We start from the raw sequence: 72089 nt of genomic DNA, 5'->3' as shown, positions 1-72089 counted from the left end.
GTGTCGAGATCCGCAGTTAAAGCTAGGTAGTCTGCTACCTGTCGGTTGAGTCTTTCTCTAAGGCTGGATCCCGAAAGGCTCTGATGGTGCATGGGAGTTAAAAAGGTACGCATGTCCTCCATCAACAAGACGTCAGGAAAGCGTCCGGTCCTTGCCGCCGTGGTCGTGGGAGGAGGAGGAGGATTAATTTCATCTCTTCCCCTGTTACATTCCCGTGGTGCTGTGACATCACCCTTATATGCTGTGTAAAGCATAGTTTTTAATTTATTATGAAAATGCTCCATCCTTTCTGACTTGCGGGAATTTGGTAACATTTCAGGCACTTTATGCTTATACCGGGGGTCGAGTAGCGTGGACACCCAGTACAGGTCGTTCTCCTTCAGCTTTTTTATACGAGGGTCCCTCAACAGGCACGACAGCATGAAAGAACCCATTTGAACAAGGTTGGATGCTGAGCTAATCATGTCGCGTTCCTCCTCCTCACTGATCTCACTGATGGTATCTTCTTCCCCCCAGCCACGTACAACACCACGGGTACCAGAGAGGTGACAACAACGAGCACCTTGGGATGACTGTTGTGCTCGGTCTTCCTCCTCCTCCTCAAAGCCACATTCCTCCTCTGACTCCTCTTCCTCACAATCCTCTTCCTGCGTTGCCGCAGGTCCAGCAAGCGATGCTGATTCGGCTGTTTGCGGGGGTGATGGACACCACAACTCTCCCGCTTCCTCTTCACGCTCATCTACTGCCTGATCCAGCACTCTTCGCAGGGCATGCTCCAGGAAGAAAACAAATGGTATGATGTCGCTGATGGTGCCTTCGGTGTGACTGACAAGGTTTGTCACCTCCTCAAAAGGACGCTTGAGCCTACAGGCATTGCGCATGAGCGTCCAGTAATTTGGCAAAAATATCCCCAGCTCCCCAGAGGCTGTCCTAGCACCCCGGTCATACAAATACTCATTAACAGCTTTTTCTTGTTGGAGCAGGCGGTCAAACATTAGGAGTGTTGAATTCCACCGTGTCGGGCTGTCGCAAATCAAGCGCCTCACTGGCAGGTTGTTTCGACGCTGGATATCAGACAAGTGCGCCATGGCCGTGTAGGAACGCCTGAAATAGCCACACACCTTCCTGGCCTGCTTCAGGACGTCCTGTAAGCCTGGGTACTTATGGACAGATTACACACATGTGCCATGCACGGCACATGTGTCAACTTGCCCAATTTCAATGCCGCCACCAAATTACTTCCATTGTCAGAAACAACCTTGCCAATCTCCAGTTGGTGCGGAGACAGCCACTGATCCACCTGTGCGTTCAGGGTGGTCAGGAGTGCTGGTGCGGTGTGACTCTCCGCTTTCAGACAAGTCAACCCCAAGACGGCGTGACACTGCCGTACCCGGGATGTAGCATAGTACCTGGGGAGCGGGGGGGGGGGGTGCCATAGATGTGATGTTGAAGATGCAGAAGTTGAAGAGGACTCAGCCGAGGAAGAGGTTATGGAAGAGGATGGAGTAGGAGGAGTAGAGGAGGTAGCAGCAGGCCTGCCTGCAAGTTGTGGCGGTGTCACCAACTCTTCTGCAGAGCCACGCATTCCATGCTTGTCAGAAGTCAGCAGGTTTACCCAATGCGCAGTGTAGGTGATATACCTGCCCTGACCATGCTTTGCAGACCAGCTATCCGTGGTCATATGGACCCTTGCCCCAACGCTGTGTGCCAGACATGCCATAACTTCCTTTCTCACAACAGAGTACAGGTTTGGGATTGCCTTTTGTGAAAAGAAATTTCTGCCAGGTACCTTCCACTGCGGTGTCCCAATAGATACAAATTTTTTGAAAGCATCAGACTCCACCAGCTTGTATGGTAAAAGCTGGCGGGCTAAGAGTTCAGACAAGCCAGCTGTCAGACGCCGGGCAAGGTGGTGACTTTGAGAAATTGGCTTCTTACGCTCAAACATGTCCTTGACAGACACCTGACTGTGGGCAGATGACCAGGACCTGCTACGTAAGAGAGACTGAGTGGAGGATGGTTGAGAGGGGGCAAGGAGGACAGCACTGGTTGACGTGGCTGAAGATGCTGGAGCAGGAGGAGGAGGGCGGCTTTCACTTTGTGTGCTGCTTCTACTCATGTGTTCTTCCCATCGGCCTTTGTGATGGGAGACCATGTGCCTTCGCAAAGCAGTTGTACCTAGGTGGCTGTTGGACTTCCCACGACTCAGTTTCTTTTGGCACAGGTTGCAAATGGCATCGCTGTTGTCAGAGGCAGACACACTAAAAAAATGCCACACTGCTGAGCTCTGCGATGACGGCATTCTGGTGGTGGCAACAGCATGCGTTGATGGGCGTCGGCGGGCTGTCTGGCTGACCCCTGGTGACGATGCATGCTGTCTGACTGTGCCACTAGCTCCTTGAGATGACCTCCCCGTGCTTCCAAATCGTCTCCTCCTCCTCCTCTCTGTCTCCCAATCTGAACTTTCCCCCTCTTCTTCTTCTCTTCTAGCAGGCACCCACGTGACATCCACCGACACATCATCATCAACCGCTTCACTTGTATCTGACACATCAAGAAAGGAAGCAGCAGCGGGTACAACATCATCATCATCATCATCATCATCATCATCATCACACCGTACCTCCATGTCGGTAATGCTGCCTGAGTGAGACTGATCACTATTATCTACATCCTCTGTCAATGATGGTTGCGCATCACTCATTTCTTCAAAATGATGTGTCAATAACTCCTGTGACAGATCAAGTGAAGCATCTGTGGTGCTAGTGTTGGTGGTGGTGACAGGCGGCGGAGTGGCACTGGTCACTTGAGACCTGCCCAAAGCACAGCTGGACTTAGATGGTGCGTCAATTTTAGGAGGACTAGCAGCGGAAGCTGAAGAAGATTGGGTTTCCTGTGTTAGCCATTCAACTAGGTCCTCCTCAGAAGTTTTTGCATCCCCCCTGGCACCCGGCGTCTGAACAATGTGCATATTTGTAGGGTCTAAAGGAATCACAGCATCACGACCACGACCACGGAACCTGCGGGGTGGCCTGCCTCTGCCTGTCATTTTTTTTTAAATGGACACTAACAATACTATTACACCAATTGAGTGGTGGCACTGTGAAAGTGGGCACAGTATACGCTGTGAGACTGACAACAACAAAAAAGACAGATGTTTTAAAAATCACAAATTGTTAATTTTTTTAAATATTACTAGTACTGTGGCATCAAATATGATTGTTTGGCACTATTTGGCAAATGAGCCTGTCTGGCACACACGCTGGGAGAAAGGAAACTGCAATTCATTGGCACTAGGAGACTGAAGAATCACAGTCAAAACAGTTATGATTAACAAAAATTCCAATCCTGTTACAATAAATATGAGTGGTGGCACTAATTGGCTAGTTGGGACTGGCACACAGGCAGGCAGGCAGGAGGAAAATGCAATTCAAGGGCACTAGTAGACTGCAGATTGACAGTCAAAACAGTGTTGATTGACAAATTTTGCAATACTGTTAAAAGAAATATGATTGCTAGCACTAATTGGATAGTTGGGCCTGGCACACAGGCTGGCAGGCAGTAGAAAAGTGCAATTCAATGGCACAAGCAAAATGAGGATTAAGATCAACAATCAAAATTTTTTTTATTTTAATTAGAAACTATACTGTGACAACAATTAGGATTGGTGTAAATAGTTGGCAAGACGGCCTGGCACAAAAGGATGGCAGGCAGGAGGTAGATGCAATTCAAGGACACTAGGAGACTGATTAATGACAGTCAAAACAGTGATGATTGACAATTTTTGCAATACTGTTAAAAGAAATATGATTGCTGACAACAATTGGCTAGGTGGGCCTGGCTCACAGCAGGCTGCAAGGCAGGAGGAAAGTGCTATTCAATGGCACCAGCAAACTGAGGTTTCAAATCACAGCAACTATTACCAAAAATTTAAATTTTTAATTATTAGAATACTGTCACAACAAATATGATTGGTGTAAATATTTTTTAAGTAGGCCTGGCGCACAGGCTTGGAAGGCTTTAGAAAAGTGCTATTCTAGGGCACGAGCAAACTGAGGATTAAGATCATCAACAATAAAGATTTTTTTAATTGTAATTAGTAACTATACTGTGACAAAAAATTAGGATTGGTGTAAATAGTTGGCAAAACGGCCTGGCACAAAAGGATGGCAGGCAGGAGGGAGATGCTATTCAAGGACACTAGGAGACTGATTACTGACAGTCTAAACAGTGATGATTGACAATTTTTGTAATACTGTTAACAGAAATATGATTGCTGACAACAATTGGCTAGGTGGGCCTGGCTCACAGCAGGCTGCAAGTCAGGAGGAAAGTGTTATTCAATGGCACCAGCAAACTGACGATTCAAATCACAGCAACTATTACCAAAAATTTTAATTTTTAATTATTAGAATACTGTCACAACAAATATGATTGGTGTAAATATTTTTTAAGTAGGCCTGGCACACAGGCTTGGAAGGCTGTAGAAAAGTGCAATTCAAAGGCACGAGCAAACTGAGGGTTAAGATCATCAACAATAAAGATTTTTTTAATTGTAATTAGTAACTATACTGTGACAACAATTAGGATTGGTGTAAATAGTTGGCAAGACGACCTGGCACAAAAGGATGGCAGGCAGGAGGGAGATGCAATTCAAGGACACTAGGAGACTGATTACTGACAGTCTAAACAGTGATGATTGACAATTTTTGCAATACTGTTAACAGAAATATGATTGCTGACAACAATTGGCTAGGTGGGCCTGGCTCACAGCAGGCTGCAAGGCAGGAGGAAAGTGCTATTCAATGGCACCAGCAAACTGACGATTCAAATCACAGCAACTATTACCAAAAATTTTAATTTTTAATTATTAGAATACTGTCACAACAAATATGATTGGTGAAAATATTCTTTAAGTAGGCCTGGCACACAGGCTTGGAAGGCTGTAGAAAAGTGAAATTCAAAGGCACGAGCAAACTGAGGATTAAGATCATCAACAATAAAGATTTTTTAAATTTTAATTAGTAACTATACTGTGACAAAAAATTTGGATTGGTGTAAATAGTTGGCAAGACGGCCTGGCACAAAAGGATGGCAGGCAGGAGGGAGATGCAATTCAAGGAAACTAGGAGACTGATTACTGACAGTCTAAACAGTGATGATTGACAATTTTTGCAATACTGTTAACAGAAATATGATTGCTGACAACAATTGGCTAGGTGGGCCTGGCTCACAGCAGGCTGCAAGGCAGAAGGAAAGTGCTATTCAATGGCACCAGCAAACTGAGGATTCAAATCACAGCAACTATTACCAAAAATTTTAATTTTTAATTATTAGAATACTGTCACAACAAATATGATTGGTGTAAATATTTTTTAAGTAGGCCTGGCACACAGGCTTGGAAGGCTGTAGAAAAGTGCAATTCAAAGGCACGAGCAAACTGAGGGTTAAGATCATCAACAATAAAGATTTTTTTAATTGTAATTAGTAACTATACTGTGACAAAAAAATAGGATTGGTGTAAATAGTTGGCAAGATGGCCTGGCACAAAAGGATGGCAGGCAGGAGGGAGATGCAATTCAAGGACACTAGGAGACTGATTACTGACAGTCTAAACAGTGATGATTGACAATTTTTGCAATACTGTTAACAGAAATATGATTGCTGACAACAATTGGCTAGGTGGGCCTGGCTCACAGCAGGCTGCAAGGCAGGAGGAAAGTGCTATTGAATGGCACCAGCAAACTGACGATTCAAATCACAGCAACTATTACCAAAAAATTTAATTTTTAATTATTAGAATACTGTCACAACAAATATGATTGGTGTAAATATTTTTTAAGTAGGCCTGGCACACAGGCTTGGAAGGCTGTAGAAAAGTGCAATTCAAAGGCACGAGCAAACTGAGGGTTAAGATCATCAACAATAAAGATTTTTTTAATTGTAATTAGTAACTACACTGTAACAAAATATTTGGATTGGTGTAAATAGTTGGCAAGACGGCCTGGCACAAAAGGATGGCAGGCAGGAGGGAGATGCAATTCAAGGACACTAGGAGACTGATTACTGACAGTCTAAACAGTGATAATTGACAATTTTTGCAATACTGTTAACAGAAATATGATTGCTGACAATAATTGGCTAGGTGGGCCTGGCTCACAGCAGGCTGCAAGGCAGAAGGAAAGTGCTATTCAATGGCACCAGCAAACTGACTATTCAAATCACAGCAACTATTACCAAAAATTTTAATTTTTAATTATTAGAATACTGTCACAATAAATATGATTGGTGTAAATATTTTTTAAGTAGGCCTGGCACACAGGCTTGGAAGGCTGTAGAAAAGTGAAATTCAAAGGTACGAGCAAACTGAGGATTAAGATCATCAACAATAAAGATTTTTTTAATTTTAATTAGTAACTATACTGTGACAAAAAATTTGGATTGGTGTAAATAGTTGGCAAGACGGCCTGGCACAAAAGGATGGCAGGCAGGAGGGAGATGCAATTCAAGGACACTAGGAGACTGATTACTGACAGTCTAAACAGTGATGATTGACAATTTTTGCAATACTGTTAACAGAAATATGATTGCTGACAACAATTGGCTAGGTGGGCCTGGCTCACAGCAGGCTGCAAGGCAGGAGGAAAGTGCTATTCAATGGCACCAGCAAACTGACTATTCAAATCACAGCAACTATTACCAAAAATTTTAATTTTTAATTATTAGAATACTGTCACAATAAATATGATTGGTGTAAATATTTTTTAAGTAGGCCTGGCACACAGGCTTGGAAGGCTGTAGAAAAGTGAAATTCAAAGGCACGAGCAAACTGAGGATTAAGATCATCAACAATAAAGATTTTTTTAATTTTAATTAGTAACTATACTGTGACAAAAAATTTGGATTGGTGTAAATAGTTGGCAAGACGGCCTGGCACAAAAGGATGGCAGGCAGGAGGGAGATGCAATTCAAGGACACTAGGAGACTGATTACTGACAGTCTAAACAGTGATGATTGACAATTTTTGCAATACTGTTAACAGAAATATGATTGCTGACAACAATTGGCTAGGTGGGCCTGGCTCACAGCAGGCTGCAAGGCAGGAGGAAAGTGCTATTCAATGGCACCAGCAAACTGACGATTCAAATCACAGCAACTATTACCAAAAATTTTAATTTTTAATTATTAGAATACTGTCACAACAAATATGATTGGTGTAAATATTTTTTAACATATATAGATTACAAGGTAAGACTTCTCAGCATTGATGCAATGTATACAGCAAATAGTATTATACGTAATGTACATGTAGGTGAAACCAACTCTATCAATGAGTCCCACTCATGCGGACGTCACCTATATGGTAGAATTTCCAAGTGTAAATAACAAAAAGGTAAGGACTCACCCAGATGGCACCCTCTCAGTGTAGAATGATCTTGTGATATTCAGTTGCTGAAATTGTTGCAGTCCTGTTTACACATTCTAACACCGAACATCCGTATGCACAGAGTGTTACAATCCAGGGCCTTCCTAAGTATCAGCGTGATACCGGTTTAACAGGCATATACTACCATTGCTGCTAGGGCTCTCCAAACCCCTAATTAGAAAGTCACAGAAAGGAAACAGATTCCGCAGCAAAGGTGTAAAGAAGGACTGTGAGAGATTTGCAAGTAAAATGGTATTTAATACATCTCAAAGCGTGTATAACATAACAGGCACAGCAAAACAAACCCGCTGACGCGTTTCCCGCTTCACAAGCGGTTCATCAGAGCTGGGGAAAAGGTGTTACAGACAGCTGTTAAATCACAGGTAGCAAAGGTGAGTAGCCAATCGGCATACAGAGTTCTCACCTACGTCTCAACAAATCACAAACAAGTTAGTTTACATTGTCAATAAAGTTGATACACATACATTCTAAATAATCATGTACATACAAAGGATCGTTAAAACTAAAACACCAATTCTAAAAAGAGTAATATATCAAAGTACTGAATAACAGTACCCTTATGCAAACAAATAGTGCAGCTGTTATTACATTTGAAGTAACAGAATCCCGCATTATAATGTTCCCCACAGTATAAAAGTCAAATGCAAGCAAGTATCTTTTAGGGCAAATGCGGAAATGTGTTACAACGTAACGACTATACTTAACAGAATGAAACCATGATCGTATATAGGATAAAATTATATATCTATGAACTTAGAATCTTATTAATAAACTTGATAACAACACTTGGACTGAATAAATAATGTGAAATGAGAATGCTCCATTGATTTAATTTAATACAACCCATTATTCACATTATTACCCAGTCATTGGGATAGCAATGAAAATCTAAATTTAAATTTAGAGTTGTACTTACACCAGTGAATAGACCATGAGATATGTATTTACTTTTTTAGGCATCTATGAACAGTTTGATATCACTTATTTTATTAATCCCTAAGGGGGAACCTGTTTTTAAAGTATAGATCCAATAGATCTCTCTCTTACTCAGAGCTTTATATCTGTCACCACCTCTGGAGTTCATTTTCACTTGTTCAATACCTTGGAAACGAAAATACCTAAATTTGTCAACATGTTCAAAAAAATGCTTAGCCACTGGTGTTTTTGGTACATCTGCCTCTAGGGACAAAAGATGTTCTCTAATCCTATCCTTTAGGCCCCTAGAGGTGAGACCCACATATTGAAAATTGCAATGTAGACAAGTTATGAGGTACACCACAAATGTAGAGCTACAATTGATACGTTCCCTGATATTATAAATGGTATTAGTATTTGGGATATTAGTAATGCGGGATTCTGTTACTTCAAATGTAATAACAGCTGCACTATTTGTTTGCATAAGGGTACCGTTATTCAGTACTTTGATATATTACTCTTTTTAGAATTGGTGTTTTAGTTTTAACGATCCTTTGTATGTACATGATTATTTAGAATGTATGTGTATCAACTTTATTGACAATGTAAACTAACTTGTTTGTGATTTGTTGAGACGTAGGTGAGAACTCTGTATGCCGATTGGCTACTCACCTTTGCTACCTGTGATTTAACAGCTGTCTGTAACACCTTTTCCCCAGCTCTGATGAACCGCTTGTGAAGCGGGAAACGCGTCAGCGGGTTTGTTTTGCTGTGCCTGTTATGTTATACACGCTTTGAGATGTATTAAATACCATTTTACTTGCAAATCTCTCACAGTCCTTCTTTACACCTTTGCTGCGGAATCTGTTTCCTAAATATTTTTTAAGTAGGCCTGGCACACAGGCTTGGAAGGCTGTAGAAAAGTGCAATTCAAAGGCACGAGCAAACTGAGGATTAAGATCAACACTAAAAATTATTTTTATTTAAATTAATAACTATACTGTCTGACTGTGACAACAATTATGATTGGTGTAAATAGTTGGCCAGACGGCCTGGGACAAAAGGCTGGCAGTGGCAGGCAGGAGGTAAATGAAATTCAATGGCACTAGGATATTGAATATTTGCAGTCCAAAAAATTATGTTTTTTTTTTTATTATTACTGTTACAAGAATTATGATTGGTGCCACTAATTGGCTACTTGGGCCTGGCAGACAGGCTGGCAGATATGAGTCGTGGATGGTAGGTAGGGCAGCAATTTAACACAGTATGCTGTGTAAGTGACAAAAACACAGGACTGATAGAAAATTAAGTTACATTGCACTAGCAAAATATTTTAAAATTTTAGATTTTAATATTAAAATTATGTTAAGAAGTGCAATGCACATATGACTCTATGAGTGGTCGCACTGGCTGGCTGCTACGTAGGGCAGCAATTATAACAACAGTATGCTGTGTAAGTCAGATAGACAGTTAGACACAGGCCTGATAGAAAATACAATTAGATTACACTAGCATAATGATTTAAAGACTTTTTTTTGGAAATTTTAAGAAAAAGTTTAAGCACATACATATGAGTCGTGGCTGATAGCCTTGGAAGGGCAGCTATTAAAAACAGTAGGCTCTGTATGTCGGATACACACACGCCTGATAGAAAATACTATTAGATTACACTAGAAAAATGATTGAAATTATTTTTTTGGGGGGGAAATTAAAAAAAGGTTAAACACATATGAGTCGTGGCTCATAGACTAGGGAGGGCAGCAAGTAAACACAGTAGGCTCTCTAGGTCAGCAAAACACACAGGCCGGATAGAAAATTATATTACATTACACTAGCAAACAAATTTAAACTTTTTTTTTATATATTAAAATTAAGGTGAAAGAAAAATAGATATGAGTGCTGGGTGGCTGCCTGGCACAGACCAATTAACCAAAAGACTGAAAAAAAAGAGGTATATTAATGCTGAGTGAGCCTGACAGACACAGGCATGATAGTAAATGTAATTAGATTACACTAGAAAAATATTTTTTTGTGTTTTTTTTTTAAATTAAAAATAATGTTATAAACGGATATTAACACTGGTGGCTGCTGGCTGGCACAGAGCAATGAACCAGAGTATATGCTGTGTGACACTGGCCTGATAGAAAATGAAAAAAAATTACACTAGAAAAATAATTATATTTTTGGGTTAGTTAAATTTAAACTAATGTTGTTAGGGAGATATCAGTGGTGGCAGTAGTCACAGCATATGCTGTGAGCCTTAAACACACAACTGAAAGCCAGGCAAATGCTAATAAAAAAAAACGAAAAAAAAAAAAAAAAAACGTCACGAAATATAGCCCTAAAAAGGGCTTTTTGGGGTGCTGTGCTTGCAGCAGAGATGAGTGGAGTCCTTCTGGACTGTAAATACACTAGCCTAGCTATGTTTTTCCTATTAATGTCAGGAGCAAAAACACAACACGTCCTCTCATTAAAAAAGCAAGGTCGTTATGAGTCTAAAATGGCGGATTCCGAGTAGCTGGGAGTGTCTGTGAGGGAGTGTCTGATGTTGATTGGCTCTAATGTGTCAGGCGGCTATGACATAAAGGGTCAAAGTTTCCACAATGATGACACATAGGGGCGGATCGCAGGCTCACCAGAAACAGCAGTTATGAAGCAGTGGTCACAAAGACCGCTGCTCCATAACCTGTCCGCTTGCTCTGAGCAGGCAGACAGACATCACTGGAAATCAACCCGATCGAGTACAATCGGGTTGATTGACACCGCCCTGCTGGAGGCGTATTGGCCACGAGTCTGCAGGGGGCGGCGTTGCACCAGCAGCTCTTGTGAGCTGCTGGTGCAATGCTGAATACGGAGAGCATATTGCTCTCCATATTCAGCGAGGTCTGGTGAACCTGATCTGCACTGTCGGATCAGGTCCGCCAGACTTTCATAAATAGGGGCCATAGCCTCCACAAGTTTACAACAAATGCACTTAGCTTTGGTAGAACCGATACCAGGCAGCAGGATTCCAGTAGTAAATTCTGAGACAAGATCAGATTGGGACATCTTGCAAAATGTAAGAGAAAAAACAACATATAAAGCAAAATTATCAATTTCCTTATATGACAGTTTCAGGAATGGGAAGAAATGCAAGCAGCATAGCCCTCTGACATAGAAAAAAGGCCAGAGGCAAAAGAAATGGGGTCTAAATAATGAAAATATTTGGCGCCAAGTATGACGCACAACAAACAGAAAAATATTTTTTGCGGCAAAAACGTCCGGAAATTAAACACTAGCGTCATAGATAACGCAACCTCTTGAAGGACTCGGCGCCAACTAAGACGCCGGAAATGATGAATTTGCGTCAACGAACGTAACTTTCGCACCAAAAAAATCTTGCGCCAAGAATGACGCAATAAATTTCGACATTTTTGCACCCTCGCAAGCCTAATACAGCCTGCAATTCTCTTTTTCTTTTCTTTTCTTTTTTTTTTTTTTTTTTTTTAAAGAGTAAATTTGAAAAAAGACTAAACCCCAGGTAAGAAATATTTTTTTCTTAAAAATGCATTTCCCAGATATGAAACTGACAGTCTGCAAAATAAAGAAATATACTGAAACCTGAATCATGGCAAATATAAGTACAATACATATATTTAGAACTTTATATAAAGTGCCAAACCATAGCTGAGAGTGACTTAAGTAATGAAAACATACTTACCAAAAGACACCCATCCACATATAGCAGATAGCCAAACCAGTACTGAAACAGTTATCAGTAGAGGTAATGGAATATGAGAGTCGATCTGAAAAGGGAGGTAGAAGATGAATCTCTACGACCGATAACAGAGAAACCTATGAAATAGATCCCCATTAGGAAAACCATTGCATTCAATAGGTGATACTCCCTTCACATCCCTCTGACATTCACTGTACTCTGAGAGGAATCGGACTTCAAAAAAGCTGAGAAGCGCATAGCAACGTAGAAATCTTAGCACAAACTTACTTCACCACCTCCAAAGGAGGCAAAGTTTGTAAAACTGAATTGTGGGTGTGGTGAGGGGTGTATTTATAGGCATTTTGAGGTTTGCGAAACTTTGCCCCTCCTGGTAGGATTGTATATCCCATGCGTCACTAGCTCATGGACTCTTGCCAATTACAAGAAAGAAACAAAGAGCAATATAATAAATTAACACTAAAGCTGTATTTATTGGTAACCAGGCCCTGTGGGTATCACAGTAAAAAATGTAGTAATCCCTTATACTAATGTCCTAGAGTATCATTAAATTATACTCATTTTTATAAGAAGCAGTAGTAATTATTTTGTTCATTTAATCCTTTCAGGTGGACACAATCTAATAGGTAAATGCATCTGCATTCAGCCCTGAGTAGGGCTTGTTCTAGCTTGCCCCCTCTTATGCCTAGGGAGATTTTCTCAATCCCTTGGCATTTAATATCTTGGGGATTGAATTGATGATGTGATAAAAAGTGAGATGCGACAGAGGTGAGCACTTTGCCCTCTTCTTGATCTTTTATTGCATTTTTTATATTTCTGACATGTTCTTGGAGTCTGACACTTAGTTTTCGACTGGTCATTCCCACATAAATGTTGGAACAAGTACAGTACAATGCATATATCACACTCTTTGTATTGCAACTAATATAGCTCACCCCAAACATGTCTCCAGACCTAAATCCTATTGAGCATCTGTGGGGCATCCTCAAATGGAAGGTGGGGGAGTGCAAGGTCTCTAACATCCACCAGCTCCAGGATGTTGTCATGGAGGAGTGGAAGAGGACTCCAGTGACAACCTGTGAAGCTCTGGTACACTCCATGCCCAAGAGGGTTAAGTCAGTTCTGGAACATAATGGTGACCACACAAAATATTGACACTTTGGGCCCAATTTGGACATTTCCACTTAGGGGTGTACTAACTTTTGTTGCCAACGGTTTAGATATTAATTCGCTGTGTGTTGAGTTATTTTGAGGGGACAGCAAATTTACACTGTTATACAGGCTGTACACCCACTACTTTACATTTTAGCAAAGTGTAATTTCTTCAGTGTTGTCACATGAAAAGATATAATAAAATATTTACAAAAATGTCTACAAAGACAAGAAGAAACAGAAGCGCCACATGGCCCAATATTGTCTGGTCCAGAAGATAGATATATGTATGTATACAATGTAAACTCACATTTGTGAAAGCACCTCAAGTAGTGCTATAGCAGCAGTCTGGGATTTCTTACAGTTACCCAGGGGACCAATCTCCAGTATAAATATGGTGTCTAGATCAACAACATAAAAGGACATAGGTGCCTATATGGCCTAGTATTGTCTTGACACAGGTGAGTCAGTATGTTATTGGAAAGGTACTTACATTTGTTGTAGCATCTCCTTTGATGCTATAGAGGCAGGATGGGATCAATATGGTCACCCACCAGACCTAATCAAGGGCCTGCTGGACACAAAGGAAATCCAGGAACCACCAGTAGTTCAGAGAGAGTCCCAAATCAGGGGACTCCTCTCACCAGAGGATATGTAGCAGCAAAGAGGTGATAGCAAGTGTTCCAATATAAAATGGTTTTATTAAAATGATAAAAACGATCATTTTTTTATCATTTTAATAAAACCATTTTATATTGGAACACTTGCTATCACCTCTTTGCTGCTACAAAGTGACTCAGTGACTTTCCATCATTACTATTAGAGATTATATTATTTTGAGTACTTGCCTTCCTCCACAAGCTTGCTACACAGTGCATTGGACTCAATAATTCACACACCATTGTGAATTTATTTTATCAGAGACTGAACTACCTGTTTACCATTGTATTTTGTTTGTTTGCTATTTTACTTATTTCTCTTTCTCTTAGGAGGTATATAGGCATTGTGCTACCTATCACCATTGTGTTATATATTACCACATTTTGTCTTTCTCTTAGGAGGTGTATATTCTGCTGCTATTATATAGACTATATAGTCCTAGACTAGTATAGCTATACTATCTTTCTCTTTTGAGGCTTGTATATTTACAGTAATTGGCTACTTAGCATTACTCTGACAGGATATCTGATATATCCCCTGATAGGGCGCCCCCTCCCATTTTTTGCATATTTACAAAAATGTGAGGGGTGTACTCACTTTTGTAAGATACTGTATTTGTATGTATGTATGTACAGTATATATGTATATATTTATACACACCTTTCAGCCCTTCACAATAAAACATAGGTCAAGGTGTTTTACTGTGAAGGGCTGAAAGGTGTGTACCCCCAACTGTCCCGATTTTCACGGGACAGTCCTAATTTTAGGGGTCTGTCCCGCTGTCCTGGGGAGAGTGCCTTCTGTCCCGCATTGCCCCCCAGCTGTATTGTTGATTTAAAAATTATAATTTTTTTTAATTTCTATTGGGTCCGACCTTACCAATACCTGCAATGCACGTGATGAGTGAGTCTGCAGTCATGTGGGATCTGACATGTTTTTGGCGCACCATGAAAGTGTTGTGATGAAGTGGTGCTACTTCTGGTCTATTGGTGAGTGTGGGCAGAGTGGCACTAAATAACCGTGGACTCCGTCAGTTGTCTTGGTGAACAGTCTGTGACAGTGAGTGAGGATGCGCCCGTTCAGGAGGAAATCGATTCATCAGTGCCACCGACTCAGTAAGTGCTGAAATCTTGATAATCAGGAGTCATGCTATCTGTGGAAATAAAGGGGAGGGGGGATAGTGTAAAAGGAGAAAAGCAGAAAGGCAAAGTTAATAAAATGTAGTGTTTGGAAATCATTCTCACCTGCTCTGTGTCCCTGCTAACACTACATTTCATTAACTTTGCCTTTCTGTTTTCTTCTTTTACACTATCTCCCCCTCCCCTTTATTTCCACAGATAGTATGATTCCTGAGGTCATGTAGGTCTGGGGTGCCTCTTCTGTCACAGACAGTCTGTCTCAGCCTCCCTCCAATTGTCAGTTGTGCTGCCTGTCATTGTATAACAGGTGTCAGAGCGCACAGCACCACAATGCATGAATCCCCTTTAGCAATGCCAGTGCTTGGTCATAGCCATCAACCGAATAAAGCCAGATGCAAGAACTACCCCCTTCTCCAACCCTAAATTCACCCACCAATAAACAAGTGCTGTCAAAAATTCTGAACCAAAAAATTGTTTGGCTCCTTAGCTGAGATGCCTTTTTTTTCAAATAAAGATAGCAAGAGAACGAAGAAAAATTTATAATAGGAGTAAATTAGAAAGTTGTTTAAAATTGCATGCTCTATCTGAATCATGAAAGAAAAAATTTGGGTTCAGTGTCCCTTTAAAATGGAGTAAAATGTCTCTATTCTCGACGCTACCTACTTGCGACGCCGGTTAACAGCAGGTGACGGGTAAAATATACGCATCACACTTGTATGCGGTGTCGTTTATGTGATCGCTAGATTCGCATAAAAATTAGCGACGCCGGCTTTTGCGTCTGACGCCGCATATGTGATTGGGCCCCAGGTGTCTTCAATTTTAGACAATTGATTAAAGTTAATTTGCGGCATACAGGAACTCAACTCAATTTTTTTTACTCTGTGTGTATGTGTGTGTGGGGGGTAGTTTATTGTAATTATTAATTAATTTAATAATTTTTGGTTGTTTGTATTTTATAACATGCATAAAACTCAATTTCTGATATGGCCTATTGCCTGCGATAGTTAAAAAAATTTGTAAAATTGTGAAGCTATTGCTTTAAAATAACATCTTGTATATTTTGTTTGAACAAGGCAATTTTTTACATTGTAAAATTAAGATGTTTATCTACAATCTGCGGTATGTTATTCTCTGATTTGCATATTTTTTTTCTATGAAGAATATTTCTAAAATGGTACATATGTGGCTTGCCAAAACGGCCTACTTGTGGGAGTGGAAACATAATCATAAAAAAAAATCATGGCAATCAGGCACTATATGAAGAAAGCATCCTACGCAAATCCACAATTCAACCAAGGTTATGAAAGATCAAAACATATACATTTTGATAGCAAAACATTTGAACCATATTACTTACAAATTACCTTTAGATGTTTGCTATTTTGTATCTAAACAAAGTCTTTTGATGCCTGAACAGGTGGATAGACAAAGATTAGATTATAGCTTGTAGCCTCCTACGCTCACCTACATAACCATTGATGACCTACATAGAATTAAACTGACAAGTCATATGGTGCTTTGTTGTGCAGGTGTTAAATGCATCAACCTATTCAAGTTAAGTTTTACAGTTATAGATCTGTACACAAAAAAACAAAACAAAACCAAAAAAATAAATATATTGTTTAGGTATTTGCTGAAAATATTTTACTTTTTATATATATATTACAAAGTTAAATTGTTTCTATAAAATTGAGATGCCCCAAATAATTTATACAATACAATAGCAATAATACGTCTGTTAAAATATATAAAGACACCATTATGAATGCTTAGGTTAAAAAAAAAAGGCAAAGGATTTGATGATCAAACTTAGACAGATGGAACATGGAAATCCCCGCCTACATTCGCAGGGGCTACCCTCAGGGTATTATCTATGGAAAAGGTGCTGTTCCTGTGAGTTGTGAGATGTATCCCGTAGAAAGTAATGAAGGAAGAAATGTTTAGTGAATACACCAGACCTAGCAGAGAAATTCCAGCTACTTCTAAATGGAACGTCCCTTTTCAGCCCAATGACAGGGAAATTAATTTTACAATAAGAATAACAATACTCTTTAAATGTTTCATTATAAATATAAATTTCACAATATTTTTGCATGTGCAGTGTAGTTGTATTATGATTTATATCTTAAATTTCAATACAAATTTTATTTTTTCAATAAAATATGATTTTTACTGAACAATTCTGTTATGATTTTTCATTTGATTAAACAATACAATAATTTTTACTACATATTTTATTTCAATATTTCAGTTATTCATTTCATACTATTTGTAAATTACTATTTTTATGAGCACTATTGTAATGTATGCATTGACTTCACATAATTAAAGTGACTTTAACACTAAGGGGCGGATTACACTTGGAGCGCTAATTAACGATCCAGCTCAAGCATTAACTGTGCTAGAAGTAAGCTTTTTGCACTTGTATTATGAGTTAAAAGTGCAGCAAGATATAATACCAGATATAAAAAAATGGTAATAGCAGGCGCCAAAAGCCCGGAGGTAGTGCACTCAATGTGATTGGTTAGTCCTCCTGAGATATTAAAAAGTGCTTTTGCAAACGTATATAAAACCCATGAGAATATACTTATGGGTGTGAAAAAGTGTGTAAGAGGTGCTAAAAAATCTAAATGCAATATTGAATTAGATTACAATTTTGTGAAGTGTATCTGTAAACCTTTAAGTGTATTACCGTGAATAAGGTTGTTGGATCAGTAATGATTATCCTGTAACTGAAACAACTAAGGTGATACAAAATATGCAATATAGTCAACTGAAGCCACTAAAGTGATACAAAATATGCAATGTGACCAATATATAAAATGTGACCAATATAATAAAATATAATTCAATATAAAATATAAAAAGCTTATCGTGATATAAGTCCCAGGAGTGGTGCTGGAAGTGGGTGGCTGAAAACATCAATATTCAAAAAAATATATATAGGTTGTGAAGATCTTTATCATCTCAATCGAAATGTTCAAAACAAAAGAGTTCGTAGTGCAGTCGGCAGCTGGTCTTGTAGATGTCTGATCAGGACCCAGTATCTAAAAATGATGCAAGAAAAGACAGCGCCTCATTGTGCAAGTAGGTTTCGTGGGTAAAATCACAGTGGAAGTGAAGACAAGTGAAAATATACTCACAAGGATACTGGCACCCTTATTGAAAGTGATGCGAATAGGCGGACTGACGTTTTAACAGCAGTCAGTACGCTGTACCAGGTAAACGTCCGAGATCCTGAACGAACAGCTGTGGGCTCTCCTCCACAGATCAAGTCCGAATCTTCTATTGTTATGCTGTGGAAAATAACAGCGTGCAGCTGCTCTCCAGGTATAATCCACACTGGTAGCCGATCGTCAGAAAGCCGTCCTCGGCAAAGCCACACTCGGTGGGAAAATCTGCTGATAATGGGGAAACTTGGCAGGCAAGGGTAAAAAAGCCAAAAGAATACAAGGCTTGATATATAAAAAAGAATAAAAACACTTTATTTGAAGTGAGCTTTTAACGCGTTTCTCAGCCGCAAGCTCCTGGCCGTTTCATCAGAAAAGGTGTATAATACAAATGGTATGGAAGCACATTTAAAAAGTATGCCAAGAAAATAGATTGGTCAATATCCAACCAATCACAAGCTAAATGATAGGAAACAGAAGTTCATGGGATTGATGGGATACAATTGGTGAGTGGACATACAACTATGTGTAAGATTCATTCTAATAGATATTGACCTGAATGATAGACAATATGAACATAAAATAATGTAATAAATGAGAGAGGGGGAGAGAAAAAAAAAATGGAAGAGAATTTCTAACTAAAAGCAGCTAAATCCAGATTCGAATTGAGGCCCAATGGATGTAAGGTTTTCAATTTATGGATCCAAAAAGTTTCACGGATCCTTAGCTGAATAATTCTGTTATAATCTGTGGATGGTGGAATGTAATCAATAGGGTAAAATTTAAAGATGTCAGGGTTTCCTTTATGTTTATTTAGGCAGTGTTCGGCAATACTATGTTTGATCTTTTTTTTATGGCAATTCTTACAATTACGCCAGTGCTCTCCCCAGCGTACTTTGGCCTTCCTAGAGGTACGACCTACGTACTGGATCCCACAGCAGCACTCCAAAACATATACTATATAGGAAGAGTTGCAATTCATAAATCTATTGATGTCAAAAACTTCACCACTAACATAGGATTGGAATGACTTTTTCCCAGAGGTTATGGCTTTGCATGTATTGCACTTCTTTTGACCACATTTATATACCCCTATCCTTTCAAAAAAAGAAGAAAAGGGAGAGGTTTTTTGCTGCTTAATCGTGGGTTGAGACTTGCATAGAATATGCTTAGTCATAGGTTGAGAGTTAGATAGAATATGTTTGACCTTTTTACTTGGTGCCAGTTTACTTCTAAGTGTTGGTGCTCTAGTATATACAATTTTTGGATATTCACCCAAAAGGGTCTTTAAAACAGGGTCTCTCCTAATGATAAGCCAATGTTTATTAATGGCCTTCTGTATTTGTATATAATTGGAATTGTATTGTGTTATAAACAATGGTTCTGAAGAATAATTTTCGTCTTTGTTTTTGGTTGGTTTCTCTTTACTTAACAGTTTCTCCCTATCTAAATCTCTAACTTTGTTTAACAATTATCTAAGAGGTCAGGAGTATAACCTTTTTCAGTAAATCTTTCGTATATTATACGGCTTTGTTCTTCAAAAGAGTTTGAATCTGAACAGTTACGCTTAATTCTTTCAAACTGACTATACGGTATATTGGATAGCCATTTTTATGATGGTTACTTGTGTAATCTAAATAACTGTTACTGTCGACTTTTTTAAAAAATGTTTTAGAACTGAGATTGCCGTCTGTGTCCCAACTTAAGGTCAAATCTAGGAAGTCTATTGTTTCTGAGTTAATGTTAGCCGTGAAAGTTAGACCCATGTTTTTATTGTTCATAGATTCTGTAAATGTATGTGCTGATGTTTGGTCGCCCTTCCAGATGAAAATCAGATCATCTATATAGCGGCCATAGTGCACCAGACTCGCCCCTGCTGAGGAGTTGTAAATATAGAGTTCCTCAAAAATGCCCATAAAAAGATTGGCAAAGCTAGGGGCGAATCTGGTGCCCATGGCCGTCCCCTTAATCTGTAAATAATAAGCATCTTGATAAATAAAATAATTGTGTTTGAGAATAAACTCAATACATTCCAAAATAAAATCCCTCTGTGTTTTTGGCATATATAGATCACGATTTAAGAAAACAGATATTGCTTGGAGGCCCAGTTGGTGTGCTATCCATCATCACTATTAATATTTTCTCTGACATATCACCACTAGTGTAATATTTAAAGTTCTCTGAATCACTTTATTTTTCTAAAGTTCCATTTAGTTAATTAATATGCAATCTAAAGAGGAAAGCAATAAGAAAAGATCCACTTTTAATCTAATGGGACAATCATGCTCCAATGCGATGGAATCAGATCCCAATATAGTTACTCCTATGAAGGATCTCTTCCATACTTTGGAGGATGAAATCCTTAAAGAACACCGACATTGGTGGGACCTTACTACCTTAGAAAAATATTTAGAAATTAAACAGATACCTAGAGGTTTGCGTGTCCTGAAACACTGTTCCTTTAAGGAAGACACCGAACGTCTTGAGAAATGGTATAAGATTTTAGATGATTGTGCTTTCGATCTAATAAAAATCTTGATCGAACACAGACGCCTTTTATCAGACAAATGTAGTGAGAATATTGATAAAATTCAAGCAGATCTAATTAAATATTTAGAGAACCCAGACTATGAAAGACTTCTAAAGAGAATGTACGAACGTACTGACAAATTCCAAGAGGATTTAGTCCTATCCAAAAATAAGAAATTAGAGAGAGATAATAATGATTATCTAAATAATCAAGTTTACACCTATAATAGACCAACACAGGCAATTGTAGAAGAAAATCCAGAGATATTAGAAAATGCATCAGGGGACAGAGAGATACAACCATCCCATGACAATGATACTAAACAAGGTACCAATTTTTCAAAACACAGACCAATACATCGTTCTAATTTCAGACAATCTAGACAACAAGAATATACTAATTCATATCCATCAAATAGGTTTCACCAACAACCATATCATCATCAGCAATATTACCAAACCAGACAAGAACCATGGAACAGGCAATCTTATTACAATAGACACGAACATAACAGATATGACTCTTGGAATAGACAATCTAGACCTGACAATTTCAATCAATATGACCAACATTACAGACGAGATAATTTCAATCAGTTCGACCAACACCATAGAAGAGATAGTTATAATAGAAATTATGAAACCCCCAGATTTTATGGATATAATCAGAGGGAACGAGATTCGAATAACCCTAGAGGCCGAGAACAGAGATCATATAGACCTGATTTTAGAACAAATAGCCCATTTAGGAACAAAACTAGAGATCAAGAACACCAAAAAACTCCTTTTAACAATTTCCAACACAATAACAGGTTCTCTCCACTAGCTTCTACATCTGATGATAATGTTTTCCCAGAAAGACATGCCAGAAATAATTCTAATATGGCGGGTACATCTCCTTTTTTAGGGAATGCTCCAAAATCAGGAAAAAATCCCCCAGACGAACAAAACTACAACAAAAAAAGACCATTTCACACAGACCAAGAGGGTCAAGAGGTCGAGGCCTTACCACCCAGAAAAAAGAATTACAAAAACTAGATAAGGGCATATTCAATCTGTCATCCCACAACCTTACCATTAATGAGAAGAGAGTTTTGAAACAGGGTCTTTCCTTCTGTCCACCAAACCCACACAACAATTTTAATTTATTTGTTGATCTTAATCGTTTTACTAGAAAACTAGCCCTCCAAAAATATTTTGCTTAAAAGAATATGAAAAAACATAATCCAGAAGAAAAATACACAATATGCATTCTTACAGATAGCATGGACGATAGAAATAGAACTCCCACCATATACAGTACTGTCGACAATTTCACAACACATCTGTATGAGGGCATAATACATACCAATGTTAAGACAAAATCCTCCTTCTCCCCTCCAGGGCATAACCATTACATAGAGGTCTTCCAGAACTTAGTTCTGGAAGACTTTGAAAAAATCAAAAAGAAAAACTCCAAGAAGAGTTTTTACAAAAGACAGAGCCACAAATTAGCTATACAATCTCTTGCTAAAAATCCTAACATTATCATTCGGGATGCCGACAAGGGGGGAGGGATCATTATTCAGGACCTTACAGAATATCTAAAAGAGGCAGATAGGATTTTAAAAGACATTGAATACTATAAAGTTCTATCATATAATCCGACTGCACAGTTTCTCACACTCTATCAATCTCTAATCAATAAAGGAGTGACAAACAACATTCTAAATAAAGATGAATCCAGTTTTCTGAAAGTTAGTAACCCAAGCGTAGCTCATTATTACCACTTACCCAAAATTCACAAAAGTTTAACCCATCCGCCAGGTCGCCCTATTATTGCTGGCATTGATAATCTCACTTACAATCTGTCCTATTATGTTGATATTATTTTGCAGAAATATGTTTTGGGTTTGCCCTCATACATTAAAGATGGGACAGACCTATTAAACAAAATTAAGAACATCAGAAATACAGGTGACCTCATATGGATCACATGTGATGTCAGTGCATTATATTCAAACATAGCACACCAACTGGGCCTCCAAGCAATATCTGTTTTCTTAAATCGTGATCTATATATGCCAAAAACACAGAGGGATTTTATTTTGGAATGTATTGAGTTTATTCTCAAACACAATTATTTTATTTATCAAGATGCTTATTATTTACAGATTAAGGGGACGGCCATGGGCACCAGATTCGCCCCTAGCTTTGCCAATCTTTTTATAGGCATTTTTGAGGAACTCTATATTTACAACTCCTCAGCAGGGGCGAGTCTGGTGCACTATGGCCGCTATATAGATGATCTGATTTTCATCTGGAAGGGCGACCAAACATCAGCACATACATTTACAGAATCTATGAACAATAACAACATGGGTCTAACTTTCACGGCTAACATTAACTCAGAAACGATAGACTTCCTAGATTTGACCTTAAGTTGGGACACAGACGGCAATCTCAGTTCTAAAACATTTTTTAAAAAAGTCGACAGTAACAGTTATTTAGATTACACAAGTAACCATCATAAAAAATGGCTATCCAATATACCGTATAGTCAGTTTGAAAGAATTAAGCGTAACTGTTCAGATTCAAACTCTTTTGAAGAACAAAGCCGTATAATATACGAAAGATTTACTGAAAAAGGTTATCCTCCTGACCTCTTAGATAATTGTTTAAACAAAGTTAGAGATTTAGATAGGGAGAAACTGTTAAGTAAAGAGAAACCAACGAAAAACAAAGACGAAAATTACTCTTCAGAACCATTGTTTATAACACAATACAATTCCAATTATATACAAATACAGAAGGCCATTAATAAACATTGGCATATCATTAGGAGAGACCCTGTTTTAAAGACCCTTTTGGGTGAATATCCAAAAATTGTATATACTAGAGCACCAACACTTAGAAGTAAACTGGCACCAAGTAAAAAGGTCAAACATATTCTATCTAACTCTCAACCTACGACTAAGCATATTCTATGCAAGTCTCAACCCACGATTAAGCAGCAAAAAACCTCTCCCTTTTCTTCTTTTTTTGAAAGGATAGGGGTATATAAATGTGGTCAAAAGAAGTGCAATACATGCAAAGCCATAACCTCTGGGAAAAAGTCATTCCAATCCTATGTTAGTGGTGAAGTTTTTGACATCAATAGATTTATGAATTGCAACTCTACCTATATAGTATATGTTTTGGAGTGCTGCTGTGGGATCCAGTACGTAGGTCGTACCTCTAGGAAGGCCAAAGTACGCTGGGGAGAGCACTGGCGTAATTGTAAGAATTGCCATAAAAAAAAGATCAAACATAGCATTCCCAAACACTGCCTAAATAAACATAAAGGAAACCCTGACATCTTTAAATTTTACCCTATTGATTACATTCCACCATCCACAGATTATAACAGAATTATTCAGCTAAGGATCCGTAAAACTTTTTGGATCCATAAATTGAAAACCTTACATCCATTGGGCCTCAATTCGAATCTGGATTTAGCTGCTTTTAGTTAGAAATTCTCTTCCATTTTTTTTTTCTCTCCCCCTCTCTCATTTATTACATTATTTTATGTTCATATTGTCTATCATTCAGGTCAATATCTATTAGAATGAATCTTACACATAGTTTTATGTCCACTCACCAATTGTATCCCATCAATTGAGTGAGTCATAGTCAGATCCAGACACACACTCACTTTGTTACATAACAGCACTGTACAAAAAATATTTTGAATAACATCTAGATTTTTTTGATGCACCCAAGCATCTAATACGGTATCGATTAAATAATATATGCCTGTTCCCCTGATGCATTATAAAGAGATTCTTTGGACAGATTACTTCCTCTCCATACTGATTCTATTATATAGGATAGACCAAAATAGCCTCTTCATGAGGCATATGTATTTATACATAAATTAGTTTTCTTAACACAAGATGAGAACACACATACCTCGTTTTTATTTTGTCAATTTAATTTATTTTATTATATTTTTTTTCGAGAAAAAAATATATATATATAAGAAGATCCCCATCACTTTTTCTTATCTTTTAGTTTTTATTTTTATTCTTATTTTTATTATTATTTACATTCCAATTGCTAGAATAAATCTCACAAAACTTTGTGTATTTTCTAGGGTGTGTTATAAAAATCTAATCCTCAAGACAAATATATTATAATCTAAGGTCAAATACTATTCTCTACGGCGTTTTTAAAAAAAAACCATCTCTTAGGATAAATACATTGTAACTTAGGGTCTAAACATGATTTGTAACAACTATTCAGATATTAGATACAATTTGTATTGTATTTCATGTATTGTATTATATATACTGTTTGCATTGACTTTGTACTCTGTTTATTTGCATGAACTTCTGTTTCCTATCATTTAGCTTGTGATTGGTTGGATATTGACCAATCTATTTTCTTGGCAGGCTTTTTAAATGTGCTTCCATACCATTTGTATTATACACCTTTTCTGATGAAACGGCCAGGAGCTTGCGGCCGAGAAACGCGTTAAAAGCTCACTTCAAATAAAGTGTTTTTATTCTTTTTTATATATCAAGCCTTGTATTCTTTTGGCTTTTTTACCCTTGCCTGCCAAGTTTCCCCATTATCAGCAGATTTTCCCACCGAGTGTGGCTTTGCCGAGGACGGCTTTCTGACGATCGGCTACCAGTGTGGATTATACCTGGAGAGCAGCTGCACGCTGTTATTTTCCACAGCATAACAATAGAAGATTCGGACTTGATCTGTGGAGGAGAGCCCACAGCTGTTCGTTCAGGATCTCGGACGTTTACCTGGTACAGCGTACTGACTGCTGTTAAAACGTCAGTCTGCCTATTCGCACCACTTTCAATAAGGGTGCCAGTATCCTTGTGAGTATATTTTCACTTGTCTTCACTTCCACTGTGATTTTACCCACAAAACCTACTTGCACAATGAGGCGCTGTCTTTTCTTGCATCATTTTTAGATACTGGGTCTTGATCAGACATCTACAAGACCAGCTGCCGACTGCACTACGAACTCTTTTGTTTTGAACATTTCGATTGAGATGATAAAGATCTTCACAACCTATATATATTTTTTTGAATATTGACGTTTTCAGCCACCCACTTCCAGCACCACTCCTGGGACTTATATCACGATAAGCTTTTTATATTTTATATTTCATTATATTTTATTATATTGGTCACATTTTATATATTGGTCACATTGCATATTTTGTATCACTTTAGTGGCTTCAGTTGACTATATTGCATATTTTGTATCACCTTAGTTGTTTCAGTTACAGGATAATCATCACTGATCCAACAACCTTATTCACGGTAATACACTTAAAGGTTTACAGATACACTTCACAAAATTGTAATCTAATTCAATATTGCATTTAGATTTTTTAGCACCTCTTACACACTTTTTCAAACAAACACTTTTTCACACCCATAAGTATATTCTCATGGGTTTTATATACGTTTGCAAAAGCACCTTTTAATATCTCAGGAGGACTAACCAATCACATTGAGTGCACTACCTCCGGGCTTTTGGCGCCTGCTATTACCATTTTTTTATATCTGGTATTATATCTTGCTGCTCTTAGATCAATTATAGCAGTGCCGCCTTCCCAAAGATTTTTTGATCAATTATTATTTACTAATATTTATTATTTCAAGTAACATATATTTTGGAAAACAATACTATTATTTTTTCACAGGACGCCATATTATTTTCTTATATATACACACTGTTTTGTATGTATGTTTTCATAGGACACAGCAAATTTTGAAAAAGTTTCGAAGAGTGAAAAGATATATAATTAGATAGATCTCCATATATACTAATAGGCATATCATATCCATCATCACTATTAATATTTTCTCTGACATATCACCACTAGTGTAATATTTAAGTTCTCTGAATCACTTTATTTTTCTAAAGTTCCATTTAGTTAATTAATATGCAATCTAAAGAGGAAAGAAATAAGAAAAGATCCACTTTTAATCTAATGGGACAATCATGCTCCAATGCGATGGAATCAGATCCCAATATAGTTACTCCTATGAAGGATCTCTTCCATACTTTGGAGGATGAAATCCTTAAAGAACACCGACATTGGTGGGACCTTACTACCTTAGAAAAATATTTAGAAATTAAACAGATACCTAGAGGTTTGCGTGTCCTGAAACACTGTTCCTTTAAGGAAGACACCGAACGTCTTGAGAAATGGTATAAGATTTTAGATGATTGTGCTTTCGATCTAATAAAAATCTTGATCGAACACAGACGCCTTTTATCAGACAAATGTAGTGAGAATATTGATAAAATTCAAGCAGATCTAATTAAATATTTAGAGAACCCAGACTATGAAAGACTTCTAAAGAGAATGTACGAACGTACTGACAAATTCCAAGAGGATTTAGTCCTATCCAAAAATAAGAAATTAGAGAGAGATAATAATGATTATCTAAAGAATCAAGTTTACACCTATAATAGACCAACACAGGCAATTGTAGAAGAAAATCCAGAGATATTAGAAAATGCATCAGGGGACAGAGAGATACAACCATCCCATGACAATGATACTAAACAAGGTACCAATTTTTCAAAACACAGACCAATACATCATTCTAATTTCAGACAATCTAGACAACAAGAATATACTAATTCATATCCATCAAATAGGTTTCACCAACAACCATATCATCATCAGCAATATTACCAAACCAGACAAGAACCATGGAACAGGCAATCTTATTACAATAGACACGAACATAACAGATATGACTCTTGGAATAGACAATCTAGACCTGAGAATTTCAATCAATATGACCAACATTACAGACGAGATAATTTCAATCAGTTCGACCAACACCATAGAAGAGATAGTTATAATAGAAATTATGAAACCCCCAGATTTTATGGATATAATCAGAGGGAACGAGATTCGAATAACCCTAGAGGCCGAGAACAGAGATCATATAGACCTGATTTTAGAACAAATAGCCCATTTAGGAACAAAACTAGAGATCAAGAACACCAAAAAACTCCTTTTAACAATTTCCAACACAATAATAGGTTCTCTCCTCTAGCTTCTACATCTGATGATAATGTTTTCCCAGAAAGACATGCCAGAAATAATTCTAATATGGCGGGTACATCTCCTTTTTTAGGGAATGCTCCAAAATCAGGAAAAAATCCCCCAGACGAACAAAACTACAACAAAAAAAGACCATTTCACACAGACCAAGAGGGTCAAGAGGTCGAGGCCTTACCACCCAGAAAAAAGAATTACAAAAACTAGATAAGGGCATATTCAATCCGTCATCCCACAACCTTACCATTAATGAGAAGAGAGTTTTGAAACAGGGTCTTTCCTTCTGTCCACCAAACCCACACAACAATTTTAATTTATTTGTTGATCTTAATCGTTTTACTAGAAAACTAGCCCTCCAAAAATATTTTGCTTAAAAGAATATGAAAAAACATAATCCAGAAGAAAAATACACAATATGCATTCTTACAGATAGCATGGACGATAGAAATAGAACTCCCACCATATACAGTACTGTCGACAATTTCACAACACATCTGTATGAGGGCATAATACATACCAATGTTAAGACAAAATCCTCCTTCTCCCCTCCAGGGCATAACCATTAAATAGAGGTCTTCCAGAACTTAGTTCTGGAAGACTTTGAAAAAATCAAAAAGAAAAACTCCAAGAAGAGTTTTTACAAAAGACAGAGCCACAATTTAGCTATACAATCTCTTGCTAACAATCCTAACATTATCATTCGGGATGCCGACAAGGGGGAAGGGATCATTATTCAGGACCTTACAGAATATCTAAAGGAGGCAGATAGGATTTTAAAATACATTGAATACTATAAAGTTCTATCATATAATCCGACTGCACAGTTTCTCACACTCTATCAATCTCTAATCAATAAAGGAGTGACAAACAACATTCTAAATAAAGATGAATCCAGTTTTCTGAAAGTTAGTAACCCAAGCGTAGCTCATTATTACCACTTACCCAAAATTCACAAAAGTTTAACCCATCCGCCAGGTCGCCCTATTATTGCTGGCATTGATAATCTCACTTACAATCTGTCCTATTATGTTGATATTATTTTGCAGAAATATGTTTTGGGTTTGCCCTCATACATTAAAGATGGGACAGACCTATTAAACAAAATTAAGAACATCAGAAATACAGGTGACCTCATATGGGTCACATGTGATGTCAGTGCATTATATTCAAACATAGCACACCAACTGGGCCTCCAAGCAATATCTGTTTTCTTAAATCGTGATCTATATATGCCAAAAACACAGAGGGATTTTATTTTGGAATGTATTGAGTTTATTCTCAAACACAATTATTTTATTTATCAAGATGCTTATTATTTACAGATTAAGGGGACGGCCATGGGCACCAGATTCGCCCCTAGCTTTGCCAATCTTTTTATGGGCATTTTTGAGGAACTCTATATTTACAACTCCTCAGCAGGGGCGAGTCTGGTGCACTATGGCCGCTATATAGATGATCTAATTTTCATCTGGAAGGGTGACCAAACATCAGCACATACATTTACAGAATCTATGAACAATAACAACATGGGTCTAACTTTCACGGCTAACATTAACTCAGAAACGATAGACTTCCTAGATTTGACCTTAAGTTGGGACACAGACGGCAATCTCAGTTCTAAAACATTTTTTAAAAAAGTCGACAGTAACAGTTATTTAGATTACACAAGTAACCATCATAAAAAATGGCTATCCAATATACCGTATAGTCAGTTTGAAAGAATTAAGCGTAACTGTTCAGATTCAAACTCTTTTGAAGAACAAAGCCGTATAATATACGAAAGATTTACTGAAAAAGGTTATCCTCCTGACCTCTTAGATAATTGTTTAAACAAAGTTAGAGATTTAGATAGGGAGAAACTGTTAAGTAAAGAGAAACCAACGAAAAACAAAGACGAAAATTACTCTTCAGAACCATTGTTTATAACACAATACAATTCCAATTATATACAAATACAGAAGGCCATTAATAAACATTGGCATATCATTAGGAGAGACCCTGTTTTAAAGACCCTTTTGGGTGAATATCCAAAAATTGTATATACTAGAGCACCAACACTTAGAAGTAAACTGGCACCAAGTAAAAATGTCAAACATATTCTATCTAACTCTCAACCTACGACTAAGCATATTCTATGCAAGTCTCAACCCATGATTAAGCAGCAAAAAACCTCTCCCTTTTCTTCTTTTTTTGAAAGGATAGGGGTATATAAATGTGGTCAAAAGAAGTACAATACATGCAAAGCCATAACCTCTGGGAAAAAGACATTCCAATCCTATGTTAGTGGTGAAGTTTTTGACATCAATAGATTTATGAATTGCAACTCTACCTATATAGTACATGTTTTGGAGTGCTGCTGTGGGATCCAGTACGTAGGTCGTACCTCTAGGAAGGCCAAAGTACGCTGGGGAGAGCACTGGCGTAATTGTAAGAATTGCCATAAAAAAAAGATCAAACATAGCATTCCCGAACACTGCCTAAATAAACATAAAGGAAACCCTGAAATCTTTAAATTTTACCCTATTGATTACATTCCACCATCCACAGATTATAACAGAATTATTCAGCTAAGGATCCGTGAAACTTTTTGGATCCATAAATTGAAAACCTTACATCCATTGGGCCTCAATTCGAATCTGGATTTAGCTGCTTTTAGTTAGAAATTCTCTTCCATTTTTTTTTTTCTCTCCCCCTCTCTCATTTATTACATTATTTTATGTTCATATTGTCTATCATTCAGGTCAATATCTATTTGAATGAATCTTACACATAGTTGTATGTCCACTCACCAATTGTATCCCATCAATTGAGTCATAGTCAGATCCAGACACACACTCACTTTTTTACATAACAGCACTGTACAAAAAATATTTTGAATAACATCTAGATTTTTTTGATGCACCCAAGCATCTAATACGGTATCGATTAGATAATATATGCCTGTTCCCCTGATGCATTATAAAGAGATTCTTTGGACAGATTACTTCCTCTCCATACTGATTCTATTATATAGGATAGACCAAAATAGCCTCTTCATGAGGCATATGTATTTATACATAAATTAGTTTTCTTAACACAAGATGAGAACACACATACCTCGTTTTTATTTTGTCAATTTAATTTATTTTATTATTATATTTTTTTTCGAGAAAAATATATATACATAAGAAGATCCCCATTAATTTTTCTTATCTTTTAGTTTTTATTTTTATTCTTATTTTTATTATTATTTACATTCCAATTGCTAGAATAAATCTCACAAAACTTTGTGTATTTTCTAGGGTGTGTTATAAAAATCTAATCCTCAAGACAAATATTTTATAATCTAAGGTCAAATACTATTCTCTATGGCGTTTTTTAAAAAAACCATCTCTTAGGATAAATACATTGTAACTTAGGGTCTAAACATGATTTGTAACAACTATTCAGATATTAGATACAATTTGTATTGTATTTCATGTATTGTATTATATATACTGTTTGCATTGACTTTGTACTCTGTTTATTTGCATGAACTTCTGTTTCCTATCATTTAGCTTGTGATTGGTTGGATATTGACCAATCTATTTTCTTGGCAGGCTTTTTAAATGTGCTTCCATACCATTTGTATTATACACCTTTTCTGATGAAACGGCCAGGAGCTTGCGGCCGAGAAACGCGTTAAAAGCTCACTTCAAATAAAGTGTTTTTATTCTTTTTTATATATCAAGCCTTGTATTCTTTTGGCTTTTTTTACCCTTGCCTGCCAAGTTTCCCCATTATCAGCAGATTTTCCCACCGAGTGCGGCTTTGCCGAGGACGGCTTTCTGACGATCGGCTACCAGTGTGGATTATACCTGGAGAGCAGCTTCACGCTGTTATTTTCCACAGCATAACAATAGAAGATTCGGACTTGATCTGTGGAGGAGAGCCCACAGCTGTTCGTTCAGGATCTCGGACGTTTACCTGGTATAGCGTACTGACTGCTGTTAAAACGTCAGTCCGCCTATTCGCACCACTTTCAATAAGGGTGCCAGTATCCTTGTGAGTATATTTTCACTTGTCTTCACTTCCACTGTGATTTTACCCACGAAACCTACTTGCACAATGAGGCGCTGTCTTTTCTTGCATCAAAAGTAAGTGCGTCAACCCGACGAGTGCAAAAAAATTAGCTTTCAATATTGCGTGCGCAGTATTCCACCCATAGAATCAATGTAGCAAAAAAAGTGGAATACTCTCTACACGTGCTCAAACCCAATCGCATATTCTCATGTGAACTAACCTGACATAAAAATAAGAATTTTTCACATTACAATGTTCTATTTATTCATAAATAAAAATGTCTACATATATCTGCTGGCATTTTGGTATAATATATATCTATACCTACTTACACATGATTATATATAGGTATAGATATATACAGATACATTATATATAAGGAACATTTATTTAGAAATTCATAGAAAATATTCTGCTATGTGCAAAACATTGGAATGTAAAAAATTTACAGTAAATACATATAGATAAAACCTTTATTAAATATGAATATCGCAAAAATATATTTTTTCATGTTTTTATCTACTTGACAGCAAAGGGCTCCATATATACATATAAATACACATGTACACACATGTACACACACACATATATATATATACAGTATATATATATATATATATATAGACACACACACACACACACATACATATACATCTTTAGACATGTATATGTATGTATCTCAATGTTAAAGCCCTTTGTCTTTTTTCTAACACCTTATCTTTAAACCCTTATAACTTTTGTGTGCAATATTTTTTTAAAAATAATATTTATTAGATAGTGTTATTATGAGTGTAACTATACTTAGTAATGTATTTTTGATGTGTTTTGTGCAACTTTTTGTTTCGTGAAACAGTTAACCAGCTCTGAGGATGTGGTAATCGTTCTAGCATAATTCTTTATTGCGCTCAAGCGATCCGATTTACTTTCAACTCGTATAACCAGCAGTAAGCCTGAGGAGTGCAAACACCTGGGATAAAGCCCTGATCTCTTGCACACAAATGTTTGTGCTCCACTCGTAATCTGGCCCCAAATACTTGTCATGCTTGTGTGTGCTGCCATTTTGGAACCTAGGTCATACTGCATGTATCTAAAGGAGAATAGCTGCACATGTGCAAACACATCATCAGTTTAATGCAGTAAAAGCTGGATTTAAACATGGCAGCACCTCTGTACTATGCTTTAAAAATGTATTTAAGGCTAGTGGTGTGCTATTTAGCGCTTTTGCTTGCATGCATACACCACCAGAAGTAAACTTTTAACGCAAGTGGGTTAGAATGTATTGAAAGTAAAATGCTTGTGCGAGAGTGAAAGCCGATGCGCACTAACTTCAGGAATTCAGATATTGAATTCTTCTCCCCATAGACTTCATTGTAGCATTCAAACTAAAAAAAATTACTATCACTCATGCTCTAACTTGACACCAAGTTAGACCAATTGTGCTAACCCGAAAATAGTTATGAATATTTTACATTCCAATGCTCTTCACACACAAACACACACATATATATATATATATATATATATATATATATACACACATACATATATAGATATAGGTAAACAAGAGGGTGTAGATGAAGCAGTTATTACAAAAGTGTCTGAAATACAAGTTAGTGCCCAAATGAAGGTACAATCAGAAGAAAAAGTGACTATCTACAGTCTTTAATTAATAGTAAACAAAGCTAAATATATGTGAGGTATATGAAGATGGTGTCTACTTAAAAATATCAGTCCTATGAGGTAAGCTGTACAAGCGTAAAGGGAACCAATTTTCTCCCACTGCATCTTTGCTTCAGTTTCTGCTGGAGTATGTCCCCCTCTTTCTTCGCTTCAGTGCCTGCTGGACTGAGATATGTGTTCCTTTTTTGGACTTAATGTTCATAAAGGATAGGTAGTCCTCACAGGATAAGAAAATTGATAACATTTGTCCAGTCACAATGTAGTCTGCATCCAAGCATTTCTCATGCCTTCTCTCATTTCTACAGAATTTAAACTCTTCACAACAGGGATTAGCTCCTCCTGAATTCAGGACTGACCACTCCAAAACTGAACCAAAAGAAATAAAAGCAAAATTTAGTAAACCATCAGATACATGGAGGCATAAAAATAAAAAATAAACTAATATTCGTAACACATACATTTCAGGCAATACATCACAATACCCTATATATATATATATATATATATATATATATATATATATATATATATATATATATATATATATATATATATATATATATATATATATACAGTATCCCACAACATTTTTGTAAATATTTTATTATATCTTTTCATGTGATAACACTGAAGAAATGACACTTTGCTACAATGTAAAGTAGTAAGTGTGCAGCCTGTTTAACAATGTAAATTTGCTGTCCCCTCAAAATATCTCAACACACAGCCATTAATGTCTAAACCATTGGCAACAAAAGTGAGTGTCCAAATTGGGCCCAAAGTGTCAATATTTTTTGTGGCCACCATTATTTTCCAGCACTGCCTTAACCCTTTTGTGCATGGAGTTCACCAGAGCTTCACAGGTTACCACTGGAGTTCTCTTCCACTCCTCCATGACGACATCACTGAGCTGGTGTATGTTAGAGACCTTGCACTCCCCCACCTTCCATTTGAGGATGCCCCACAGATGCTCAATAGGGTTTAGGTCTGGAGACATGCTTGGCCTGTCCTTCACCTTTATCCTCAGCTTCTTTAGCAAGGCAGTGGTCATCTTGGAGGTGTGTTTGAGGTCGTTATCATGTTTAATACTGCCCTGTGGCCCAGTCTCTGAAGGAAGGGGATCATACTCTGCTTCAGTATGTCACAGCACATGTTGGCATTCATAGTTCCCTCAATGAACTGTAGCTCCTCAGTGCCAGCAGCACTCATGCAGGGCCAGACCATGACACTCCCACCACCATGCTTGACTGTTGGCAAGACACACTTGTCTTTGTACTCCACACCTGGTTGCTGCCACACACGCTTGACACCATCTGAACCAAATAAGTTTATCTTTGTCTTATCGAACCACAGGACATGGTTCCAGTAATCCATGTCCTTAGTCTGTTTGTCTTCAGCAAACTGTTTGTGGGCTTTCTTGTGCATCATCTTTAGAAGAGGCTTCCTTCTGGGACAACAGCCATGCAGACCAATTTTATGCAGTGTGTGGCGTATGGTCTGAGCACTGACAAGCTAACCCCCACCCCTTCAACCTCTGCAGCAATGCTGGCAGCATTCGTACGTCTATTTCTCAAAGTCAACCTCTGGATATGACGCTGAGCACATGCACTCAACTTCTTTGGTCGACCATGGCGAGGCCTGTTCTAAGTGGAACCTGTCCTGTAAAACCATTGTATGGTCTTGCCCACCGTGCTGCAGCTCAGTTTCAGGGTCTTGTCAATCTTCTTATAGCCTAGGTCATCTTTATGTAGAGCAGCAATTCTTTTTTTTCGATCCTCAGAGAGTTCTTTGCCATGAGGTGCCATGTTCAACTTGACCTTGTAACACTAATGAGTCACATGACACCGGAGAGGGAAAATGGCTAATTGGGCCCAATTTGGACATTTCCACTTAGGGGTGTACTCACTTTTGTTGCCAACGGTTTAGACATTAATGGCTGTGTGTTGAGTTATTTTGAGGGGACAGCAAAATTACACTATTATATAGGCTGTACACTCATTACTTTATATTGTAGCAAAGTGTAATTTCTTCAGTGTTGTCACAAGAAAAGATATAATAAAATATTTACAAAAATGTACTCACTTTTGTGGGATACTGTATATATATATATATATATATATATATATATATATATATATATATATATATATATATATATTTGGTATTGTGATGTGATGTGTATATATATATAATGTATAGGTATATACAGATATATATATATATATGTATATCTATTTAAGAATACATAGAACAGTTTCCCCTATGTGAAGAATATTGGAATGTAACATATTTATAGTACATACACAGTAAAACATTAAACAATTGAATAAACATTATATTTCATATATTTGACTGGAAATGTTTGGCTCCAATGTGTGTGTGTGTGTGTGTGTGTGTGTGTGTGTGTGTGTATATATATATATATATATATATATATATATATATATATATATATATATATATATATATATATATATATATATATATATATATAGAATACAAGAAGAAAGGCGAGAACTCAGGAACTTGAAGCCAGGTGACTTTATTCGATATACAGAGTGAGTAGCACTAACATAGGTGTGCAAGGGGTGCTAGATCTGACACGTTTCGCGCATGCTCACATGCGCTTCATCAGAGATCTAGTAGTGTTACATGTGAAGGGGTTATATAGAGAACATCAGCCAATAGAACATAATTCACAAAAGTGGGCAGCACTGATCCCGGCACTGATCCCTGTGATAATAAGGTGAAACTGGGTGTGAGCGTGTATTATCTAAGATAAATAAATAAATAAGTGACATCAGTGAGTAACCATCTAAAATCTATTGATTAATAAAAAAGTAAGTGCGAGGGGAAAGAAAAAAGGGGGAATTATTTAAAAGTGGTGTTTAAATCAGGGTGATAATAAGTTAATTAAGATGAACTATTGGCACAATATTCATTACATTCAGGATAAAGGACAGGAAACTAGGAGTGGAGAGGGTCTAGGGGAAGATACTCTCCACCCCTGAATTCCATAATTGTGTTAAAAAGCACACATCATAAGCGTGCATTACAATTTCTTTTATTACTATATTACTTTTTTGTTTTTTTGTTATATATTAATATATTTTTTTGTTTTTGTATACCCTTTCTTTTCTTTACACCTCGTGATATAGTTCTTAATTTTACTAAATTCTTTTTCAGAAAAATCTTTAAGTTAGTTTGGCCCGGAAATCACTAGGAATCAATGTTAGGATATTCTTAAATTTTGTAAGTTGGTTTTCTCTATGAAATTTTATGGCATTGAATTCCTGTATTGGTAACAGGGACAATTGTTATGTTTCCTGTACCATTAAAACACTCATTACAGTTTATAAGACTAAGTTTTGAGTGGACTAATAGGTTAAGATGGGCACTATTCCTGAAAGTAACAGGATAACACTGAATAACATTGAAAATAAGGAGAAGGAGGGTGCATGGGGGGAAATCTAAAAATGCTGGACTAAAACAATATGTATCTAAAAAGGAAGTATCTTACTAATAAAAAAGGAAATATTTGTTAGATAAGGCGTACAAAAATAAGAGGGAGGATAATAATAATAGATGGCCATATCTTTGTTACACTGGTAGGAAATTAGGCTAAGGGCTTGGGCAGGACCAATAGGGTTATTATTTTTATGTGCCCCTAGTGGCCGGACAAATTTTCACAGTATATAGAGTAAATACCTAATTTTTGTGTCAGGACCATGGGGGGGAAACTGTACCTATTGGTCATTGGTTGCCCGCTCTATATAAGCTTAATCCAGATGACATGGGTACCAGGTAAGGAAGTGAAGAAGTCAGATCAGAAAAAAATGCTAGATTTTGAATAAAGGTAGTATGCAATTCTGGGATGGGAAATGGCCATTGGATAGTAGTAGTCTGAATGTAGGATATGAGTTACAAACCAGTGAAAGAAGAGAAAACACTAAAAATTAGGTTATCTAAATAAAACAGGAACCTAGGGACAGAAATAGCTCGGCCTGGAGTTAAAGGTTAAGACAGAGAGGGGGAAGAGGGGAGAGATGAGGAAGGGAAGAATGGAGGAAGAGGCAAAAAGGTCCCCTGCTGATGGGGCATGTATCAAGCCTAATCAATGAATAGGTCAAGGTCATGTCTCATATTGATGCCATGGGGAGATTTAGTGTGAAGGGTAAATATCCAATATGCCTCTCTCTTCTGAAGTTTCCCCACCCTATCTCCTCCTCTAATGTCATTGTGGATATGTTTAATGCCTACAAATGTAAAAAGATGTTTAGTATGGTTACCATGAGAGCGGAAATGTTTAGCTACAGGGGTTCTGGGAGTTTCATCTTCTAGGGATAATAAGTGTTGTCTGATACGGTCCTTAAGTGGTCGTGTAGTGAGACCTACGTATTGAAGGGAGCACTGCCGGCATGTTATTAAGTATATTACAAAACGGGTAGTGCAGTCTATTCTTTGTTTGATAGAGAATGTTTTGCCCGTGGTAGATGAAGAAAAGTGATCTATTTTCTGAGTATAATTACAACTCTTGCAGATGTGGCCACATTTGAAGAAGCCTTTACTGAGGCTGAGCCAATGTGTCCCAGGTGTGGGTTTGTTAGTGAAATGTTTCCTAACTCTATCCCCCACTGTGGGGGCCTTCTTGGCTACACATTTAATTTGTTGTTTGGTTATGTATTGTAGTTTGATGTCACTCTGGAGAATAGGAAGATATTTAAGTACTATTTTGCAGATTTCATCAAATTGTCTACTATATTGGGTGGAAAAAACAATTTCATCAGTAAATGCATTTTTCTTTGTTGTATTGGTGGTATTTCTACCAGTGTAGCTTGAAAACAGAGTCTGCCTCTCTATTTTACTCACTTGCTTAGCTGTTTGTATGAGTAACTTCTTATTGTAACCCCTTTCTAGGAGTCTCTGAGTGATGCATCTGCTTGTATTCTGTACTGTTGAATAGTGGAACAGTTTCTACGTGCCCTAATGTATTGGCCTTTAGGGATGCCTCTGATGGTATGTCTAATATGGCAAGAATCAGCTCTAAGTATGGTATTGCGTGCTAAGGTCTTCCTGTGAATTGTGGAAATAATGTTTGATCCTTCATCTATATAAAGATGTAAATCTAAGTAAGCTATGGAATTGGATGATAACGTATGCGTGAACTTTAAATTAAACAGGTTGTCATTGAGAAGGTCCACTAAGGTATGTCCCTCTATCTGGTTATCAGAATTCCAAATGACTATAAGGTCGTCGATGTAGCGGCCATACACAACTAGATTGTCCCTGAGGGGGAAGTCATCAGCATAAATGCTGTTAAGTTCCAGCCAGCCCATGTATAAATTGGCATATGCAGGGGCAAATTTTGCCCCCATGGCTGTGCCACAATTCTGCAAATAGAATTCCCCCCCAGAGACAAAGTAGTTGTGTGAGAGAAGGAATTTAGCAGTGGAAACTACAAATTGAATGTATTCATCGGAAAATGAAGTATACCTCCTGATCATGTGACCCAGAGCCTCCAATCCTTTCTGGTGGGGTATACTAGAGTAAAGGGCCGTCACATCTATGGTGACCCACTGAAAAGTTGGTTGCCATTTGATGTCATTAAGCTGGTAGAGGAGATGGGCACTGTCTCTAATGTAACCTGGCAATGTGGTGACTATGGGTTGTAAGACAGAGTCGAGCCAAGCCTCCAGTCTCTCACATAGGGACCCCATGCTAGCCACAATGGGTCTCCCTGGGGGTCTAGTCAGGGTTTTGTGTATCTTGGGCACGACCCTGAAGGTTGGAGTAAGAGGATTCTCTACAAATAAGTATTCCATGGTTTCCTTGGTAATGAAGCCATTCTACAGGGCCGTGTCCAAGAACGAGAATAATTCTTGGCTGAACCTAGAAGTGGGGTCATATCCTAAACGTGTGTAGGTAGAAGTGTCCCCAAGGTGCACATTGATTTCTTCCATATAATCAGTGGTGTTGAGGATCACTACTGCCCCACCCTTATCAGCCTGTGTTATTACAATGTCAGGGTTGGTCTCTAGTTCAGCCAGTGCATTTTTTTCTTCATGGGTAATATTGTGTTTGACTGTTGAATGAGTATCTTTTATGGTCTCATTGAGTGATAAAATATCTCTCAATACTGTGTCTTGATACAGTTCAATGCTGGGGCTTCTAGCCTGAATAGGGTAAAAGAATGAACGGTCTTTGTGTGAGAACTTATGTGTGAGTGATGAAGGGCTGGAGGTGTTGTTTTGTAGTGATAGTAATGTGTTAAAATCACATTGGTCTCTAAATAGTAGACCTGAGTGCATGCTATCTGAAGGTGTTAAGGAAGACTCTGGGGGGGGATCCTCCATATTGGTGTCTGAGAAGTGTTTCCTTAGTGTAAGTTTGCGGACTAGTCTATTGATGTCTATGACAGTAGAAAAGACATCAAAATTCGTGCTGGGTGCAAAAGTGAGTCCTTTATTAAGTATGGAGATCTGTGCAGATGTGAGTTGAGTGTTAGACAGATTAATCACATTAATTATTTCTTTTTGTTTTTTGAGGCTGTCCTGCTGGGGTACCGGTGTGCCTGGCTTGAGGCTTTAGGAGTACTAGTTTGACTAGGTGATTTAACAAGAGTGGCCAGAGTTGTTCTAGTAGGGACACCAGTTCCTGCATTAGCTGAGGTGGAGGGTTCACTTGGCTCAGCAGTGGGAGTGCTGGGGGATTGTGGGAGAGATGTTTCTGAGTCAGTGGTTTCTATGCTAGAAAAAGTGACTTTTTTCCCATTTGTATGACCCCTGCGTTTTTTATTGCTATTCTTGGAGGTGTTAGAGTTCCCCCTCCCCCTGGTGGGCCTAAGTTGTTGCCAAGAGTAGACTATATTAAGGTCATAGTCCTTTGTGTCACGATTGTATTTAGACACTTTTCTGCTGGATAAGTCCATATCTAATTTGTTGATAGTTTCCTCTAGCTGTGCTGTGTAATCCTTATATTGGCTAGTAGCCTCAAAGGGTTGAATGTGAGTCTCTGTAGCTTTAATTTCTGTCAGGATTAAGTCTCTTTCCTGTCTTTTATGTCTCAGTAGTTGATTCATAAGGGTCATGGAACATCTAGTTAGAGTATGGTTCCACTCCTCCATGAACTCTGGTAGTTGTTGAGCAAAGGAGGGGAATTTTTTCATCCTTAGCCCACGTGGGACCTTCCCCTCCTTGATATACAAGTCCAGAAATTCTATGTCCCACCAGAGATTAGTCTCCTTGTATCGGAGTTTCTCCAGACCTGAAAATAATGAGGGCAAATTTTCTTCCCTAGGTACTTTAGGTAAAGCATTAGCCCCTTGGAGTGCTGTGGCCAGAATGTGCCTGCGTTTATCATCAGAAGATTCCCCTGTGGGATGTGTGGTTGCAGTTTCTGACATTTCGGCCATGGTATATCAATGGAAAAATATGTGATATAAGAGAGATCAAAATTGTGAGCAAAACCAGTTGAAGAAACAAAAGAATGATGCTGTCTCTCTTTTCAGTTATCAAAGTTCAGTCCTGTGTAAGAAAAGTGACCAGTACTTTTCATGTGAAGTAGGTGTCAATCAAGTGCAGTATTGTTGCAATCAGCATAAATGTATAGGTCAATAAGAACTTAGCTGACAAGGTTTGCAGTGGCAAAATAAGCAAAAGCGGGTGTTTCAAGACAGAGCAAGCGTAAAAATAAGTAAACAACAGTCCAGAGCATATAACTACCTGTTTGGATGGTATCAGGCCGAATCCCTCTGTGGGGTTGTGTCTGCTGGAAAGTTGGAGTTGTTGTAATCGTGAAGAAGGTGTTACGTGAGTGCACCTATGTTTTGCAGATCACGTAGATTAGTATGGTCGCTTTGTCTCTGCTCCTGTATGGGCCCGCTAAGGTAGACACCTGTATTGTAATAATCCTGCCGCTGTGTGGAAGGTACCCGTCTTCGGCGTGTTGTGGTGCGATCTGTGCTCCTCGTTGTCGCCAATGATGACGTCTCACGTGTCTGTGCGCCCACTCGTACAACGTGCCTGACGCTCTGTCGCTAGTATGACACGTTCGGGGCGACCAATTGTGAGATGGGCCTAGGCCGGAGTTGTCGTCGCTTCAGTCCACCAGGGGACCAGAGAAGGCTCAATGCTGTAATAGGGCAATGGATGGTCAGAGCATACAGCGTGCTCTATCGATGGCACGCTGGTGACAAGGTACCAATCTGGGACAGACCTGGGCTGCTTTTGCCGCTGTCGGGGTCCACCAGGGGACACTAAGCTGAGTGCTGTGCGGGAGTAAACCAGGTAGTTGTCTAGGATAAACAGGGCTGAAGAGGTAAATGGTAGTTCCGGTCCTCAGGGCTGGCTCAGCCGGATACAGAATACAAGAAGAAAGGCGAGGACTCAGGAACTTGAAGCCAGGTGACTTTATTCGATATACAGAGTGAGTAGCACTAACATAGGTGTGCAAGGGGTGCTAGATCTGACGCGTTTCGCGCATGCTCACATGCGCTTCATCAGAGATCTAGTAGTGTTACATGTGAAGGGGTTATATAGAGAACATCAGCCAATAGAACATAATTCACAAAAGTGGGCAGCACTGATCCCGGCACTGATCCCTGTGATAATAAGGTGAAACTGGGTGTGAGCGTGTATTATCTAAGATAAATAAATAAATAAGTGACATCAGTGAGTAACCATCTAAAATCTATTGATTAATAAAAAAGTAAGTGCGAGGGGAAAGAAAAAAGGGGGAATTATTTAAAAGTGGTGTTTAAATCAGGGTGATAATAAGTTAATTAAGATGAACTATTGGCACAATATTCATTACATTCAGGATAAAGGACAGGAAACTAGGAGTGGAGAGGGTCTAGGGGAAGATACTCTCCACCCCTGAATTCCATAATTGTGTTAAAAAGCACACATCATAAGCGTGCATTACAATTTCTTTTATTACTATATTACTTTTTTGTTTTTTTGTTATATATTAATATATTTTTTTGTTTTTGTATTCCCTTTCATATATATATATAAAAACAGAACAGACAAGCACTCCGGATTCCAGTGTAGAATGGCCAGGGTGCAACAGAAAGTATGCACAATAATAAGAGAGCACTCACCAGGACTTGTAAATAAATGTATTCAATAAATGTGTAAGTTTTCGGGGGTTTAGCCCCTTCCTCAGACATACAGAAACACAGATCTGTATGCACTCTCTCTTATTATTTATATATATATATATATATATATATATATATATATATATATATCTATATATATATATATATCAGTGACGTGCAGTGAGGTCAAAGACTGGTGAGGTACTATATATGATACGTCGGTGAAAAACATATACCGCAGGCTGCAAGTACAGGGCAGGTTTTAATTATAGCTGAACCAGTGCACAGGTGAAATAATCAGCTGATGGGTGAGAGCAAGTTAGTAACCACGGTGTTGCTGATCAGCTGATTACTTCACCTGTGCACCGGTTCAGCTATAATGAAAACCTGACCTGTTGGGGGTACTTGAGGACCGTGGTTGAGAAACACTGCACTAAAGCACCAGCTCATCAGAAATGTGTTTATTACCTGGAGAATAAAGTGCACACACTCTGCTCACCGACACACACACACTCTGCTCATATACCCACTAACACAATTCAGTAATAAATATATCTCAAATACAGCTCCAATACCAGCAGCTAAAACCGTATAGTATAGTAAATGCATATATTTATATTATTGAAAAAATGGCGTTTAAAAAATAATGGTTGGGCTGTATGTGACATTATCATTTATAACAGTTTTGAGGATGAGCAAAGCAGTCTGGCAACTAAAAGTTAAAGGGACAGTAAAGTTAAAACTAAACCTTCATGATTCATATAGGGCATGCAATTTTAAACAACTTTCCAATTTACTTTTATCATCAAATTTGCTTTGTTCCCCTGGTGGTATTTTTGAAAAGCTAAACCTAGCTAGGCTCAAACTGATTTCTAAACAGTTGAAAACCGCCTCTTAGCTCAGAGCATTTTGAAAGTTTTTCACAGTTAGACTGTGCTAGTTCACATGTGTCATATAGATAACATTGTGCTCACTCCCGTGAAGTTATTTAGGAGTCTTCACTGATTGACTACACTGCATGTCTGTCAAAGGCACTTAGATAAGGAGGCTGTCTGCAGAGGCTTAGATACAAGGTAAACACAGAGGTAAAAAGTATATTAATATAGCTGAGATAAGGAGCAGTATGCAGAGGCTTAGATACAAGGTAATCACAGAGGTAAAAAGTATATTAATATAACTGAGATAAGGAGCAGTATGCAGAGGCTTAGATACAAGGTAATCACAGAGGTAAAAAGTGTATTAATATAACTGAGATAAGGGGCAGTCTGCAGAGGCATAGATACAGGGTAATCAGAGGTAAAAAAGTATATTAATATAACTGAGATAAGGGGCAGTCTGCAGATTCATAGATACAGGGTAATCACAGAGGTAAAAAGTATATTAGAGGCTTAGATACAAGGTAATCACAGAGGTAAAAAGTGTATAATTATAACTGAGATAAGGAGCAGTCTGAAGAGGTTTAGATACAAGGTAATCACAGAGGTAAAAAGTGTATTAATATAACTGAGATAAGGGGCAGTCTGCAGAGGCTTAGATACAAGGTAATCACAGAGGTAAAAAGTATATTAATATAACTGAGATAAGGGGCAGTCTGCAGAGGCTTAGATACAAGGTAATCACAGAGGTAAAAATTATATTAATATAATTGTGTTGGTTATGCAAAAACGGGGAATGGGTAATAAAGGGATTATCTATCTTTTTAAATAAGAAAAATTTTGGTGTAGACTGCCCCTTTAAATTAGTGGGAAGCAGTGAAGCAAGACAAGATTTACCCTTGATTTATGGCAGGTGACCTGAGCAGTTAGGCTCTTTAATAAAATTATACAGGCTGAGCAGGATAGGTGGAAGTAAATCTTGATGTTTGTGGAGTGGCAGGAAGTACAGATTTAGGGACTAAAGAATAAATGGAGCTTTTACAAATATTGAAGTAACTCAGAAAGTGATTTACAAAGAAACTAATGATATAATAATGTGCCTGTTCCCTTGAACTTCAAGGGACCAGGCACATTATTAGCTTGAAGAGGGTTTCAGTAGATTGCTGTGGATAGTGGGACTCAATGAATTATCATGCCAAAACAAGTTCTGTGCAAACCAGTGCTGTTTTGAAAGGGTTAATCAGGAGCTAAAAATAAATATATGACAGTGTGATTTTTTTTCACCAAAGCAGTGTGGGAGCTTCAGCATTATATTATACTATCTGACTGACACCCACCTTAGATCTGTGAAGCAGCAGATGTGATGCACTCACATACCCTGCCAGCCAGCAGAGAACATACTCTACAGTGCCCACCGCAAAATACTTTATTTCGGATCATCTCTCCTCCTGCACACTCCGGTGTTGTTAAGCAAGTTTTTACTGCAGCACTATGACTATGTGATGATCGCAACATGAAGTTAATTTTTTCCTGATCTAAGGGACTGAAGATTCAGAATAATTAGTGTTTTCCATCGGGAAATGCTAATGATTGCTAATTATTCTGAATCGTCAGTCCCTTAGATCAGGAAAAAATTAACTTCATGTTGCGATCATCACATAGTCATAGTGCTGCAGTAAAAACTTGCTTAACAACACCGGAGTGTGCAGGAGGAGAGATGATCCAAAATAAAGTATATTGCGGTGGGCACTGTAGAGTATGTTCTCTGCTGGCTGGCAGGGTATGTGAGTGCATAGCATGGGGGGGGGGAATAGAACTCGATGCCCAAAACAATAAACTTAGTATTACTTACCGTTAAACCAGCAGGTAGTGTTCTGTTCTCCCAGCCACACAGCAATCAGTTAGCAGCGGCTTTTCTTCTTCAAGTCCCTCTTCTTCTCCTCTTCTTGACAGCTCCCTCACACAACAACACAGTGATACCTGGCTCGCGCTGTGAGACTTCACTTCCCTCTTCTAAGTTCCCGCCAGCAGCCAATGACGCCACACCTCTCCAGCAGCGCTGATGATGATTGGCTGTGTGGTCAGCTCATCTCATAGAGGCGGTTTTGAGAACCGCCTCTATTTGAGAGTTGTATGGGCCCGATGAGACACCACTGGGTGGCGCTAGCTCATAGTGAGCTAAGAACAGTATATCAGATCCATGTTGCGCAATTCATGGAGGGCAGCAGAACGGCTCACTGCCTCTTAATTGTGCAACATGGATAGGCGGTGATGGGAAAATGGATGGGATTGAATCTGTAGCGCTGGTGGTGGGGGGGAGGGGGGGTTGTGGAGGGGCGTGGTCAAAAAAATTAAACAAAAAACACAACTATTTTTTTATTTTTTAAAAATTATAAATAAAAACATATTTTTCTGATTGGACAGGGGAGGCACTGCCTCCCTTGCCTCCTATTACTGCACGTCACTGATATATATATATATATATATATATATATATATATATATATATTAATATTATAGCCCTTAAAACACACCACAAGCTCATTAGTTACTGATTTGGTGATTGGCTTCCCTGAACAAGAAGATCTTTAGGGAGCGTTTAAAGGAGGAGAGGTTGGGGGAAAGTCTGACAGCTCAAGGAAGTGCGTTCCAGAGGGTTGGTGCAGCACAAGGATAAGTCCTGTAGTCTAGCATGGGAGGAGGTGATGGTAGAAGAGGTAAGTAGTAGATTGTTGTTGGATCTTAGATGATGGGCTGGAGTATATTTGTTGATGAGTGAGGACAGGTAGGGGAGGCTGCATTGGCAAGGGCTTTGCAGGTCAGAGTGAGAATTTTGGATTTAATTCTGCTGTGAATGGGGAGCCAGTGAAGGGACTCACAGAGGGGTGCAGCGGATAAAGAGCGTCGGGAGAGGTGGATTAGTCTAGCAGAGACATTTAGGGTGGATTGAAGGGGGGAGAGGTGGGAGAGAGGAAGGCCAGTTAGTAGGTTGTTACAGTAGTCAAGCTGGGAAATTACTAGGGAATGGATTAGCTGTTAAGTAGTTTCAGCACTCAGAAAAGGACGAATGTTGGAGATATTGCGTAGGTAGTTGCGACAGGATGAAGAGTGCCATTGGATGTGGGGTAAGAAGGACAGATTGGAGTCAAGTGTAACTCATAGGCAGCGGACTTGGGGTGATGGGGAGATAGTGGTGTCACCAACAGTGATAGTAAAGTTTGAAACTGGAGTAGAATTAGATGGGGCGATTAGAAGAAGCTCAGTCTTGGACATGTTGATTTTTAGGTGGTGAGAGGCCATCCACGAATAAGTGCCAGATAAGCAGTCGCTGATGTGGGAAAGGATAGAAGGAGAGTGGATAGGTAGATCTGAGTATCATCAGCATAGAGGTGATAGTTGAAGCCACAGCGAGGTGAGGAACTATAAATAAAGAAGAGTAGAGGGCCTAGAACAGAGCCTTGAGGTACTCCAACAGACAGAGGCAATGGAGAGGAGGAGTCTCCAGCAAATGAGACTGAAAAGGATCTATTAGAGAGATAAGAGTGGATCCAGGAGAGAGCAATGTCACAGAGCCCAAGGGAGCTGAGAGTCCATAGGAGGAGGGGATTGTAAGATTCTATAATGACTTATCTTAAATAGGATCGCAACTGCCGGAGCTGTTACTTTTAAATTGTATCACTCTAAGCAACAGACTATTGTATTAGCATAGGCTGAGTTTTTTCAGAGTGAGATTTTATCAAATGACACTTTAGTCAATAACGAGGGATATGACAACTAATGATTTATCAATACTGCTATTCGTGAAAAGAAATTGTTACTTTCACTCTCAATGTAACAGGCAGTGTTATGGCCTTGAACTCTCTCTTAATAATCCTATGTACAAGTGTGAGGTCTTGTGATGTGCAGCTGCTGACAGGCTTCAGTGACTCCTTCTGTGTAGTCAGGAACTAGTGTAGTGAAACTTGAATCCGCAGGTAGAGGCGTGACTGACAGCAGGGGAATTCCCTTTCGGTGACGTCACACTAGCACCGTAGCGCTGTAACGGAGGCGGCTTCCAAATAACTTATCTCCGATTCCCCAAATAGCGGAAGGTATGAGGATGATATAGCAAAGTCTGTGTGTACTAAGAGCGTAAGCTGAAAATTAACTCACTTGATAGTTCCCATGTAAGTTCCGGTAGCTCCCAGCTTGTAAGTAACTTAAGCAGTGTGAATATCCTCAGTAGAGAAAGCAGAAAGGAACAGCAGTTAGCAGGCAGTGTAACCGAATGGTATGGATTCTGATACTGTATGAGGAAGCAGAGCAATAATAAACCAGATGGAACTGGTATTTGTAATCCAATGCTTGAATATTATCTGTATTCAATTTCCATGAAAGGTACTCTTTTAATAACTGAGCAAACAGCTTAGCTGTAGTGAACACAATAACTAAGCACTTGTTTGGGGCGGATACATGACTTAAATACAGGTGTGTGAAGGTGAGCTGCAGTAGCAAGGAAAACCAGGAATGGAATCCTTACAGTACCCCCCCTTCAAGAAAGCCGACCACGGCTGGATGCTTAGGTCTCTGCGGAAAACGTCTATGGAAACGTGCAACCAACCTGGTAGCATTTATGTGGTTATGGGGTTCCCAGGAGTCCTCATCTGAAGAAAAACCTTTCCATCTGACAAGATACTGAAGTACTCCATTAGAATACCTTGAATCCAGAAGATCTTGGACTTCATAGACATTACTGTCCAGGGTTACAGGATCAGGAGGAAGGAGGGGTATAAAAGGGACCTGGCCAACATAAGGTTTGAGCAATGAGACGTGGAATGTGGGGTGGATTACCAATGAATCAGGCAGGTCCAATGTGACAGCATTCTCATTTACAATACGTGTAATCTTAAAAGGTCCGATGAATAGACTGGCCAGTTTTTTCTTGGGAAGGTGTAATTTGATGTTCTTTGTAGATAACCAGACCAAGTCTCCTACTGTATATTTTGGAGCTGCTCTTCGTCGTAAGTCATAGTACTTTTTCTGAGATGCTTGTGCATGCTGTATATTGGTGCGTATATGCTGGAAGTTTTCGGCCAACCGTTGAATTAATTCATCAACGGAAGGTGTATCTTCTGAGGAGGAGTGTTGAAAGCTAAATCTAGGATTGAATCCATAAGTCGCAAAGAAAGGAGAGTATTTGGTGGTACTATTGATCGTGTTATTGTATGAAAACTCGGCCATGGCAAGGAAGGATGACCATTTATTTTGATGGTAAGAACAGTAACAACGTAGATATTGTTCGAGCCATTGATTTAGCCTCTCAGTTTGTCCGTTCGTCTGGGGGTGGAAGGCTGTACTCAATCGTTGTTCTATTTGAAGAGACTTAGTGATTGCTTTCCAAAACTTTGACGTGAACTGGCTACCTCTGTCAGTGGTTACAACAGTTGGTAAGCCATGATATCGTACTACGTGGTTCAAGAACAAATGTGCTGTTTCTGAGGAAGTAGGCAACTTGTGGTAAGGAATGAAATGGGCCATTTTAGTGAAGTGATCTGTTACAACTAAAATGGTTGTGAGTCCAGAGCTTGGTGGTAAGTCTACTATGAAATCCATACCTAAGTGAGCCCAAGGTGAAGTGGGGATATCCAAAGGCATAAGATGACCGTATGGAGGTTGTCTCTCAGGTTTGGATACTATACAACTGTTACACTGCTGAAGGTAATCCTTGATAGTTCTTTCCATAGATGGCCACCAATATGTTCTGGTTATGAGCTCTTTGGTGCGTCTGATTCCTGCATGACCTAATAAAGGTGGGTCATGGTGTTCCTTAATGATCTGTGCTCTAAGTTTTTCTGGGACATATAACTTAGAGCCATGGTAATAAAAGCCATCTCTCCTAATCAGAGAGTTCAATGGGGTACGTTCGTCAGAACCAAAGGCAGCTTCATAGTCTTGAACTGAGATAGAAAGTAAAGCGAGGAATCTTGAGGGTGGCAAAATACAGCTAGGTGCCTCTTGCTGAATGGGTCTTTGGTCTCTACGGGACAGGGCATCTGCTTTTCCGTTTTTTGATCCTGGTCTGTACATGATTTGAAAATCAAAACGACTAAAGAAGAGACTCCATCTTACCTGTCTGGCAGATAAAGTTTTGTTGTTTTGTAGGAATTCAAGGTTTCGGTGGTCAGTATAAATAATGATGGGACTGGAGGTACTTTCCAAAAGATGTCTCCAGAATTCCAGTGCTCTTTTAATAGCCAGTAATTCTTTATCTCCTATGGAGTAATTCATCTCTGCTGTAGACATAATCTTGGAATAGAACCCAATAGGGAATAAAGGGTCTTTAATTGTTTTGCGTTGTGAGAGGACTGCACCAACTGCGTAGTCTGAAGAATCGACTTCTAGAACGTACTGGAGGTCTGGATCAGGGTACTTTAAAATAGGAGCGGAAGAAAAAGATTGCTTTAGGAAAGTGAAAGCATCATCAGCTTCTTTTGTCCAACAGAAGGTAGAATTAGGACTGGTAAGGTTCGTAAGTGGCTTGGAAATTCTAGAAAAGTTGCGAATGAATTTTCTATAATAATTACTGAAACCAAGGAATTTTTGGAGGTCCTTTCTCGTGAGAGGAGTAGGCCAAGATTTTACTGCATCAACTTTGCCCTCTTGCATCTGAATGCCCTTGGGGCTGATGGAATAACCAAGGAAATCTATAGTCCTAGTGTGAAAAATGCATTTTTCCAATTTGGCGTAAAGTCGGTGGACCTGGAGTCTTGACAGAACCCAACTAACATGTTTTATGTGGTCAGTTGTATTAGAGGAATAAATTAAGATGTCATCTAGGTAAACTATGACACAGATATCGAGTAGATCGTGGAAGATATCATTTATGAAAAACTGGAAAGTAGCAGGTGCGTTGGTGAGGCCGAAAGGCATAACCAAGTATTCATACAGCCCATATCTGGTTCTGAAAGCAGTGAGCCATTCATCACCCTCTCTGATGCGTACTATATTGTATGCTCCCCTTAGATCCAGTTTAGTGTATATGGTAGCATGCCGTAATCTCTCAATGAGTTCTGGAATGAGTGGGAGCGGATATCGGTTTTTAATGGTGATCTTGTTTAGTTGTCTGAAGTCGATGATAGGACGTAAGGACTGATCCTTGTTCCGGACAAAAAACATCCCAGCTCCAGCAGGAGAGACAGATGGCCGAATAAAACCTTTCTTCAAGTTCTCATCTAAATAAGTTTTAAGGTAGTCCAGCTCAGATTGACAGAGAGGATATAAGTGCCCTATAGGTGGGGATGTACCTGGTTTTAATTCTATAGGACAGTCATAAGGTCGATGAGGGGGAAGTGTTTCAGCCTCCTTTTTACTAAAGACCTCCGAGAAGTGAGTATATTCAAGGGGAATATCAGACTCAGATGTAGGGGTTAGAGAAAGTAAAGACTGTCTAACACATGTTTGTTGGCAATACTTTGAATTCAACTGTATTTGGAGAGATTTCCAAGAGATCTGGGGTTCGTGTAGTTGCAGCCAAGATAAACCCAGAACTATTGGAAATAAAGGGGATGTGATCACATCAAAAGAGAGATGTTCATGGTGATTTTTTAAGGTAGTAACTGAGAGTGGGATAGTGTGGTGTGTAATAGGTCCAGAGGCTATCTCTGAGCCATCAACAACACGAAGTGAAATTGGAGACAATTTTTTTATCAGAGGTATTTTATTGTCAGACACTAGAGAGCTGTCGATGTAGTTCCCTTGAGCTCCAGTGTCCACGATGGCTGGGATGGTCATCTGTTTACTTGCCCACTGTAATGACAAAAGTAGAGAACAGTGAAGAGGTTTGTTACGTACTATCTGAGAGATAAAGTCAGTGTTGCACTTACTGTTCTTTTTCTGGGGTATAGCAGGGCAATCCTTGACACTATGGGAAGCAGCACCACAGTACATACAAAGGCCCCTGGTCTTCCTTCTTATCCGTTCCTCTGGAGAAATGGGACCCCTGAAGATATTTATGTCCATGGCTTCAGCTCCGCCAGAACTAGGACTGTTAGACCTGCGAATAGGTGTACAAGGAGTGGAGAGCTTTTTGTACACCTGATCTGAGTATGGCCTTTCTGATCTTCTCTCTCTCAATCTTCTGTCGATTTGGCTACTTAGCCTCATAAGAGCTTCAAGGGTTTCTGGCAACTCGGTTCTTGCTAATTCGTCCTTGACTGCATCAGAAAGGCCAAGCCTGTATTGATTTCTGAGGGCTATGGCATTCCATTGAGAGTCGATTGCATATTGTTTGAACTCTGTTATATATTGTTCCATGGGTCTGGATCCTTGTTTTAATTTCCTCATTTTACTCTCAGCAGTCAGCTGCAGGTTAGTATCGTTATACAGTTCATCCATAACGTCAAGAAATGATGAGAAAGATGACAGAACCGGATTGTTACTCTCAAAAAGAGTGTCAGCCCATATTCGAGGTTCTCCCCTTAGGTAACTAATCATAGTGAGAACTTTTACCCTATCATTGGGATAGGTCTTGGGTTTAAGACTGAAGTTGAGGAGGCAAGCATTTTTGAAATGACGATATTGGTTTCTGTCTCCATGGAAGAAATCAGGTGGAGCAACAAAAGGTTCAGGAGAGGTCTCTAGAGATGTTTGTTTAGGAGTGATAGTGTCTTTTATGACTTTTCTAAGAGTCTCATTCTCCAGTTGTAACTCTCTTAGTCCCTGACTGAGTTGGTCTACTCTTTGGGACAAGTTGTACACAATTTGAGGGAGCTCGGCTGGATCCATAATGAGGCTTAGTTATTCTGTAAGATTCTATAATGACTTACCTTAAATAGGATCGCAACTGCCGGAGCTGTTACTTTTAAATTGTATCACTCTAAGCAACAGACTATTGTATTAGCATAGGCTGAGTTTTTTCAGAGTGAGATTTTATCAAATGACACTTTAGTCAATAACGAGGGATATGACAACTAATGATTTAGCAATACTGCTATTCGTGAAAAGAAATTGTTACTTTCACTCTCAATGTAACAGGCAGTGTTATGGCCTTGAATTCTCTCTTAATAATCCTATGTACAAGTGTGAGGTCTTGTGATGTGCAGCTGCTGACAGGCTTCAGTGACTCCTTCTGTGTAGTCAGGAACTAGTGTAGTGAAACTTGAATCCGCAGGTAGAGGCGTGACTGACAGCAGGGGAATTCCCTTTCGGTGACGTCACACTAGCACCGTAGCGCTGTAACGGAGGCGGCTTCCAAATAACTTATCTCCGATTCCCCAAATAGCGGAAGGTATGAGGATGATATAGCAAAGTCCGTGTGTACTAAGAGCGTAAGCTGAAAATTAACTCACTTGATAGTTCCCGTGTAAGTTCCGGTAGCTCCCAGCTTGTAAGTAACTTAAGCAGTGTGAATATCCTCAGTAGAGAAAGCAGAAAGGAACTGCAGTTAGCAGGCAGTGTAACCGAATGGTATCCGAGAGATCAATTAGGCAAGTTTGTAGCTATATAGCAATTCTGATACTGTATGAGGAAGCAGAGCAATAATAAACCAGATGGAACTGGTATTTGTAATCCAATGCTTGAATATTATCTGTATTCAATTTCTATGAAAGGTACTCTTTTAATAACTGAGCAAACAGCTTAGCTGTAGTGAACACAATAACTAAGCACTTGTTTGGGGCGGAGACATGACTTAAATACAGGTGTGTGAAGGTGAGCTGCAGTAGCAAGGAAAACCAGGAATGGAATCCTTACAGGGATAGTCAACAGTGTCAAAGGCAGCAGACAGGTCAAGTAAGAAAAGTATAGAATATTGACCATTGTTTTTAGCAGAAAGAAGATCGTTAGTAACCTTGGTGAGGGCAGTCTCAGTTGAGTGTTGGGGATGTAAGCCAGATTGCAGGAGGTCAAGCAATGAGTTGGAGGATAGGAAGTGAGTTAGGCGATCAAAAACTATTTTTTCCAGGACTTTTGACGCTAGCGGATGCAGTGATATGGGGCGGTAATTTGCAGGAGAATTGGGGTTGAGGGTAGAAGACAGAAAATGTATTAGATGTGAAGGGATAGGTTCAAGTGGGCAGATAGTGAGGTGTGAGGAAGATATTAGGGAACTCACTTCATTTTCAGTGGTTGGGGGAAAGGTACTGAGAGTGGTGGAGGGAGTGACCGGGGGCAGAGATGGAAGGTTGCAGTCTTGTGGTGGGATGTTACTTCGGATGGTAAGTGTTTTGTTGAAAAAGTAGTCTGCCAAGTCTTGAGCACTAAAGGCAGTTAATATTATAAATGTCCACAAAATGCACCAAAATACAAGTGTCATGTATTTTATTAAAGAGTAATATCTGCAAAAAGCAGTTTTTAGGGTTTTAAATTTGTGTGAAAAAAACGGCAATGAAAAGTGCCTTAACATTGTAGTCTATAGGAACTGTGTGTTCCCAGTAAATATATATGTATATGCTTATATACATATAAATATTTATGTGTTAATATATGTATATACACATAGTAACACATAAATATATATATGCATATTTTTAAATCCATTTATATTTATACTTTGCTGCCATTTATGTGCTACTTACCCCTTCACTGCTCAAGCCTATGGAGTGCGCTTTGGTGAGCGCAATGCTTCCCAGCAATGGAAACGTGATCTTTTGCTGACAACTTGTAATACCAGCGCACATTAGCATGGGCTGGTATTACTCAGTGGAGCACAAGTATCGCTTTCACAAAAGTGATATTTAGCGCTCTACTTGTAATCTGGCCCTGTGTTGTTAACAGTTATATGTATAATTTTTAATCGATAGTACATATATATATATATATATATATATATATATATATATATACATATTTGTATAAATGTATTTTTTTATGTAATTACGTTGTGCGCAAATTTTTATTCAGCCCTAACCCTGTACACGAGAACTTCAGTTGCGCCATATGAATGCAAATAATTGTTTGCGCTCATGCATTCGCTTTTACTTTCAACTAGTAATGCGCGTGCAAGCTAAATCAAGCCCAATGTATTTTAATACCGTGAGCGCTAACTTTAGCGTTCCACTTGTAATCTAGCCGATAGTGTTTAATGAGAGTTTAAAGTAGATAACACCCCTTTCTGAGACACAGCAAGTGCTTCATAGTTCTTGTTGCCACCTCGGCATGTTTTCCTGGACACTTATGAGTTACACATGCTGCGGGGTGTGCAGAGGGCAACAAGCATTGAGCACCTAAACCACACAAATTGTGACCCTGTACAATACTGTTCATGTTCCTTACTGCATACCCTGCAGCAAGTGTAACTCATTCATGTTCAGGAAAACATGGTCGACGTGGCAACTAGGGTTGCCACCTCAGCCATGTTTTCCTGGACACTTATGAGTTACACATGCTGCAGGGTGTGCAGGGAGGAACATATATAGTGTTTCTGGGCAGCACTATTCATATTCCTCCCTGCACACCCTGCAGCATGTATAACTTATAAATGTTCTGTATTTTAAGGGATGGGTGGCAACCCTATTCATAGTACTAGCAAGATTTCTTGGGAATCTCACAAACCCAGGGAACTTTAGAGAAAAAAGCTCAGAAAGAGAGAAAGCGAGAGAGAGAGCTATCAGATTATGGAATTTAAAAACAGCTCAATTTTATATGTCTCATAGCAGGTTAAATCAGCTTGAATGGCAAAAGATACAGATGACATTTTTTTATTGCAGTGATCTCACTCACCACGTGTTTTATAGCTTTGGTATTTGATATAATTAATGTAATGTGTTACTATTTTTATATATAATCAGTTTCCATCGAGCATGCTTTTGCATAGAACTGTAAAATTATGTAATACACAGACACAAAATATTCATATTCAGGAACAAGAGCAGGTAATATTATTTCCAGTTCCCAGTGTAATTCCTGTGACAAGTGACATTTGTAAGCTTTTTATTTTGCACACTATTGTCACATGCAAATATGCCACAATATATACCAATCTAAAGAGTAATAATACTTAATTAATACTATGATTACATAATGACAATAATAAACCACTGATAGTATATTTACAGCTGTATGGCTTTTTCAGCTACTGACCCATTTTTTCCCCAATCATTCGTTTTTACCTCCTTATAAATTTGAGTAATTAACACCTAATTATTCCTGCTGAGGCTTTCTGACTCGGCAAAAGAGCAAAAATCATTAGGGGGTAATTATTTAGTACTCTAGTCACTAAGCTCTAGTCACTTACTATGTTGCCTTAGGAACAAACAGATAAATACATTTAAGTAAAGGGTTCCTAATTACTTGGTTAACATGATAAGGAGTAGTTACAAAGACACGCCATAAATGCTCAGCTGCAGAAAACAAGCAATTTGTATTAAAAACAATTTGTTCTTTGGGCCCAAGGTTATAGTAATTCTCAACACTCTCTAACCTTATTGAGATAGGAGACAAAGGTGATTCTAACTTTTAACATTGTTTACTTGTCTTAATATTTTGTTACTGAAAATTCCGCTTCATCAAATGTTATTTTTTACTTAGCATTAAGTAAATCTTGTTTATTTATTTTATTTAACAATGTCAGGAAAAATAGCTGTGACTTGCTTGTTACTTGTGTACATTTGATTTTATATTATGTAAAATGTTGCCTTTTGCTTAAACTGTCAGCAATAGCTAAATAAAAATGTTATACAGTTACACTTCAAAATTTACCTTATACATCCTTGGGTAACTTTGCATCATGAAAAAACAGATGCATTAAGATACATTTTAAATGAAGGTTTAAATAGTTTTGCTTAGTTTAAAGGGACACTGAACCCAATTTTTTTTCTTTTGTGATTCAGATAGAGCATGCAATTTTAAGCAACTTTCTAATTTACTCCTGTTATCAAATTTTCTTCATTATCTTGGTATCTTTATTTGAAAAGCAAGAATGTAAGTTTAGATACCCGCCCATTAATGGTGAACAAACTGGGTTGTTCTTGCTGATTGGTGGATAAATTCACCCAGCAATAAACAAGTGCTGTTCAGGGTCTGAACCAAAATGTGCCTGGCTTCTTAGCTTAGAGTCCTTCTTTTTCAAATAAAGATAGCAAGATAACTAAGAAACATTGATCATAAGAGTAAATTAGAAAGTTGCTTAAAATTGCATGCTCTATATGAATCATAAAAAAAAAAATTGGGTTCCGTATCCCTTTAATGTTAGAGTGTGCCTTGAATTCATATTTTCTTACATTAGGAATGTAGTTACATTAATGTCAAAATCTTATTACTTATGAGCATATGTTTTAAAGTGATGGTAAATGCAAGTGTTTAACCAATGCTAGGCATTACCATCACTAAAAATCAAGGGGAGTTTAAGTGATGAGATCTAAAAAATAGGGTGCTAAACTCACCCTTTCTGTGCCGTTACACAGCGCTAAACTCAGTGACTCTGACCGCCCACGCACATCAGTCTCCTTCATTGAGGTGACGTTTGCACCTCTGATCCATGGCTTTTGGTTCAGTGATGCAAGCGGAACCTCATTGGTAGAAGAGCGATGTGCTCTGTGGGCTGTCGGAGCCGTTGACTTTAGTGCTATGGAATGGCACAGAAAGGGTGAGTTTAGCATTCTATTTTTAAGATCTCATCACTTAAATTCCCCTTGATTTTTAGTGATGGTAAATATACTAGCGTTTGTTAACCCATTAGTGACCAGACCATTTTCAATTTTCTTACTGTTAAGGGCCAGGGCTGTTTTTACATTTCTGCAGTGTTTGTGTTTAGATGTAATTTTCCTCTTACTCATTTACTGTACCCGCACATATTATATATTTTTCTCACCATTAAATGGACTTTTTAAATATATTATTATTTTCATCATATCATATAATTTACTATAAAAAAATATAAATTATGATGAAAAAATTAAAATAAAAAAACACTTTTTCTAACTTTGACCCCCAAAATCTGTTATACAACTACAACCACCAAAAAACACCCATGCTAAATAGTTTCTAAATTTTGTCCTGAGTTTAGAAATACCCAATGATTACATGTTCTTTGCTTTTTTGCAAGTTATAGGTCAATAAGTACAAGTAGCACTTTACTATTTCCAAACCATTTATTTTCAAAATTAGTGATAGTTACATTGTAACACTGATATCTGTCAGGAATCCCTGAATAACCCTTTACATGTATATATTTTGTTTTAGTAGACAACCCAAAATATTGATCTAGGCCCATTTTGGTATATTTCATGTGACCATTTCCCCACCAAATGCGAACAAATTAAAAAAACTTTTTCACAAACTTTAGGTTTCTTACCGAAATTATTTACAAACAGCTTGTGCAATTATGGCACACATGGTTGTAAATGCTTCTCTGTGATCCCCTTTGTTGAGAAATAGCAGACATATATGGCTTTGGCATTGCTTTTTAGTAATTAGAAGGCCGCTAAATGCCACTGCGCATCACACTTGTATTATGCCTAGCAGTGAAGTGGTTAATTAGGTAGCTTGTAGGGTTAATTTCAGATTTAGTGTAGAGATCAGCCTCCCACCTGACACATCCCACCCCCTGATCTCTCCCTGACCACTCTCAAACAGCTCTCTTCCCTCCCCCACCTCACAATTGTTACAGCTATCTTAAGTACTGGCTGAAAGTCTTTAATTTATTTTATTTTATTATATATTTTCTGCAGTTTAGGATCCCCCTCTTACCACCCAACCTCCCTGAGCCTAGCCAAACAACTCTCTAACCCTCCCCCCTCTACCTATTTGCAGCCATCTTGGGTACTGGCAGCATAGGGCTAGATAATAAGTGCTTTGGTAAATATTTTTTTCCGTTAACGAAAACATTGCTAGCGTTAAGCATTTTGCACTTGTCAGGTTCCACTGGTATTACAAGTTGAAAAAAAAAATATTTTACACTAGCAGTAACCAAAAAAGGCCCTAACCTATTAACCCCTAAGCCTCCACCCCCCACATTTCAAACACTAATTAAAATTTTTAACCCCTAAAATGCCACCCCCACATCGCAAAGTACCAAAATAAACTATTAACCCCCTAAAGCACCATCCTCCCACATCCCAAACACTAATTAAAACTATTAACCCCTAAACTACTATCTCCCCACATTGCAAAGTATCTAAATAAACTATTAAACCCTAAACAGTCATCCTCCACATCGCAAACACTAGTTAAAACTATTAACCCCTAAACTGCCATCCCTCCACATCACTTAGTACCTAAATAAATTAGTAACCCCTAAACCTCCATCCCCCCACATCGCAAACACTAATTAAAACTATTAACCCCTAAACTACCATTCCCCACATTGCAAAGTACTTAAATAAACTAGTAAACCCTAAACCACCATCCCCCCACATTCACAAACACTAATTAAAACTATTAAACCTAAACCGCCACCCCCCACATCGCAAAGTACCTAAATAAACTATTAACCCCTAAACCGCCATCACCCTACAAAGCAAAGTTATAAACTAACATCTAAACCCCTTAACCTAACACCCCCTAACTTAAAGGATTACTTTCTGTTATAATTTTTAAGCTAAACAACTAACATATTAAAGTTAATAAACATTAATTAAAACCTACTGACCTATATTTTCTCCAAAACGAAGTTTCATAACATTCTAAAAGTTATATATTTTTTTCGCCGATGATGTCACGTTATCCTGCCCACTATTTTCAGCACTGCATGTTCAAAATACTTAAACCAATAACTTTGTGTTTAAAGAGCCATTTTGAAACCTAGGTATTGTAAACGGATTGGTACAGAGCAAAGGATACCCACGGAGTGGGTTTGGAAAACAATTAAATTTGCAGATAAGATTTCTGATATACGGTAGAGATATGTTAATGAAATGCTATTGCTAAAAAGTGTATTTGAGGTAGTTAGTTAGTAACAGGCATAGAAAATATTTACTTACAGTGGCCCTTTAACCAAAATTAAAATATCCCTAAATTAATTAAAACAAATCCTAACTAACTTAAAAAACTTACCTGTAACATTAAATAAAAACCTAATCTTACCTTTAAAAGTAAAAACCTAACATTACACAAAATAAAAACCATAACATTACAAAAAAATAATATTACAAAACAAAAAATAAAAAAATAACCTTACAGAAAATAAAAAAATGAATTACAAAAATAAAAAAATGTAATCCTATTTTAATACCCCTTAAAAAAAAAAACAACCTCAAAAGAAAAAAAAAACCTATTCTAAAAATAAACTACCAATTGCCCTTATAAGGGCCATTTGTAGGGTATTGCCCTAAAGCGATCAGCTCTTTTGCTTAAAAAACCCCCTCACTAACCCCCTTTATTTTTATTTTTTGTAATGTTAGGTTCATTCATGTGTAATGTTAGGTTTTCTTATTTTGTGTAATATTAGGTTTTTATTTTTAAAGATAAGATTAGATTTTTATTTTTAATTTTACAGGTACTTTTTGTTTGTTCTTTTTTAAGGTACTTAAGATTTTTTTTTTTTAGTAAATTAAGAGTATTTTAATCTGCGTTATGTTAGGGGGTTTAGATATTAGTTTACAATTTTGTGTTGTGTAGGGATGGCATTTTAGGGGTTAATAGGAAATTTAGTTACTTTGCGATGTGGGGATGGCAGTTTAGGGGTTAATAGTTTATGTACTTTGTGATGTGGGGGTTGGCAGTTTAGGGGTTAATAGGTCTATTTAGTTACTGTGATGTGGGGGGATGGTTTAGGTAATTTTTAAGATGTTGGGAAATGGCGGTTTAGGGGTTAATAGTTTATTTATGAGTGTAAGTGTACTTTGTAATGTATTTTTGTTGTGTTTTGTGCAAATGTTTTTGTGTATTTTCAGAAACCAGTTTACCACAGCTCTTAGATTGCAGAAAGGTTTGAAGCGTAAAAGGCGATTGCGCTAGTTGAATGAAAATGGCCTGCAAAATTGTGATAGCGCTAGTTAGATTACAAGTGACACGTGAAAACTCCGCTAGAGCTTTTTGCGCTAGTTAGGTTGCGTTCATATTACAAGTTAAAAAAAATTATTTTGCGCAAGCGGTAACCCGAATAGCACAAAAATCTTAACTTAAATTTTCGCATGCTCTAGCATGTTTTCCCCCTCTAGAAATCAATGGAGAAAAAAAAAACAACTAACACCTAAGATCATGCAAATACGATCGCATTGTCATATTCTCCATAGGAGTCAACGGAGGAAAAAATATTCTTGAAATAAAACCCTAACACCCATAGTGCAAACAACATAGCATATTCGCATTAGCAAATGGGAAATATTTACAGTAAATACATAGTTATAATATTTATTAAATATGAATATTGTATGTATATATATATATATATATATATATATATATATATACAGTGTATATATATATATATATATATATATATATATATATATATATATATATACAGTATATATATATATGTTTTTACATCTTTTTATCTACTTAATGTCAAAGGGCTCTAATGCACTAACTTTTTTGTGCAATATTTTTATTTATATATTTTATTAGACAGTGTTAGTATTAGTGTAAGTATACTTTGTAATGTATTTTTGAATTGTTTTGTGCAAATTTTTTGTTTCGGAAAACAGTTAACCACAGTTCTGAGATTGAGGTAAGGATTGAAGCGTAAATGGTGATTGTGCTAGTGCATTTGCAATGATATCAGTATATGCCTCACTTGTAATCTACCCAATATATATTTGAATACGTAAGCAGGACTAAAAAACTCAAATATAGATTTCTAGGGGCATATTTATCGCTCCGTATGGAGCTTGAGGCCCCTTGTTTCCAGCTCTCTCTCCTCTCTCTTTTGCTGTCTCTCTCCCTCTCTTTTGCTTTCCCTCTCCCCCCTCTCTTTTGTTCTTTCTCTCTCCCCCCTCTATTTTGCTCTCTCTCCCCCCCTCTCTTTTGCTCTCTTTCCCCCTTCTCTTTTGCGATCTCTCTCCCCCTTCTCTTTTGCGCTCTCTCTCCCCCTCTCTTTTACACTCTTTCCCCCTCTCTTTTGCGCTCTACCCCCTCTTTTTGCTCTCTATTTCTCTCTCTCCTCTCTTTTGCTTTCTCTCTCTCCTCTCTTTTGCTCTCTCTCTCCCCCCTCTCATTTGCTGTCTCCCTTCCTATCTTTTGCTCTCTCTCTCCCCGTCTCTTTTGCTCTCTCCCCCCCCCTCTCTTTTGCGCTCTCTCCCCTCTCTTTTGCACTCTCTCCCTCTCTTTTGCGCGCTCTCTCCCCCTCTCTTTTGCTCTCTCTCCCCTCTCATTTGCTCTCCCTCCCCCCTCTCTTTTGCTGTCTCTCTCCCTCTCTTTTGCTGTCTCTCTCCCTCTCTTTTGCTCTCTCTATCCCCCCTCTTTGCTCTCTTTATCCCCCCTCTTTTGCTCTCTCTCTCCCCCTCTCTTTTGGTCTTTCTCTCCCCCTCTCTTGTTCTCTCTCTCTCCCCCCCTCTCTCTTTTGCTCTCTCCCCTCCTCTCTTTTGCACTCTCTCTCTCCCCTCCCTTTTGCGCTCTCCCCCCTCTATTTTGCTCTCTCCCCCTCTCTTTTGCTCTCTCTCTCCCCCTTTCTCCAACCTCTCTTGGGTTGTCTCACTCCCTCTCCTTTGTTCTCTCTCTCTCTCTCCCTCTCTTTTTCTCTTTCTTCCCCCTTTATTTTGCTCTCTCTCCCCCACACTTTTGCTGTGTCTCTCTGTAACATATCTCAGCCTAATGTCACTATCCCTTTAAGACTTCCTTCTCTGACTGCTGCATTTGGGCAGTATTCACATTCAGCTTGCTTGCCTGCCTGATTAATCATTCATGCACCTGATTACCTCAGCCTCTTTTTAAGCCTTCTCAGGTCTAATGTGCTGGGCATTAACATTGAAGTTGTGATCCTGAACAACAGAGGTCTGTGACTGTTTCCTGCATGAATTTTACCAACTATTTCAACCTAGAGCATTTTCTATTACCAATGCTTAAAATCGCAAGTATCCAAATAATTCAATTTCTGTTTCCTGGACACTGCTTCTTAACAAACTCTGAACTTTATTATAAATCAAGTATACTTTTGGTTGCCATCACTCTCTAATTACAACAGCATCTTACTCAGAACTTTATAACTATTTCTCTGCTACAAGTTGTCATGTGAACCTGCAACAAACTTTAGTTTGCATCTAAGTGTCAATCTTCTACCAGTTTACTCTGAAGCCTGAACATTCCACATTGCTATATTTTTCTCTCATTGAATCCTGCAGCTACATCTATTAACTAACTATAAGTCACAGTGAAGTCAGAATATATTGTATACAAATGTTGTACTCTCCATTTCTTCTACAATAACTTCTAACAAATATGAATCACAGAATATCATCTATCCACGTCCAGGATACTCTTCCCCGGGTCAGGGGTCGGTGTCTTCAAATCCCAACCACTGGCCCGAAGGTCTGTTTCCTGAGCGCATGTACACCGGATCATGACACTCTCCCTCTATTTTGCTGTCTCTCTTCCTCTCTTTTGCTCTCTCTATCCCCCTTTTTTGCTCTCTCTCCCCTTTCTTTGCTCTCTTCCCCCTCTCTTTTTCTGTCTCTCTTCCTCTCTTTTGCTCTCTCTATCCCCCCTCTTTTGCTCTCTCTACCCCCCTTTTTTGCTCTCTCTCTCCCCTTTTTTTTCTCTCTCACCCCCCTCTCTTTTGCTGTCTCTCTCCCTCTGTTTTGCTCTCTCTATCCCCCCTCTTTTGCTCTCTCTATCCCCCTCTTTTGCTCTCTCTCCCCTTTCTTTGCTCTCTCCCCCCTCTCTTTTTCTGTCTCTCTCCCTCTCTTTTGCTCTCTCTATCCCCCCTCTTTTGCTCCTCTACCCCCCTTTTTTGCTCTCTCAGTCCCCTTTTTTTTGCTCTCTCACCCCACCTCTCTTTTGCTGTCTCTCTCCCTATTTTTTGCTGTCTCTCTCCCTCTCTTTTGCTCTCTCTTTCCCCCCTCCTTTGCTCTCTCTATCCCCCTCTTTTGCTCTCTCTCTCTCCCATTCTTTTTACGCTCTCTCTCCCCCCTCTCTTTTGCTGTCTCTCTCACTCTCTTTTTTTTTTTTGTTTCAAAAGAGCTTTATTTGTACCAAATTTAAACAGACATCTCACATAAGCAGAGCATTAATAGACAATTGCATTGAGTAAAACAAAGGAATGTTTCACCAGAAAACAAGGAATTGTGGGCTGAGTCCAAGGTTTAGCCATGTCTCTTCCCATAGTCCATGAGATAGTAGCAATGCGCTCCGGCAAATAGTAGCATGAACTTCAATCCAGAAGTTGCCCTGTATCTTTTATACAGTTTGGTATAAACATATAAACAGTCAAACAAGTAACAAATTCAAAAACGTTTATGCAACTGTAAAGTGTAAAAAATTGTTGTGAATCAGGTAGACTAAATTACAATGTGCAGGTTATAAAGAAAGGATATAGAAATTTTGTAAATATAAATTTACAAAGAGGTCTAAGATGCTATGTGTAACTCTTTACAGTTATTGCTGGGGGGCCTTACTGATTGGCCAGTCCCATCATGTTTAGGACTGTAAGGAATGTACATATTCATCCCAGATAAAATGGATTGACAGACAATCCTCGGTTTTATGCAATTTTGAGTAGTGGTACTGTTCTAGTTCTATGGCGGTGGTCACCCTGTTCCTCCAGAATTGTGTACATGGCAGGGTTTAAGTCTAAGCACACAGTTTAGCTGAGGGAAGTAGTTGAAAAGAAAAGTACCCGGGGTGTGTGGAAGGGAGATGTCTATTACTGACTGTATTTTGCATCCAATATGTGACCAGTAAGTTTGTGCAATAGGACATGACCACCATATATGAGTAAAAGTGCCCCTCTGTGTGCAACCTCTCCAACAGTCGGTGCAAGATCCCGGGAGTATTTTCCCTAATTTTTCAGGGGGGTAGTGCCACCTACAAAGGAGTTTCATGTTCATTTCTGCTATATTTATAGAAGAGGTAGAGGAGCTCATCTGTTTGTATATTATTTTCCACTTTTAATTGGTTGGTGGTCATTAAGTTCCGTCTCCCAGCTTGCAGTATAAGATGGAAGGTGTACTGAGCAGTGTGAGAGCAGTAGTTTATAGAATATGGAAAGAATACCTGTGATCGGGAATGGTAGATAACATATTGATTCAAATGGGGTTAAGGGTCGGGTCAAGTTGTATCTATCTGCGTGTGTCGAGAGGTAGTGTGAAAGCTGATGGTACATGAGCCATATGTTAAGGGAAGGTCCTATAATCTCAAGTAGCTCCTCTTTAGGTTTAAGTCTGCCATTTTGTAGGAGTAGATAATGGGGTATCATCTGTGAAAGTGAATGATTAGCGTAGTTACGGGATGTGAACTGGAGGGGGGCTGTAGGATTATCTAGTAGGGGTGTTAAAGGGGAGTAAGGATATTGTCTTAAATCCCCTCAGAACATCTCTCTGGCTAGAAGAGGGAGTCCCGGGAAGCTCTGGTTGTGTTTTATTTTAAGCCAGCATTGACCTCCTAGTTGACTGCCCTGGGAAAGTAAATGCTCCAAGTCTACAGTCTACAATTCTGGTCATGAAAGTCGCGTAGCGCTATAATAGCAGATTCGGGACCCCAAGTCCTCCCTCTAGTTTAGTTCAGTATAAAGTTTGTGTAGCGACCCGTGGGCATTTATGGTTCCATATAAATGAGTTGATAAGTTTCTGTAGGTGGTAAATGGTGGAATCAGGGATAGGAATGGGCAGCGCCTGAGGGACGTAGAGAATTTTGGGGAGTATTACCATTTTTATTGCATTTACCCTACCTAGACATGAGTAGTCTATTGGACCAAGAGTGTAAGGTAGAAGCTTTAGGGTTTTTTAGAGGTTCAAATTTTAGGGGAACTAGTTTATTAAAATGTGGGGGTAATCAGAATCCCTAAGTATTTAAGTGCTATCGGTTGGTGTTTAAATTGTTGTGAGTGAAGTATGCGCAAGTCTTTGGGAGATGTCTCAAGACTAATGAATTCTGATTTGGTGTTATTAATGCGGAAATTGGACAGAGCTCTGTACTCTTGGAAGAGGAGCATTAGGGGGGAATAGAAATGTTGAGATTTGTGAGTGTGAGTATGATATCATCCGCGTATAATGAAGTCTTATACTCCTGTTGTCCTATGACAATACCAGTTATCGTGGGTGAGATCCTGATGTAAGATGCTAAAACTTCCATTGCTAGGGCACCCCTGTCTGGTCCCGTTATTAATTTGAAAAGAGGGTGATAGGGAGTCATTCAACTTAATTTTAGCCGTGGGTGGCATTGTATAGGGCAAACATTTTCTGGATAAGTTGGTCATCAAACACAAATCTCCCCAGGGTGTGTGAAAGAAAAGGCCAGCTAAGGCAATCAAAAGCCTTCTCAGCATCTAATGACAAAACTATAGAAGGGATATGATTATTTGTGGCATATTCTATAATATTCAGTATTTTAATAGTATTATCTCGGACCTCTCTGCGGGGGGTGAAACCTACCTGGTTAGTGTGGATAATATTTGGGATAATCGTGTTTAGTCGGGTAGTGAGAATTTTAGCATATAGCTTGATGTCTATATTTAATAAGATATTGGGTGAAAGTTTGAGGCTGTTGGTGGCTTGCCCGGTTTTGGTATCACCACCACATGTGCTTCCAGCATGGAAGGGGGGAATTTTGTTCCATCTGCTATTTCATTAAATATTGTCATTAGGTGAGGTACCAAAGCATCCTGAAATGTCTAGTAGTATTTTGCAGAGAAACCGTCGGGACCAGGGCTTTTCCCCAATGTAAGCGTCTGTATGGCTAGTGTAATCTCTTGTGCAGTGATGCGTGTTTTAAGATCTTGTAATTGCGTATCAGTGATGGTTGGGAGGGGACAGTTTTGGAGGAACTGTTCAATTTTGTGTGCAATTTGAAAAGAATGGGTCTCCGGAGTTATGTTATGTAAGCTAGAGTAGTAGGTGTGGAATGCCTGAAGAATGTCAGGGGTTGTTCTCTGAGGAGGTCTGCCCAGCAGTTGTATTTCATAGATGTGGGATTTAAACTTTCTCTTTTTGAGAGTCCTAGCTAATTATTTACCTGCTCTATTACTTTCAAAGGCTTATTACTTGCTTATTATGGCTTACTAAAGGCTTATTACTTGCTTATTATGGCTCGTGTGGCTGGAAGTATCCCTGTATTGTCCATATTTAATGAGCAGTGTGGCTGCAGGCCTGGTTTTATAGGTGTTACCTGGTTGCGCACTTCAGGACAGCAGCGGTGCGTGTCTCAGCGGTTTTTCACTTGTCAGGTTCCACTGGTATTACAAGCTGAAAAAAAATATATTTTACACTAGCAGTAACCAAAAAAGGCCCTAACCTATTAACCCCTAAGCCTCCACCCCCCACATTTCAAACACTAATTAAAATTTGTAACCCCTAAAATGCCACCCCCACATTGCAAAGTACCAAAATAAACTATTAACCCCCTAAAGCACCATCCTCTCACATCCCAAACACTAATTAAAACTATTAACCCCTAAACTACTATCTCCCCACATTGCAAAGTACCTAAATAAACTATTAAACCCTAAACAATCATCTTCCACATCGCAAACACTAGTTAAAACTATTAACCCCTAAACTTACATCCCTCCACATCACTTAGTACCTAAATAAATTAGTAACCCCTAAACCTCCATCCCCCCACATCGCAAACACTAATTAAAACTATTAACCCCTAAACTACCATTCCCCACATTGCAAAGTACTTAAATAAACTAGTAAACCCTAAACCACCATCCCCCCACATTCACAAACACTAATTAAAACTATTAAACCTAAACCGCCACCCCCCACATCACAAAGTACCTAAATAAACTATTAACCCCTAAACCGCCATCACCCTACAAAGCAAAGTTATAAACTAACATCTAAACCCCTTAACCTAACACCCCCTAACTTAACCAAAATTAAAATACCCCTAAATTAATTTAAAAAAATCCTAACTAACTTAAAAAACTTACCTGTAACATTAAATAAAACCTAATCTTACCTTTAAAAGTAAAAACCTAACATTACACAAAATAAAAACCCTAACATTACAAAAAAAATAATATTACAAAACAAAAAATAAAAAAATAACCTTACAGAAAGTAAAAAAAATGAATTACAAAAATAAAAAAATGTAATCCTATTTTAATACCCCTTAAAAAAAAACAACCTCAAAAGAAAAAAAAAAAACTATTCTAAAAATAAACTACCAATTGCCCTTATAAGGGCCATTTGTAGGGTATAGCCCTAAAGCGATCAGCTCTTTTGCTTAAAAAACCCCTCACTAACCCCCTTTATTTTTTTTTTGTAATGTTAGGTTTATTCATGTGTAATGTTAGGTTTTCTTATTTTGTGTAATATTAGGTTTTTATTTTTAAAGATAAGATTAGATTTTTATTTTTAATTTTACAGGTACTTTTTGTTTGTTCTTTTTTAAGGTAGTTAAGATTTTTTTTTAGTTAATTTAGGGGTATTTTAATCTGCGTTAAGTTAGGGGGTTTAGATATTAGTTTACAATTTTGTGTTGTGTAGGGATGGCATTTTAGGGGTTAATAGTTTATTTAGGTAATTTGCGATGTGGGGGGATGGCGTTTAGAGGTTAATAGGATATTTAGGTACTTTGCGATGTGGGGATGGCAGTTTAGGGGTTAATAGTTTATGTACTTTGTGATGTGGGGGTTGGCAGTTTAGGGGTTAATAGGTCTATTTAGTTACTGTGATGTGGGGGGATGGTTTAGGTAATTTTTAAGATGTTGGGAAATGGCGGTTTAGGGGTTAATAGTTTATTTATGAGTGTAAGTTTACTTTGTAATGTATTTTTGTTGTGTTTTGTGCAAATGTTTTTGTGTATTTTCAGAAACCAGTTTACCACAGCTCTTAGATTGCAGAAAGGTTTGAAGCGTAAAAGGCGATTGCGCTAGTTGAATGAAAATGGCCTGCAAAATTGTGATAGCGCTAGTTAGATTACAAGTGACACGTGAAAACTCCGCTAGAACTTTTTGCGCTAGTTAGGTTGCGTTCATATTACAAGTTAAAAAAAATTATTTTGCGCAAGCGGTAACCCGATTACCCGAATAGCACAAAAATCTTAACTTAAATTTTCGCATGCTCAAGCATGTTTTCCCCCTCTAGAAATCAATGGAGAAAAAAAAAAAAACAACTAACACCTAAGATCATGCAAATACGATCGCATTGTCATATTCTCCATAGGAGTCAATGGAGGAAAAAATATTCTTGAAATAAAACCCTAACACCCATAGTGCAAACAACATAGCATATTCGCATTAGCAAATGGGAAATATTTACAGTAAATACATAGTTATAATCTAAAGCAAATTCCCAAAGCGCCACCCAAAAGTAAAAAAATTACATATATGAATAAATAATAATAGTAAAAATGAAATAATAAATACAAAGTGAAATGACCTGTGAATGCATACAAGAAACACAATAAATCACAAATAAGTTATTTCAAAGGGGTATGTAGCAAATAAACTGATCACAAAAACCCCTAAAATGTAAAATGTCTTTCTTACCAAGTGCTTTTTCACAATCTAAGTAACAATGAATCACTGTAGTCCATATAGAAATTAACTGAACAGTCCAAATCCACACTTCTCTGCTGCTCCTTTAAAAAACCATTGGTGTGAATTCCGTGGTGATGCAAGATAAGACAAGTCCCTGTAGAAAACAAGAATACAGGAGCGCAACTCCGTGCACCAAACAGTACACGGATGATCTAAGTGTAGATTTAAGAGCAATTTATTGGTACACAAAAAATGACAAACATTCAAACATCAGATAAAACACTCACATCGATCACCTCAAACATATGAGGTATGTGTCTGCAATTGATACGATAAAGTTGGAACTTCTCTCCACTGATCTCCTCCTCTCTCTCCTTAGGAGTATTCGATAGCCAGCGGGTAAGTCCTTATATAAACTTTTGGGACCCTCTCTGTTTAGTTCTGACAAGCACCGCTCTGTAAAAAAGCCGGCTCCAGTGCGGCTGCTGTCTTCCACGTCAGAGTACGTCCAAGCGTGTCGTCAAGTGGGCGTGGCCTTACGAGTTTCGCGAGGCTCCTCCTCGCTTCGTCAGAGGCAATGCCCACATTGCTTCTCAAAGCCCTTCTTATTCCATTCAGGTTTCTCTATCTTAACTGTTATAGGCTGTTCATACACCTTGTAATTCAAAAGTTCCCATACTTATCTATATATATATATTTTTTGAGTATTTTTAACTAAATATCACCGTTTTAATCTTTTTTATATGACATTAGGCTTTCTCTTTTATAAATTGACTATATGGATTATCGGTTTTTAATATGAAGCATTATGTTTTAAATAATATTCATTTATGTGTTGCTATGAAATCCGTATTACATATGTAATCGCCTAGCTCAAAGGACTAAACTGACAGGCTATTAGATTGAGAATGAAACATTTGCAGACTTTTGAATTACAAGGTGTATGAACAGCCTATAACAGTTAAGATAGAGAAACCTGAATGGAATAAGAAGGGCTTTGAGAAGCAATGTGGGCATTGCCTCTGACGAAGCGAGGAGGAGCCTCGCGAAACGCGTAAGGCCACGCCCACTTGACGACACGCTTGGACGTACTCTGACGTGGAAGACAGCAGCCGCACTGGAGCCGGCTTTTTTACAGAGCGGTGCTTGTCAGAACTAAACAGAGAGGGTCCCAAAAGTTTATATAAGGACTTACCCCCTGGCTATCGAATACTCCTAAGGAGAGAGAGGAGGAGATCAGTGGAGAGAAGTTCCAATCGTATCAATTGCAGACACATACCTCATATGTTTGAGGTGATCGATGTGAGTGTTTTATCTGATGTTTGAATGTTTGTCATTTTTTGTGTACCAATAAATTGCTCTTAAATCTACACTTAGATCATCCGTGTACTGTTTGGTGCACAGAGTTGCGCTCCTGTTTTCTTGTTTTCTACACGGACATAGTTATAATATTTATTAAATATGAATATTGTGTATATATATATATATATATATATATATATATATGTATACAGGTGGCCCTCAGTTTACAACGGTTCAATTTGCACCGTTTCAGAATAACAACCTTTTTTTCCAGTCATGTGACTGCTTCTTAAAAGCATTGAGAAGCAGTGTGTTGATTAAAATAGCCAGTAGGTGGAGCTGTCCGCTTGTGTTGCAGCAAAGCCAAGCAAGCTAAAATTAATCAGTTAAACCAGACCTGAGCTATCGAGCAGATTTCAAAGGAACAAGATCTTCCTGTCTATAAATCAGTCCAGATTGGAATGCATAGAAAGAACTGTTTGCAGAAAAATGCAAGTGAAGTCTGTGTTGTGTGATTGTTTTATTGGGTTTATAATGCTGTTTAGCATTTAAAGTCTTTATTTCAAAGCTTTAAAAATAATGTATTAGGTGTTACTTTTTGAGAGGGGCCTGGAACCTCCCTCACTTCCCATTGACTTACATTATAAACTGGGTTTCAATTTACAACGGTTTCGATTTACAACCATTCCTTCTGGAACCTAACCCCGGCGTAAACTGAGGGCTACCTGTATATATATATATATATACAGTATATATATATGTTTTTACATCTTTTTATCTACTTAATGTCAAAGGGCTCTAATGCACTAACTTTTTTGTGCAATATTTTTATTTATATATTTTATTAGACAGTGTTAGTATTAGTGTAAGTGTACTTTGTAATGTATTTTTGAATTGTTTTGTGCAAATTTTTTGTTTCGGAAAACAGTTAACCACAGTTCTGAGATTGAGGTAAGGATTGAAGCGTAAATGGTGATTGTGCTAGTGCATTTGCAATTTCGATCAACTTGCAATATCAGTGCTATTAAAAAGGCTTGCAAAAAATGATATCGCTTGAGCAAAACAGTATACGCCTCACTTGTAATCTACCCAATATATATTTGAATACGTAAGCAGGACTAAAAAACTCAAACATAGATTTCTAGGGGCAAATTTATCGCTCCGTATGGAGCTTGAGGCCCCTTGTTTCCAGCTCTCTCTCTCCTCTCTCTTTTGCTGTCTCTCTCCCTCTCTTTTGCTTTCCCTCTCCCCCCCTCTCTTTTGTTCTCTCTCTCTCCCCCCTCTATTTTGCTCTCTCCCCCCTCTCTTTTGCTCTCTTTCCCCCTTCTCTTTTGCGCTCTCTCTCCCCCTTCTCTTTTGCGCTCTCTCTCTCCCCCTCTCTTTTACACTCTCTCCCCCTCTCTTTTGCGCTCTACCCCCTCTTTTTGTCTCTATTTCTCTCTCTCCTCTCTTTTGCTTTCTCTCTCTCCTCTCTTTTGCTCTCTCTCTCCCCCCTCTCATTTGCTGTCTCCCTTCCTATCTTTTGCTCTCTCCCCGTCTCTTTTGCTCTCTCTCCCATCTCTTTTGCACTCTCTCTCCCCTCTCTTTTGCACTCTCTCTCTCCCCTCCCTTTTGCGCTCTCCCCCCCCTATTTTGCTCTCTCCCCCTATCTTTTGCTCTCTCTCTCCCCCTTTCTCCAACCTCTCTTGGGCTGTCTCACTCCCTCTCCTTTGTTCTCTCTCTCTCCCTCTCTTTTTCTCTTTCTTCCCCCTTCATTTTGCTCTCTCTCCCCCACACTTTTGCTGTGTCTCTCC

The 72089-nt window shown here is 38.4% G+C and overlaps 1 protein-coding gene across 1 annotated transcript; it reads left to right on the top strand.

The window, feature by feature from the left end:
* The first annotated feature begins 26735 nt into the window (after positions 1-26735).
* On the top strand, positions 26736-28007 carry LOC128661485 (component of gems protein 1-like). The gene has a single exon (XM_053715734.1). It carries the CDS (start codon positions 26736-26738, stop codon positions 28005-28007), a length of 1272 nt encoding a protein of 423 aa, XP_053571709.1.
* The last annotated feature ends 44082 nt before the right edge of the window (positions 28008-72089 follow it).

This window comes from Bombina bombina, chromosome 5, assembly GCF_027579735.1.
Source record: "Bombina bombina isolate aBomBom1 chromosome 5, aBomBom1.pri, whole genome shotgun sequence".
NCBI classification, from domain to species: domain Eukaryota; kingdom Metazoa; phylum Chordata; class Amphibia; order Anura; family Bombinatoridae; genus Bombina; species Bombina bombina.
This window is presented reverse-complemented; position numbering and strand designations above follow the sequence as displayed.

Excerpts from the sequence above, each read along its gene's own strand:
- LOC128661485 (XM_053715734.1), top strand. The coding sequence starts at position 26,736 with ATGGAATCAGATCCCAATATAGTTACTCCTATGAAGGATCTCTTCCAT.